We start from the raw sequence: 71,823 nt of genomic DNA, 5'->3' as shown, positions 1-71,823 counted from the left end.
GGCAGGGTGGGGGTTTGGCTTATTAATGTATACAAATACACCTCCCTAAAGGGAGGGTTCAAGAGGATGGGGCCAGACTCTTTTCAGTGGTCCCCAGCAACAGGACAAGAGGCAACGGGCACAACCTGAAACACAGAAAGTTCCATCTGAACATGAGAAAAAACTTCTTGACTGTGAGGGTGACAAAGCACTTCAACAGGTTTCCCAGAGAGGTTGTGGAGTCTCCTTCTCTGGAGATATTGAAAACCTACCTGGATGCGATCCTGTGCAACGTGCTCTAGGTGGCCCTGCTTGAGCAGGGAGGTTGGACATAGACGATCTGCAGAGGTCCCTTCCAACCTCAACCATTCTGCAATTCTGACCCAGAATCAGGTCATCTATGAATGATTTAGAAGCAGATTCTCCACTAACACGTGGATCTCAATGAGTGAAAGGTCATGCCACATCTGTCTGCACTCCAGTCCCAACAATGAGCAGCACATCACACTGAGAAGTGACTATCCTTCTCTGCTCAGCACTCACTAGACCACATTCAGATACTGCATCCAGTTTTGTGCCTTCAATGAAAGAAAGACATCAATAAACTGGAGTGAGTTCAGCAGAGGGCCATCAAGACAGTAAGGGGCTGGAGTACCTGCGCTCTGAGAAGAGGTTAGGGAGCTGGGCCTGGCTAGGCTCAGCTTGGAGAAGGGAAGGCTTCGGGGGCACGTCATAGCATTCCTCCATTGCAAGCTTACCATGAATAAAGAGCCAGGCTCCTCACAGTGATACATGGCAGAAGAATGAGAGAAAATGGATGTGAGCTCAACCAAAAGCAGTTCCAGCTATGCCTAAGGAGAAAGAAAAATCACTGAGGCACCTCCACTCTGTGGTAACAGTATGTATGGGGGGATTCTGATTTAGAGGTATTCAGTCATAATCCCACAGATGGTAGCTTCACTCCAGTGGCTACTCGGCCAAGCACATACAGCAAATGTCTGAAGGACTATGGGGACCCACATTCGTGGTCTGTATGCCTACTGAAAATCAAGATCAAGTGAGCTTTTGCCCTTCTGCTCCATGGGAGGTTTCTGTCCTCCCTGAGCTCACCTTAGGATACCTGCATTATGGTTTGACGCCCCAGTCAAACTTGCTGTCTGACACTGTCCCACAAGCACGTAACACTACTCGCAGGCATCAGCGGCAGGATTTGGGCACTATGTGCCCAAAGTGAGAGCACCCTGCCTCACTGGGTAAGCAAAAAAATGATACGAGTAGTGGTATTTCACTGACAGCCAGGGCGTGGTTCTCACAAGCAGAGCTCCCACTATTCTATGCCTCTCATGTCTCTTCACAGTGCCAGACTAGAGTCAAGCTTAATGGAGTCTTCTTTCCCCACTGCTTTCACCAAGCCAGTTCCCTTGGCTGTGGTGCCACCTGAGAGTGTCAAGGCCCCGAGTGCACTAATAGACCTTAGGTGCCCTGCGGCATCCACCAATTCCCCCTGACCAGGGTCTCAATTTAACTTCAGGCTGGGGTTTTATGATTGTGCCTGAGCTATGTATTAAGTATGTCTGCTCCTGTATGTGGTGCTACAGGACTTTGCAGTGTTGGTGAGGCCATTGCCTGGCCTGTGTTGTGGCCCTCCTTGACTCCTGGCTTGCCTTCCCTTAGGGTAAAGCCCCACTCTTGCTGCTCCCTGAGAGTTAGCTCAGGCCACCTCGGCCCTGAGCCGATCACCGTGATGCCTGGCCCTAGAGTTGCATTGGGACCTGTCCCCACAGTGGTCCTGCAGCCCCGCAGTGACTTCTGAGTCCTCCAGGAGGCTGTGGTCAGCATGCAGAGGCAGATAACAGCCCTGCAGGCTGCATTAGATTCCCCTGTGCCCAGAGCATCCCCTGCTCCTCAGCTCCCTGCTTCCTCTAATGATGCTTGAGCAAGGGAATGGGGGTTCACCAGTAAGGCATTGCTAATGCTCCCTGCTTCCCCAGAGCCCTTCCCAACACATATCAGCTGCTCGGCTGCCCTCATCTCCTGGCTCTTCAGGATGGCTCTAGACTGGGTTTCCCCCTGTATGGAGTGCAATAACCCTATAGTACCCTGAGAACCTGCTTGTGTCTCTGCGCTGGTCTTTGAAGACAGTAATTGTGCAGCTGTGGCTGAGCTTGCCTTGCTGGAGCTCTGGCAGGGGACTCACTCAGCTGCTGACTATCCACTACAAATGAGGAAGCTGTCTGTGGCAGCAGGGTGGGGAGAATGGCCAGGGTGGATCCTCCCCAGAGCCTGAGGCAGCTCTCAGACCTGTCTCTCTCTGTGGACAGGCACCTCATGGCATGCCTGAGAGTGCAGTGGGACCCTTGGGGGAGCCCAGCCATACTTTTCTTCACCTCCTCCCCCTCACCACTCCTTACTGCACTAGCAAATCTCCTGCTCTTACTGGTGCCAAGGGAGTGTGGTTGCAGGTGTACACCCTAGAGCTGCACCTCACCGTACCCCTTATCATTGCCCTCCCAAACGGGCATACAATCCATACCACTGCTCTGGTGGACTCGGGGGTTTCCCACACTCTTGTGGGCTCTGAGTTTGTCCAGAGTGCCCACATCCTTATCCAGCTCCTGCTGACCCCAACCACAGTCATTCGAGTAGATGGGAGGAGAACCCAAGAGGGCAGGGGGAAGTGTGGGAGGTGGGGCAGTTACCCATGATTCTCTTCCCCTGACCATAACTATGGCACCTGGACACTCTGAGACTGTTGTCCTTCCCCATCCTGCATACACCCATCTCTCCAGTCATCTTTGGGTTGCCTTAGTTACAGAAGCACAACACTGGAACTGACTGGAAATTGGCATCCTTGTACTTTCCTGCAGGAGGGCATTACTCAGAAGGTGAGGGCAAGAGCCAGCCTGGGGATCCTCATGGAACTGTTCCCCAGCTACTGCATCCCACAGGGGTGTCTCTAGAAAGTCTTGTGTTCCTGATGCCACACCACACCAACAGTTGTCTCGCTGCTTGGCTGCTGTGACTGTGTTTGAAGGGAGCTGCTTCTGGTGACCTCCTGTCATACAGGGACCAAGCAATGGAACTGCACAAGAATGGTACCAAGTACAGCAACCCTGCATCCTAGTGGTGCCCTCATCACAGCACAGCCTCAGCACCAAGGTGTCCACCTCGCTGCAGCTGCCACCAGTGTGACAGTCTGCAGCTCTGACTCCCCCAGCTCTCAAAACTATACCTCTGCTGGATCTCCCTGACAATGCTCCTAGGGGAGTGCAGCAACTGTGTGGATATCTTCAGAAAGAATGCTGCAGAAACTCTACCACCTCACTTCCTCTATGACTGTCCTATGGACCTCATGCCAGGAAAGGAAGTGCCCTTCGGATGCATCTATAACTCATCATGCCCTGAGTTAACAGCCCTTGAGGAGAACCATCTGATCTGCATGTTCCTCTGTCCTTCCCCCTGCCCTGTGGGGGCCTCTATTTTTTTTTGGGGGGGGAGGGGATTAAGGGAGAGGGAAAGGATGTCCCTGTGTAGATTACAGGGGGCTGAAGGACATGAGAGTACAGAACTGGCACCCCCAGTCTATCTTCACAGAGCTGTCTGAACGCCTACAGGGGACTCACTGGTTCATAAAGGTGGACCTGCAAGAGGCAGAAGACTTTGCTCCAAATCCAGAAGGAGGAGGAATGGAAAAGGACCTTCTGCACCATATAAGGCCACGGGGAGTATCTAGTGATGCCATTAGCCTCTGTAAAGTGCCATTCACTTTCCAATAGGTTGTTGGAAAAGGTTGCCCAGAGAGGTTGTGGAGTCTCCTTCTCTGGAGGTATTCAAAACTCACCTGGACGTGATCCTGAGCAGCATGCTCTAGGTGATCCTGCTTGAGCAGGGGGGTTGGACATAGACGATCTGCAGAGGTCCCTTCCAACCTCACCCATTCTGTGATTCTGTGAACAAGCCTGAATGGCCCTGAGCAGCCTCACCTGGGCCCTGGATGGCCAAGGCCCCTGCCATATGAGCTGACTTATGCCCCTGGGCTACTGGCTCCCCACCCCTCTGGCAGTGGCTGGCCTTTGCTGCTGCCTCACAGCTTGAGACTCAAGAGGGCAAGTGCCACGGGGTGTTTTATTAAACCTACTGAAGAGTCTTGTGTGACCAACGGTTGTAAGCCATGGGTGCTGTTTAGTACAGATGTGAATAAGCCTGAACCAGGCAACTCTGTGAAATATCTGGCTCTTTGTGTCAACCCCTCAACTGGATTGCCCTGACCAGAGCTGCAAGAGAAACCTGAGCCTCAGCTACTGAGTGTTGGAAGGGTGCTGCTAAGGACAATGAGGAAAGTTACTATCTTGAATGGCTATGCATTCCCAAGAAACATTTCTCTCTCCAACCACACCAATAAAAAATCACCTATAATTTTATCTCACTGACCATGCAGATATAAAATCCACATGTCTCCGTAACTTCAATCTTAGCATAACAGCAACAGTTAAAGACTGGCTACATCTGCCTCAATGTGCATGTGACTTTATATTTTATTCAAGGACTTCCCCACAACAGGAGACGGTGCTTGTTTACAAATCTGTGCTATTGCACTCACCATTCGGGCTTTTTTTTTTTAATATGTTCTCCACTCCCCCACCCCATGTGCCGCCCCACCACCCATTCACCATCACCTGCTTGCTTGCTTGTGTTCCCCTCTCTCCCTGGCCCTGGCTGTTCCTAAACTTTGTGGCCAGCATGTTGCTGCAGGCAGAGGAAGAATCCCTGACCACAGGCTGATCAGCACCCCCACTGCATCTCCCCCCAGCACTACACAGGCACACTGTGCCTGCAGCAGGGCTGTCCTGCCAGGATTTGCAAGCTTTTTCTGGGCACTCAGGGAAGCAGATTCTGCATGCATGTCACCTGTTTCAGCTGAACTCTGCGTCCCGCCAGCCCCAACACACATCCTGCTGCCACCCCAGATGCCCCGCAGACCAAGCTCACTGGGAGACCTGCTTATTGCCAAGGTCAGAGGCCGGGGGAGGTGGGTGATGTCGCTTAAGGGAAGGCAAAATAAAACCCAGCAACTGGGACCCCACGCCTTCCCTCGCCTCCTTGCCCTCCCATAAAGGGAAGGGCACACCAGCCCAGCAAATGAGAGCTCCAAGGTTGGGGGCCCCAGCACAGAGTGCAGCGCAGTGCAGTGTGGCACGGAGATGACATTGACCCTCCTCCCACCCGCCCACCAGGATGGGGGGAAAGAGCCACCTGGCTGCAGCTGGGGCTAGGGTTGGAGAACAGCACTATGTGGACCTTGGAGGGACACCAGATCTCCCCCTCTCAGAGTGACACCACATCTACCCCATGCCCAGACGAGTGCCCTCCCAAGGGCCAGCTGGCACCAGGAAAAACGGCTGCCAGGGAACCACTGGGACCATGGTGGGAGAGCAACAGCAGGTCTACCCCACGGTGGGGGAGAGGGAGCATCTCCCACATGAGCCTGAGCATCTCTCATGTGCGCCCATGCTGGGATGGGAGAGCAAAACCCCATCTACCTCACAGCCTGCCCCATGGGGAAAGACATGTCAGAACCAGATCCAGGGACCTGCTGCTGCCACCCTCTCCCAGGACAGGGGTGGGACAAGGAGGGTGCCCTTGCTAAGCAGACTTTGGCAGCCACTGCTGCCTTTTGGAGCCACCAGCTCAGCCTGCTCCCAAGCAGGGCAGAAAAAGAATGAAAGAAAAAGAAAAAGATGAAAAAAAAAAAAAGAAAAAGGAGCTGCACCACCCTTCATGTCAGGAGGACCCTCCTGCTCCCCCTGCCCTACTGCTGCCACTACCAAAAGTGATGGTCTTGGAGGCCTTGGAGGAATGCAGGGTCAGGCCACCCAACCTCCCAGCACACCTCCTGCCTAAAACTCCCAAAGTCACAAGGATCAGGAGACCTCACGTTTATGGTCCACAGTCGTACTGAAGAGCAAGAACAAGCAAGCTTCTGGCCTCCCTCAGCTTGCCTTAGGACATCCATGTTACTAGTTGACAGCTGTACCACCCCATTCAAACTGCCCACCTGGCACTGTCCTCAGAGCAGGTCATGCCCAACACACACTGGGACCTTGGCAGCAGAAGGGAGAACCCCCTGGGGCTTGTCCCCAACCTCACTGGGCCATTGGAAACAAAAGAAAAGAAAAGAAAAAAGAAAAATCAGAACAGTGGTATTTCACTGGTGCCTGGGCCACAGCATGGGCTGCATTTCCACAGGCCCTCCTGCTTCCTCTGCACCTCCTACATCTCTCTGCAGTGCCAAACTAGAGTCAAGCTCAACAGGCTCACTCTTCTTTCCTTGCTGATTCCACCAGGCCTTTTCCCCTAGCCAGGGATTAGCTGGAGACAGCCAAGGCCCTGAGTGCACTGAGAGGCCTTCATTGGAAGCCTTCATTCCTCTGACCAGCCTCACCTGCTCCCTCTGCCCAGGGGCTCTGTTAATACTCAGCTTGGGGCTTTCAGGCTATGCTTCAGCCCTGTCTTTAGGGTTGTGTGCTCCAGCTCTGTTGTTCAAGTGCTGCTTGGACTCCCTGAGGGACTGTGGATGAGCCCTGGACTCTCAAGAGGACCTCTTGGCACCACCCTGCTCTGCTCGCCTATGTGTGCTGCTGTGGGACTTTGCCCAGTTGGTAAGTTCACTGTGTGGCCTGGGTTGTGGTTGTTGTGTGTGCTCTTCCCCCTGCCCTGCCCTGCCCCTTGTTGGCTCCTGCCTTGCCTTGCCTTTGGGTAGAGCCATGCTTCTGCTGCTCCCTAATGGTTAGCTCAGGCAGCCTCAAGCCCTCAGCTGAGCACCAGCAGGCCTGGCCCTGCAGTTGCTTTGGGGCCTGTCCCCAGAGTGCTCCTGCAGAGTGCCTTCCCCAGGCACTCTGGAGGCCTCCAGGAGGCTGTGCTCAGCACGCACAGGCACATCACAGGCCTGCAGGCTTGTTGGCTTCCCCTGTGCCCAGAGCATCCCTTGCTCCCCAGCTCCCTGAATCCTTTCATGAGCGCTGAGCAAAGGGATGGGGGCTCACCAGTTAGGTGACCCTAATGCTCCCTGCTTCCTCAGAGCCCTTCCTAACACATATCAGCTGCTCAGCTGTCATCTCCTGGTTCTCCAGGATGGCCTGAGACTGGGTGTCCCCCTGTATGGAGGACAAGGACCTTATTCTCCAGGCCCTGAGGATCTCTTTGTGGCTCATCAGTGTGCAGCTGTGGCTGAGTTTGCCTTGCTGGAGCTCTGGCAGGGGACTCACTCAGCAGCTGACTATTTGCTTGAAATGAGGAAGCTGTCTGTGGCAGCTGGGTGGGGAGAATGGCCAGGGTGGATCCTCCCCAGAGCCTGAGGCAGCTCTCAGACCTGTCTCTCTCTGTGGACAGGCACCTCATGGTATGCCTGAGAGTGCAGTGGGACCCTTGGCTCCCCCAGCTGTCAAGACCATAGTTTTGCTGGGCCTCCCTGGCAATGCTCCTAGGTGAGTACAGTGACTGTGTGGACAGTTTCTGAAAGGTGGCTGCAGAAACCCTACCACCCCGTTGCCTCTATGACTGTCCTATGGACCTCATGCCAGGGAGGGAAGGGCCCTTTGGGTGCATCTATACCTCATCATGCCCAGAGGTAACAGTCCTTGAGGAGAACTATCTGGAGCATGGGTTCACCTGTCCTTCTAACCCTGCCCTCCCAGGGAGGGTTAGGAGGGAGGGCAGGGGCTATACTTTTTTTTCTGCTTCTCTCTTTCTTCTTCTAATATGTGGGGGGTAGTGGAGAAGGAAGGATGTCCCTGTGTACATTACAGGGGGCTGAAGGACGTGAGAGTAAAGAACTGGCACCCCCTGTCTCTCTTCAGAGCTCTCTGAATGCCTACAGGGGACTTGCTAATGCAGAAAGCTGGACCTGCAAGAAGGAAAAGACTGCTCCAAATGCAGAAGGAGGAGGAATGGAGAACGGCCTTCTGCACCACACAGGGCCACAAAGAGTGCCTGGGGATGCCTGTAGCCTCCGCAGTGTGCCAGCCACTTCTCAGCATGTTGTCAATGATGTGCTGAAGGAATTGCTTGATGATTGTGTTTTGGCATAACTGCCACGCGCCCTCCTGAGCTGGCAACTATTGTGCAAGGGAGGCAGCTGCTTTTTGCATTTGTTCCCTTCCAGGGGCAGTTCTGGATGCAGGATGTTCCTCCTGCAGCTCCCAGAACAGCTCTCCTCTGCCAGAGGACTTGTTTTTGGTGGACACCAGAAGGTGCACAAGCACCTTCTGCGCAAGTGAAATGGGCATTGACAGGAGCCCCACTCCTAGTCCACTGAGATCCCAACTGGCCTTTCACTGGAGAAGCAGCTACCTCAGTCTGAGCCAGCGATGCTGCCGCATCCCAGAGGGTTACCCTGAAACAGCAGCTTTACCCTTGGGCCTTCTTCTCTTGGCAGCTCCCTCCCGCTGAGGGCAAGGAGGATTCTGAGGACAAGGAGGTCCTGGCAATCAAAGTTGCCTTTGAGGAGTGGCAGCACCTTCTCAAGGGAGCACAAGAATGGGCAGTGGTGCTCACCAAGCCCTGCAACTTCCCCCGCTATTGAGGGATGAAGGGCCTCCCTCCCCAGGAGGGTAACCAAGATTTGGACACACACCTTACCTGTGAACCTCCTGAGCTTTTTCCCTGGAGACACTCCCTCACTGCCACAGCAGAGGAGCTTCTTGAAGAAGCAACATGTTTTCTGCCAAATTGGCAGGATTTGCTGTGCCACAGCAAATGACCTGCTCTTGGCACCCCATTGTGCTGGCACAGCATCATCCAGGCACAGCCTCCCCCAACCTGTGAGAAGAGTATGGCTGCCTGCCCTGGGGCAGGCAGATGTATACCCCCTAGGGACTACTGTTAGCACTGGTCTTCCGTGTGCCAAGCACTTGGCACCAGAAGCGAGAGTCTCTTAGTGCTCCCCCGCCTCAGGGTAAATGAAAAATCAATCAGAGTAGTGGTATTTCCCTGGCATCCAGGCCATGGCACCTCTCATGTCTCTTCACAGCGCCAGACTAGAGTCAAGCTCAACAGGGTCTTCTTTCCCCGCTGATTCTGCCAAGCCCATTCCCTTGGCTGTGGTTTTGCTGGATAGTAGGTAGGGACAGTGGGAATCTCGTTCATCCATTCATGAGTGTCACTAATTAGATAACAAGGCATTTGGCTATTATTGAACCATGGAACATTCCATGGCACTTTTTCCAAGTTGGGCTTGGTAGGCGGCCCGTCCGCCCAAGTCAAATTTGGTGCATGTCATCTGGGGGCCAGATCCCACGTCCCAACTATCCAGGCTCAACCACAAGGGAGCTGGGCAAGAGCAAAATTCAACAGTACAAAAGACAGAGCAAGCCCCATGTCGTCTGTGTGAAGAATTTTACTGTTGCCTTCCAAAGAAGGACTTTGCATATACAAAGTCACAGTATCTAAGCCAGTTAAAACAATTTAAACATCCTCACCTTTACTTGTAAAGATGTGGAGTATGTCGACAGAGGACAGGAGGGCCCTCCATGAGAAGAGTCTCGCTGTCCTCTTTAAGTGGCTACTAGAGAGTCCAAGGTCGGCAAGGAAGCTCTCGTTGCCTTTATACCACTTCCCTCGGGTGCCAATCGGGAATCCCAAGAGCTCCACTTCTCCAGCATTAGTCATTTCCTTGACTTGTTCCTCCAGGTGTTGGTACTTCCAGACTTTCTCCGCTGCAGCATCACCTAAGGATGACAACCCACTCTCATAGTGAACAGTTACATCCACTACTTTTGCTCAGAGCCCTTTTACCACAACCAAATCTGGCTTGAAGAGTTCATTACTGTTACACCTATGGTTCGGTTCGATACATATACCAACCACCCCATGTCTTGGCCTCTTCAGCTAGCATCCTACACAAGACGTTATGCCTGCGAATCAGGGCCTCCTGGACTGCCGGGCAGTATCTGATAATATAGGAACAAGTTTCCCACTCTGCAGGACAATGCCTGCACCCCTTTGGAACCCCTTCTCCCAGCCCCCACGCCAAATACTCCCTGGTGGGATAGACATTGGCGTGCAGCTCTATCGATGTTAACAGCTTCCTGTGGGGAATTCCCTGGTAATGTACGAGCCAATCATTATTGATATTATCATTCTCAAAGTTCTTAATACTGCGGCCTTGTGATCTTAGATTGGCCCAGTTCTCTAACTCTTTTTCTCCACTTGCTAGGAACCAGATAGACGACTCTGGGCGATGACACCTCCCACTTGGATGCAGCCTCACTGCCTTCCAGTACGACTGGAATTGTCCCGGGGAGTTCATCCCCAATTGACGGAATTTTGTCAGCCCTTCCTCCAGCGGCAATCCATACTCTCTCATACTCCCTCTGGATCCCTTCTTCGAGAACTATAGTTCTCGTGATGTTATCAAAGGAATGGGCAATCTGATGCAACTGGCAAACCTGAATATTTGGAACTTGGCTCACCAGCTGCACAACTCCTAACCTGCCATTATTTGTGCTGGCATACAAGATGGTGTCACACATACTGGGAGGTAAGTGAAGCCAGTTCTTCACCACTGATCTAATGGAGAGGTCCAGAGTCTGGAGGTATGAGGCGTCCACTCCTGCATGATCTGTCGCGTACAGCAGTCGCGGGACTGCATACCTTTTCAAGATTTCTGCCTTTTGAAGTGGTTTCAATGGGGCCGCCCCGATGTTCTTCACCCAGGTGTCAAGCTTCTCCTGCAGCTCCGGTTTCGAGAGTCCCACCCATGGGACTACTCCCAGGCCCAAATATTTCTTGGAGCTGCCGGGCTCAATCAGATGGAGCAGAGCCCCTTCAATTTCCCAGAGTCACAGTTGTTAACAGTATAAGAGTCTTTAGTGGGCCTTATCAAAAACCTGTGGCATTTTCCTGCCTGTACCTTCAGCCCTGTATGATGGCAAAAATCCTCTACCACTGGAATGCTCTTTTGCATGCCATCCCACAAGTTGCTCAACAGGACCAGATCATCTGCGAATGCCAATGATGATACCGAGCTGCTGCCATATTTAAACCCTTCCTTGATCTCTTCCAATTTACATAACAATGGATCTACTGCTAGGTTGAATAGTAATGGGGACATTGGGTCTCCTTGTTTCACCCCGGTTAGGATCTTAACCTTCTCTGAGCGAGTCTCCCCTACCTCAAGCCTTGTTGCACAGTAGTTGTACGTGTCGGTGATGATGTCAATTATATGACAATCCATGGCCTTCTGTTCAAGGACCTGCAGGATGTGGTTGTGGTTGACCGAGTCGAAGGCTTTCGCCAGGTCCATGAAAATGACTGCCAGCGTCTTATGATCTTTCTTTGCGTGCTGAATAAGCACCTGCAGGAGCTTAAGATTTTCTGCACAGCCTGGGGCTGCAATAAACCCTCTTTGGTGGCTGTTAATTGGGCAAGCTCGTCACAACTGTGCTGTTAGGATCCAGGAGAACAATCTTAAAATTACAGACCCGATGGTAATGGGTCGCCAGTTGTTAATGTCCTCTATTTTACACGGATTCGCGGATTTTGGTATCAGAATTGTTCTGCATTCTTTGATCCCATCTGAGATCTTCCCAGCCAGCAGCCATAGGTTGAACAATTCAGCCAATTGGCTCCCCTGAGGGTCCTTTTTAATAATATCCCTCAGGGAAAGGTTGTCTGGTCTGGGGGCCGAGTTCTTATTCATTTCTGCTATGTTCTTCAAAACCTCCTCGGGGAAGATACATTTTCTTGAATGCAGAATTCTCCGCAACACCAGCACCCTGGAAAGCACCTAAGCCAGTATAGGGGGAACCCTCCTCCCACTTCCTCTGAAATGAGCCATACAGCTCACTCATCGGAAGTGGGCATTTCAGTGCCTCGATGTTATCCAAAATGATACCAGCAAGCTTCTTGCGATCTACTTCAAAGAGCTGCTGGTATCGGAGGTATAACCCCTGTTTCACCGCCCTGTTCTTCATCCACCTCCTCTCCTCTCTCACAGGTGTGGGTCCCACTCAGTGCTTCTTAAGTTGTTTCAATTTGGCTGCAGTGATGGGCCCCACCAGCTATGATAACCACTCAACTGCGGACGCATTGATTACATTCCAGGCATCTTCACCATCCTCTAGGGTCCTCCTAAACGTGATCTTCTGGCTCGCAGATAGGGAACCTGTTCGTATCTTTTCTGCAACAATCTTCCTATATTTCACCTTTATGATCTCAGTCTTCTCCCTCTAAACTGGGGGCTCCCCTTCACATGTTGCCACAGCTCTCCTTGGTGGTGCCGATGTCTTCGCACCAGCCACAAGCTGCCATCTCTTGTCACTGATCTGCTTTGCCGTTTTCGTGGGCAAACACTCTGTGATCAGTTTATTATTAAAGTGCTCATTCTTATATTTCTCTTCCAACCCAGCAGCAGAACCGTCTCTTCTTCTGTCCAACAGCTCTTGTGCATACCTTGCTGACTCTTTTCCTTTGGGTGAGATGTTTCAATCCTTTCAAGGTTCCTAACTGGTGTACCTACAAATCTCTTGTGCTGAGAGAGACCGCTCTTGGTCTTGAACTGGCGGTTGTATTCCCCACACCGCCATATATTGGGGTGCTCTGGGGCATCCTCTTCTCTTCGGAGTTCTAGGACTCCCTGGCACTTTGGGAAGTAGCAGGCAATACTGTGGTGTTTAACATTCGTCTTCCCGCATCGGGAGCACTGAAAGAGGATTCTTTGCTGTCCGTGGGCCCTCTTTAGATGGTCAATTAAAGCCGTGATCTTCCCCATCTTGATGCCGCAGCACGGACATGCTGGATGTTGATCTGGGATCTTCACGACTGGCATTCCCATGTCAGGCATTCCCCCCACAGCACCAAGTATGGGACTTACTATGTAAGGTTGGAACAATTGCAGGGCCAGAGGGAGATCTCAGCTCCACGTCTACCACATCCTCCTCTGGTGCTTCTTCAGTTCTGTTCATCAGAGGTGATCTAACGGACTCCAGGACCTCATAAACCTCTGGCAGATCTTATAAAAAGTCATATTTTTTGGGATAGGTGGACCACCTCCTCAGATGTTAACCTCGCAGGGTGTCCCCTTGCAATTTCAGGGAGAAATTCTCCTGTCTGGGTGACCACCAAGACAAAATTCACAACCCAAGATCTTAATAGGTTGTTCAACATGACTATAGGGGTTCAGGGTATAACCAGAAGAACCAGCTCCCAAGTTGAACTGCTATGCCTTTAGTCAACCCTCAGGCAAAGGGCTTTGGACACACAAATACTGTACTAGTTCACAGTCGAATAAGTTTGGATTCACCTGAATTACTATCGAGTGGTCGGTGAGGCCAGTCGATAGGGAGGAAGTAATTATAACACCAAAAAACACACTGGGGCAGAGGCTAGCTTGGTTACCCACAAATGGGCATCCAGCGGGACCACATGGAGGTGTGACCTCTGCAGCTAAGCCCAGTTAGTAACTGTGGCCCTGTCTTAAGAGAGTCATAGTTACTCTCACCATTTACCTGTGCTTCATTGAATTTCTTCACTTTGACATTCAGAGCACTGGGCAGAAATCACATCACGTCAACACCCGCCGCGGGCCTTTGTGATGCCTTGTTTTAATTAAACAGTTGGATTCCCCTGGTCCGCACCAGTTCTAAGTTGGCGGCTAGGTGCCGGCTGAGGCGGGATGCCGGCCTGGGGACCCCAGCTTCCCCCCCCATTGCCGGTGGCCGCGTGCGCACCGGGGCACCCCCAGCCCCCGCGGAAGGCTGGGGGGGTGGCGGCGGTGGCTGCTGGGGCTCGGGGAGGAGGGAGGGAGCGGGCAGGCGGCGCAAGCCACAGCGGGGGCGATCGACGGGAAGGGCCTGGCGCGTGTCCAAAGTCACCGCCGCCACCCCGCACCCACCCCCGCCCGCCTGGGGGATGGGTGGGGCGCACGGCACCTCATCCAGCCACGGCGCGCGCCCAGACCCGCTTCACGCCCCAGCCCGACCAACCCAGCCCTTAGAGCCAATCCTTATCCCAAAGTTACGGATCCGGCTTGCCGACTTCCCTTACCTACATTGTTCCAACATGCCAGAGGCTGTTCACCTTGGAGACCTGCTGCGGATATGGGTACGGCCCGGCGCGAGATTTACACCTTCTCCCCCGGATTTTCACGGGCCAGCGAGAGCTCACCGGACGCCACCAGAACCGCGACGCTTTCCAAGGCGCGGGCCCCTCTCTCGGGGCGAACCCATTCCAGGGCGCCCGGCCCTTCACAAAGAAAAGAGAACTCTCCCCGGGGCTCCCGCCGGCTTCTCCAGGATTGGTTGCGTTACCGCACTGGATGCCTTGCGGCGCCCATCTCCGCCACTCTGGATTCGGGGATCTGAACCTGACTCCCTTTCGATCGGCTGAGGGCAACGGAGGCCATCGCCCGTCCCTTCGGAATGGCACTTGCCTATCGCTTAGGACTGACTGACCCATGTTCAACTGCTGTTCACATGGAACCCTGCTCCACTTCGGCCTTCAAAGCTCTCGTTTGAATATTTGCTACTACCACCAAGATCTGTACTTCTACCAGGTCTGCTGGGCCTGTGCCTCTGCCCCAGGCTTCAAGGCGCACCACAGCAGCCCTCCTACTCGTTGCAGAGTAGCCCGTGTGGCTTCGCATTGCCGGCAACGGCCGGGTATGGGCCCAACGCTCCAGCACCATCCATTTTCAGGGCTAGTTGATTCGGCATAATTGCTTCGGCATTCACCCAAGAATGCGTAAAAGATCTCCCTGCATTTTATGAGGTGCTGATTTCTGTCAGACCACCTCCAATGAACAGAGCTGAAGAAGCACTGGAGAAGGATGTAGTAGACAGTGGGTTGGCATCTACTTCAGGGCCTGCAGCAACCTCATCTCTTGTAGCTAGTCCGATTCTTGACACTGTGGGGAGAATGTCCAACATACAGCGGTCATGAAGGTCCCTGATAACCATCCAGCATGCCCATGATGTGTTGTCAAGATGGCAAGATTGTGGCTTTAACTGAACCTCTGAGAAGGGCCCATGGTTGGCAAAGACTCCTCTATCAGTGCTCCCGGTGTGGGAGGACCATTAAAAAAATATCATGGTATTGCCTGCCACTTCCCTAAGTGCCAGGGAGCTCCAGGGATACTCAGCAAGGATGAAGCTTCGGAAGGCCCCAGTACATCACAGTGTGGGGAATGTGACCATGAGTTTACATCAAAAAGCAGCCTCTCACAGCACAAAAGGCTCATGCACCCACAAGTTAGGAATAGAGAACAGATTGAGTTATCCCATCCTAAGGAAAAGGGGCTGAGAGGTATGCATAAGAGCTGCTGGATGGAAGAGGAGATGGTTTTATTGATGGAGTTTGAAGAGAAGTTTAAGAATGCGCATTGTAGAAACAAACCCATTGTGGAAGACTTGCCTACAAAAGCGGCAGAACAGTCAGTGACAAAAGATGGCAGCTTGTGGCAGGCACAAGGGGATCGGCACTGCTGAAGGGAGCAGAGCATCTGCGTGAAGGGAGCTGGCTGAGAGGGAAAGAGTGGAGGAAGGGAGGATAGAATATAGAAGGAGAGTGGCTGATTGGATTAGAGCCAGAACCCTTTCACCCAGCCAGAGTATTGCATTTGAGAGAGCATTGGAGGATGGCCAAGACATCCAGAACACCATCAGTGTGTCACTGGAGGAGTGGTTGTCACAGCTGGCAGGGCAGGCCACCGCAGCCAAATTTAAACAGCTATGAAAATACCAAGCTGGACACCGTACCTGTGAAAGTGGAGAGAGAGGTACAGCCTGTACCTGAGATACCAGTGGTTCTTTGAGATAGATGGCAGGAAGCTTGCTGGTATTGTTTTGGATAACATGGAAGCACTGAAATGCCCCCTTCCAATGAATGAGCTGTATTGTTTGTTCAGAAAGAAGCTGGCAAAGGGGCCTCCCTCTTCCCACTTAAGTGCTTTCTGTGGTTGCTGGAGTCATGGACAATTCTGCATTCAAGATGGTCACCCCAGGAGAGGTGATGAAAAACATCACGGAAATCAATAAGAACTCCACCCCTGGACCAGATGGCCTGTGCCTGAGGGATGTTATGAGGAAAGACCCTCAGGGTAGCCAGTTCACTGAACTGTTCAATCTGTGGCTTCTGGCTGGGAAGATCCCAGATGGGATCAAAGAATGCAGGACCATTTTAATACTGAAATCTGCAGATCCGCAGAAACAGGAGGACATGAACAATTGGCAGCCCGTTACCATCAGGTCGATAATCCTAAAATTGTTCTCTCAGATCCCGACAGCATGGTTGAACAGGCATGCCCAATTAACAGCTGTCAAAGAGGGTTTATTTAAGTCCCCGGCTGTACAGAAAATCTAAAGCTCTTCCAGGTTTTAATCAAGCATGCAAAAAGAGACCATAAATCTCTGGGGGCTGTCTCTGTGGACTTGGTGAAAGCCTTTGACTCAGTCTGTCACCATCACATCGTCCAGGTCCTCAAACAGAGAGGTGTTGATTGTCATATAATCGAGATCATCACCAACACGTGCAACAACTGCACAACATGGCTGGAAGTTGCGGGGGGGGGGCGGGCTCTGCGAAGGTTAAGATCCTCCCTGGGGTAAAACAAGGAGATCCAATGTTCCTGCTTCTGTTCAATATCTCAATAGACTTGTTAATATGCAAGTTGGAAGAGGCTAAAGGTGTATTCAAGTACGGGAGCTCAGTGTCATCACTGGTCTTTGCAGATGGTCTGGTCCTGCTAATGACTTGTAGGACAGTATGCACAGGAATATCCAAGTGGTGGAAGAGTTCTGCCATCTTACCGGGCTGAAAGTGCAGGCTGGTAAATGCCACGGGTTCTTTATAAGGCCCACAAAAGACTCTCATACAATTAAGAACTGTGACCTGTGGAAAACTGAAGATGCTCGACTAGATGGCTCGACTAGATGTGATCAAGCCCGGTAGCTCTGAGAACTGTGTGGGCCTGAGAGTAGACCCATGGATAGGTCTCTCCAGACTGGAGCTACAGGAAAAGCTATGCACATGGGTGAGAAACATCGGGGAAGCCCTGCTAAAGCCACTTCAGAAGGCAGAAATCTTGAAAATGTATGCAGTCCCGCAACTGCTGTGTGCAGCAGATCATGCTGGAGTTAATGCCTCATACCTCCATTCCCTGGACCTCGCCATAAGAGCAGTGGTGAAGAGCTGGCTTCACTGACCTTCCATTATCTGTGATGCCATCCTATATGCCAGTGGTAATGATGGTGGCCTCGGAATTGCGTGGCTGGCAAGCTAAATTCCAAACATTCAGGCTCGTCAGCCACATTGAATAGCTCACTCCAGTGATAACATCACACAGACTACTGTCCTTGAGGAGGGGATCCAGACAGAGTATGAGAGGGCATGGATCTCCACTGGAGGGAGAGCAGACAAAACTCCATCAACTGGGGAGCAAATCCCTGCAAGCATTCCAGGCACTCTGGAAGGTGTGGAGTTAGCATCTGAGTGGGAAATTCCATCTCCCAGAGTCATCTATCCTATTCCTAGCAAGTGGAGAAGGAGAATTTGAAAATTGGTCCAATCTGAGATCTCAAGGCTGCATAATTAAGAACTTTGAAAATGAACAGGGGCTGGGGGAAGGGGCACCAAAGGCATGCAGACACTGTCCTGCAGAGTGGGAAACCTGTTCCTATATCACTGGATACTGCCCTGCAGTCCAGGACACTCAGATCCAAAGGCATACCATCTTGTGCAATATGCTGGCTGAAGAAGGGAAAAGACTGGGGTGGGAGGTGTTTCTAGAGCCCAACTTCAGGGACAATACCAACAAGCTCTTCAAGCCCAATTGGTTTGCGGTTAAAGGTGTCTTGGGTGAAAGCAGTGGACATCACTGTTCACTATCAGAGTGTGTTGTCATCTTCAGGTGACAGAGCAGCAGAAAAAGTATGAAAATATCAAAATCTGGGGGAACAGTCCTGGTGGGCAGGCGGAAGTGGGGCTGACACCCTCTCCATGCTATTCTGTGCTCTGCCCTGGGGCCTCTGACCTTGGAGCTCCCATTTGATGGGCTGGTGTGCACTTCCCCATATGGCAGGGCAAGGAGGTGGGGGAAGGTGTGGAGTCCCAGTTGCTGGGTTTTATTTTGCCTTTCATTAAGTGGCACCACCTTCTTCCCCCCACCCCTGACCTTGGCAATAAGCAGGCCTCCCAGCGAGCTTGGTCTGTGGGGTATCCGGGGTGGTGGGCAGATGTCAGTAGAAGCAGGCAATGTGCGCAGAATCTGCTTCCCTGAGTGCCCGGAAAAAGCTGGTGAGTACTGGTAGGACAGGCTCACTGTGGGCACTGTGCACCTGTGCAGTGTTCGGGGGAGATGCAGTGGGGGTGCCAGTCAGCCTGTGGTCAGGGATTCTTCCTCTGCCCGCAGCAACATGTTGGCCACAAAGTTTAGGAATGACCAGGACTGGGACCAAGGAGAGAAGGGAACATGAGCAAGCAAGCAGGTGACAATGAATGGGTGGTGGGGAGGCACATGGGGTGGAAGGATGGACAACATATTTAAAAAAAAAAAAAGTGCAGTGGCACAGATTGGTAAATGAGGGCCTTCTCCTGTCATTCTGGAGACGTGCATTTTATATCCACATAGACAGTGAGATAAAATTATAGGTGATTTTTTATCAGCATGGTTGGAGAGAGATATTTGTCTTGGGAATGCATAACCATTCAAGATAGTAACTTCTTGCATTGGTCTTAGCAGCACCCTTCCGACACTCAGTAGCTGAGGCTCAGGTTTCTCTTGCAGCTCTGGTCAGGGCAATCCAGTTGAGGGGTTGACACAAAGAGCCAGATATTTCACAGAGTTGCCTGGTTCAGGCTTATTCACATCTGTACTAAACAGCACCCATGGCTTACAACCGTTGGTCACACAAGACTCTTCAGTAGGTTTAATAAAACACCCTGTGGCACTTGCCCTCTTGAGTCTCAAGCTGTGAGGCAGCAGCAAAGGCCAGCCACTGCCAGAGGGGTGGGGAGCCAGTAGCCCAGGGGCATAACTCAGCTCACATGGCAGGGCCCATCCAGGGCCCAGGTGAGGCTGCTCAGGGCCATTTGGGCTTATTAGTGCACTCAGGGCAAAAATCCCATGAACTCACAGAGGATTTCTCCTAATGCAATGCTTTTCTACATACCTTTCCAAGAATCACTCAGCAGAATCAAAGCATCAGCAAAGTCAAATTTGGATTTTGTTACAGTGCCAGAACTGATGCCTTCTTCCTCAAACTTAGGCTCTAGCTTGTCTGCATAGTAGGTAGGGACAGTGGGAATCTTGTTCATTCCTTCATATGTGCCACTAATTAGATGACCAGGCAGGAAGCTATTTCTTGAAGCAAGTTTGTGCCTATGTGCCCAGGAGCTCCACTGAAGGCTCAGGCCTGGATCTTCAGGCCCCGTCTGAATGCTGTTGTAGGAGTATGTGTGTGCAGCTTCATCACAGCCATTCCTATGCCTGGCCGTGGACTTTGCTGATCTGGCCCCTGGCCTGTGGCCTGTCTTTCCAGCTTGACTTCAGACCTACCTTGTCATTATGGACTTGTCTGGCAATCACTGGACTGGGTCTGACCCTGTTTACCGTCACTGGGCCTGATCCTTCCTTGACTTGCTGGCTAGGCCTCAGCTCTGCCTCATCACCATGGGCTTGCCTGATGACTTGGACTCTTGGTTGAACCTGGCTACCACCCCTGGGCCTGCCCGGCAAAACTTTCTTGGGTACTGGTGGACTGGGCCCTGGCTGGAGAGGTCCCTGCGCTGCCAGTCATGTTACGAACCATGGTTTCCAGCTCCCAATTCCTTAGGGAGTAACTGGCCCTCGCTGCTCCCTGACAGTTCCCTTGGGCCATCTCAGGCCCTGGGCAGAGCACCATGGGGCCTGGCCTGCATCTGTGCAGGGCCTTGCCCCTGAGATTCCTCCTGTGTGGCCAACCTTGCCAATGGCTCTGATGTCCCCACTGTGATGACACCCTGCTCAGCCTGAAGCACCTGAGCGACCCCTGCCCACCCACAACCAGTGCTGCCCATCCATTTGGGGCTCCCTAGAGCCAGTTTGGAGCCTTCCTCACTGAGCCTGCTAGGCCCTGTGGGGCTCTCTGGGGCTGGCTCAGACCCTTCCCCCAAAGCCTGCCCAGCCCTGTGGGACTCCCTGGAGCCAGTTTGGACCCTTTCCCCAGAGCCCATGTGGCCCTTGTGGGGTTCCCCAGGAATGCCTCAGACCTTTCCTCCCCAAGGCTGCCCGGCCTCTGGGGCACCTTGTAGGCAGCTGGAACCTGCCCACACTGCCACAAGTCTCTGATGCTATGTGCCTTTCCCACTTCCCTATCCCTGTTTGAAATCTGTGTGCCATGAAATAGCCCTATAACTACCCACAGCAATTCAATCCCTCTACAGCAAGCACCTGAATCCAGATTTATGTAAGGTTGACAGCACACCTTGCTGGGAGGGGAGGCTTCTGTTAGGGCCCTGAGTGCACTAATTAGCCTTAATGACACCGCTATTCAGAGGGAACTTGACAGGTTGCAGAAATGGGCTGGTGGACACCTCATTTATTTCAACCAAGGCACCTGCAAATTCCTGCCTCAGGAATTTGGAATCATCCCCTGATGCAGGACTGGCTAGGGCCAAATTTCTAGAATGCAGTTTTGCTGAGAAGGAGGTGGGGTTCCAAGTGGATAACCAGTGGAAGAAGTGTCAAGTCCAGAATCCCATCAGGGAATGGTAGGATTTTCTGCCCCACCAGTCAGGAGCTATAAAAGATTGTGTAGAGACAGGGTTGGAGACAAGACAATGATGTATGTCCAAGGTCCATCCAGGCTGGAGATACATGGGTGCAATGGAGGTGCCACTCCGGGAGCCTGAGATCTGGCAGAGATGGCTCAGCCCTGGAGGTCCCTCTGTGGAGCCTATTCCCAAGGGAGAAATGGCCTCAATTGTCCCTGGGGTGGGGGTGAGTCATGGGAGAGACACCCCAGGAGGAGGGAAGCAGGGCTGGGCAATGGCTCTGGGAGAAGCTTCCTGCAGAGGGTATGAGTTGGGCCCACAGTGTTGGGTGGTGTGGGGCAGCCCTGGGACAAAATTGCCAGCTGCCATAGAAAGGCTGGCAGTGAGACCAGCACCAGAACCAAACTCCCTTGCCAGGGTTTGCAGGCCTTGCTGTGAGACTTGACTAAAGTGTTTTGGTTTAACTTCTCGTGCTGTAAATTCAGCATCGTGCAGAGGCAAGAGCAACTGCAGCTCTCAACCCTCCCAGGGGCTCCTGTGCCCTGACAGAAGAGAAACAAACAGCTCCTGGAGGAACAATGGGTGACTCAGGCTGAGAACTGGTGCAGAAGACTATTGTCCTGCTGTAGGCCCACTGGCTGGTCTTCTCAGGTGGCATACTTATGCACGGCTTTTGCTGCAATAGGGAAGAGGCCATTCAAAGGTGCTTTTGGCTGACAAAGAAACAGATCCTGGGCGAAAGTCATTGATCTTCTATTAGTCCACCTATAGATAGCAGAACAGTAAAACTTCTAGGGTTTAATATCCAGGATGTGTGACAACTACACTGATTTCACAAAGAGACCATGATAATGATGATGATATACCAAAAGAAAAAAAAATACACAAAAAGATCTCAGGAAAGTGGTGTGGCAGCTCTTGTCTCCCCATTTTATCTTGTAAGTGCATGGGAACGCAGAGCGCAGCTAACAGAGGCAGCGAACAGACGCAGCAGTTTGTGCAGCAGTGTTTGGGCTCTGACTAGAACTTGAGGACCCTGTTGGAAGTTGTGGGCTTTCTGAGGACCCCCGAGGAACTAGAAGGTGATTGCTGCGAGCAGGAAAGGGGAAGCTAGGCAAGGACAACTGCAGGAGGCCTTAACTTCTCCTGGGAAAAGCTCTAGCTAGGAGTGGCTGCTGCTAAGGAGCTCTCTTGGTTGCCCCTGACCAGAGGGAGTTAGGGCCTTTGATCCAGGTGGCCCTTGATTAGGGCAGGTCAAGCACCCTGTGAGTCAGTGCTAGGGAAAAGCCTGTATAAAAGCCGGGCCCAGAGTGCAGCTAACAGATGCAGCAGTTTGCGCAGCAGTTTGTGCAGAAGGGTGCAAGAAGGTACCTTTGTTTCTAATCCCTGTGGTGTATGCTTCCTCAAGTATGGTCATGACACGCCGCAGAGCACATTCCCCCGTAGCTGTTGGAGTCACTGCATCGGCTGTGTCAGAGGCTGGGACCCAGACAGACCCTCTGACAGCAGATGCAGCTCTACAGGTCTCAGGCTGCAGAGAGTGCTTGGGGCCTCTCCAGGAGGCCTGGGTGGCAGCCAGCTCTCCTGCAGGAGGTGTGCTGCTGTTGACGAGTTGCATCATCAGGTAAGGGAGTTACGGGAGGAAGTCAGTAGGCTGCATATCATCCGAGAGGATAAGCAAGAGATAGACAGGGTATTCTCAGAGACTGTGCAGCTCCAGAGTCTCAAGCCCCCACAGCAGTGGAGCTGCTGGAGGGCTCTGTGCCATGTGAAATGGTACATCATAACATTGTAGAAGAAGGCAGGAAGCTGGTCACTGCTCGTAGGAGGAGAAAGGCTCCAATTCCTCCTGAGGACTTGCAATTGATGAAAAAGTTTAGTGCCCTCCAGGATGAGGAGGAGATGGACATTGCTGCAAGGGAAGTAACTGGGACAACAGACCCTGTGCCTTGTGGGAAAACCCGGAAGAAGGAGAGGGCGATTGTTGTTGGGGACTCCCTGCTGCAGGGGACAGAGGCACCTATCTGCCGACCTGACCTCTTGTCTAGAGAGGTTTGCTGCCTGCCAGGGGCTCACATATGAGATGTCATACAAAGACTGCCAAGGCTTGTCCACTCCTCAGACTATTACCCACTGCTGCTTTTCCATCTGGGCACTAATGACACCAAGGGCAAACTGGAGACCATCAAACAGGATTTCAGAGCTCTGGGGATGGTGGTCAAGGGTCTGGGAGCACACGTCATTTTCTCCTCAATCCTGCCAGTGAGGGGGATGGATGAGAGGAGGAGGAGACGGACTTTCCAAGTTAACAGCTGGCTGCACCACTGGTGTTGGCAACAGGGTTTTGGTTTCTACAACCATGGGACCCTGTTTGAAGATCGACAACTGATGGTGAGAGATGGGATCCGCCTCACTAAGCGGGGCACATGTGTCTTTGCCAACAGGCTGGCCAGCCTGGTAAGGAGGGCTTTAAACTAGGAAAGACGGGGGAAAGGGAGAGTTATAGTGCCAGGGTAGTTGGCAAAAGACAGCTCAAGTCAGGACGCCTCCAGCAGGTGAATGCAGCCAGGGAAGTGCACATGGGATGTGGCTATGGAGGATCCTCTTGTATCCCTCCTGGGAAACCTGCATGCTCGATCAGCTCTCTGAAATGCCTGTACAACAATGCACGCAGCATGGGGAATAAACAGGAAGAACTAGAGATGTGTGTGCGGTCGCAGGGCCATGATCTCATTGCAATTACAGAGACATGGTGGGATAGCTCACATGACTGGAATGCTGTCATGGATGGCTATGTGCTTTTTAGGAAAGACAGGCCAGGAAGGTGAGGTGCTGGAGTGGCTCTTTATGTGAGAGAGCAACTGCAGTGTATCGAGCTCTGCCTAGAGGCGGATGAAGAGCGAGTTGAGAGCTTATGGGTAAGGATTAAAGGGCAGGCTAGCATGGGTGACCCTGTTGTGGGTGTTTGTTACAGGCCACCTGATCAGGAAGAAGAAGTTGATGAGGCCTTCTACAGACAACTGGAAGTAGCCTCACGATCCCAGGCCCTGGTTCTCATGGGGGACTTCAACCACCCTGATATCTGCTGGAAAGACAACACAGCTAGGCACAAACAGTCCCGGAGGTTCCTGCAGAGCATTGATGACAACTTCTTGACACAAGTGGTGGAGGAGCCAACAAGGAGAGGTGTGTTGCTGTACCTTGTACTAACAAACAAGGAAGGGCTGTTTGGAGATGTAAAGGTTGTGGGCAGCCTTTACTGTTAAGGCCAGCCCTCAGGAATCCCAGACCCTGGAGGCAAGAAAAAAAGTCTGGAGAAAGGAACACTTTCCCTTGATCGAGGAGAATCAGGTTAGAGACCATTTAAGCAAACTTGACACCCACAAATCCATGGGCCCTGATGCGATGCACCCATGTGTGCTGACAGAGCTGGCAGATGTCACTACTAGGCCACTGTCCACCATCTTTGAAAGGCCATGGAGAACAGGAGAGGTGCCTGAGCACTGGAAGAAAGCCAATGTCACTGCAGTCTTCAAAAAGGGCAAGAAGGAGGACCCGGGAAACCACAGGCCAGTCAGCCTCACCTCCATCCCTGGAAAGGTGATGGAGCAGCTCCTGCTGGAGGCCATCTCCAAGCATGTGGAGGACAAGAAGGTGTTCAGGAGTAGTCAGCATGGCCTCACTAAAAGGGGAAATCGTGCTTAACCAGTCTGATAGCCTTCTCTGACGGAATGACTGGCTGGGTAGATGAGGGGAGAGCAGTGGATGTTGTCTCCCTTGACTTCAGCAAGGCTTTTGACACTGTCCCCATAACATCCTCACAGGGAAGCTCAGGAAGTGTGGGCTGGATGAGTGGACAGTGAGGTGGATTGAGAACTGGCTGAATGGCAGAGCTCAGAGGGTTGTGATCAGCAGTGCAGAGTCTAGTTGGAGGCCTGTAGCTAGCAGTGTCCCCCAGCGGTCACGACTGGGTCCAGTCTTGTTCAACTTCTTCATCAATGACCTGGATGAAGGCACAGAGTGCACCCTCAGCAAGTTTGCTGATGATCCAAAACTGGGAGGAGTGGCGGATACCCCAGAAGGCTGTGCTGCCATTCAGAGAGATGAGGACAGGCTGGAAAGATGGGCAGAGAGGAACCTCATGAAGTTCAACAAAGGCAAGTGCAGGGTCCTGCACCTGGGGAGGAATAACCCCATGCACCAGTACAGGGTTACTGGGGTTGGGGGGTTGACCTGCTGGAAAGCAGCTCTGCAGAGAAGGACCTGGGAGTGCTGGTGGACACCAAGTTGACCATGAGCCAGTAATGTGCCCTTGTGGCCAAGAAGGCCAATGGTATGCTGGGGTGCATGAGGAAGAGTGTTGCCAGCAGGTCGAAGGAGGTGATCCTCCCCTTCTACTCAGCCCTGGTGAGGCCACACCTGGAGTACTGTGTCCAGTTCTGGGCTCCCCAGTACAAGAGGGATGTGGCACTACTGGAGCAAGTGCAGCGAAGGGCTACAAAGATGATGAGGGGACTGGAGCATCTCTCTTATGAGGAAAGGCTGAGAGAGCTGGGCCTGTTTAGCCTAGAGAAGAGAAGGCTGAGAGGAGATCTTATTAATGTATACAAATATCTTAGGGGAGGGTGTCAAGAAGATGGAGCCAGACTCTTTTTCAGTGATGCCCAGAGACAGGACGCGAGACAATGGGCACAAACTGAAACAAAGACAGTTCCATCTGAACATGAGAAAAAACTTCTTCACTGTGAGGGTGACAAAGCACCGGAACACGTTGCCCAGAGAGGTTGTGGAGTCTCCTTCTCTGGAGATTTTCACAACCTGCCTGGACATGATCCTGTGCAATGTGCTCTAGGTGACCCTGCTTGAGCAGGGAGGTTGGACATGGACAATCTCCAGAGGTCCCTTCCAACCTCAACCATTCTGTGATTCTGTAATGTCCTGGCTCTGGGGGCAGCTCCACCCCACTGCTCTCACCCAGCCCAGGCTGGCAGGATGGAGGTTTCAGGGGGAAAGTGTTGCCTCTCTGGTCCCCTTTAAGCTTTCTTCAGGAAAAAGGTCAGTTTTTCTCATCTCCCACTCCTTTTTTCTCCAACTTGCTTTTCTTTCTTGTCTTATATCTCCTTCTCTCGTCCCTTCCACTGCATCCTTCTCTCATGCAGTCTCTCCTCCCTTTCCTTCCTTATTCTCCTTATACCCCCTCCCTCCTTTCTCATCTCTCTCTAGGATCTCCTCCACTTTCGCCTTCCAGCATCCCAGCCATGTGCCTACTGCTCACCTGTTAACTGCTGGGGCAGAAGTGATCTCAAAACCATCTCCTCAGCCATTTGCTTCCTGCTACCCTGTCAATTGCTGAGACGAAGGTGACCTTCCAGCTGCTCAGCCAGAAGTCACCTCACGATCCACTTCCAAACCACACACCTGCTGCCAGCCCATCAGCTGCTGAGACAGGAGTGACCTCAAAATAAATCCCCTCCTCATCTGACTTCTGCCACCTATCACTTGATGAGACGGAAGTGACGTCACAATAAGCTCCCCAGCCATGTGCCTGCTGACTGGCCCACCAGCTGCTCAGAGAGAAGTGACCTCACAATCACCTCCTCAGCCATGTTCCTGCTGCTGCCCTACCAGCTGTTGATAAAGAAGTGACATCACAGTCTCCTTCTCAACCATGTGCCTGCAGCTTGCCCATCAGCTGCTGAGGCAGAACCTGAACATATTTTCCCAAGCCACCTTGTATCCACTGGCCTAATATACTATGTTAACATAGTGACCTTACCTTCAGGTTTCCAACCACATAGGCATGCCTCTGGCCTATCAGCTGCTGAGAAATGAATGATGTCACACTCACTTTCCAAGCCATGTGCCTGCTGCTGGCCTATCAGCTGTTCAGATACAAGTACCTTCACAGCCACCTTCCCAGCTGTCTGTCTGCTTCTGGCTTCCAGCTGCAGAGACAGAACTGACCTCAGAATGAGCGCCCCAGCCATGTGCCTGCTGCTGGCCTAGCACCTGCTTAGAAAGAGGTGACCTCATAATAAATGCCACAGCCATTTGCCCACTGCTGGCCTATCAGATGATGAGACAGAAGTGAGCTCAAAGAAAACTTCCCAGGCACGGTCACCTTCTGGCCTACAAGCTGCTGAAAGAGAAGTGACCTCACAATAAGCTCTCAAGCCATGGGCCTTCTGCTAGCTATCAGCAGGAAAGACCTCACAATCAGTTACCCATCTGTGCACCTGCTGCTGGCATATCAGCTCTGAGGCAGAAGTGACCTCACCAGAAGTTTCCTAACCATATGCTTTGTGCCGGCCCATCTGCTGCTCAGGCACAAGTGACCTCACAGGGACCTTCACAGCAATATGCCTGATGAGGGCTAGTCAGCTGCTGACAAAGAATTGATGTGATAATGTTGATTTTCTGGTATAGCTTTCATCAAGAGTGGTGATCTCATAACGCCTCAGTCTGCAGACTCAGGATCTGCTCATCTGCCATAGGGCGACCTGTATCGTCCTCTTGCCTAAGGCAAAGTTGTTTCTCTACTGGGTGGCACCTCTGACTAAGCCCACGAAACCTGCACACCTGCCTGCAGACTGTTGGCACAGCAGCCCCGAGACAAAAGTGAGCTCCCAGTCAGCGCCCCATGTGTCACCTGAAGATTGCTCTTGGCACAACAGTTGCTGAGACAGCAGAGGCCTCATTATGAACAGCCCAGCCAGATGGCTGTTACCACTTGCATCTCCCTCTACCCCAAAGCTGGTCTAGCTGCTGAACAGTTTTGCTGACTAACCTTGTGACCTCACAATGGTCATAGTGCAGCAAAACATCCATTAGGTACAATTTAGTATCCCAAAAGAGGATTGTCTTTTGTCTATGTATTACCTAGACCAACCCTATGAAACTTAGGAATTGGAGAAGAGCCTGGAAATAATTCCTGGTAATGCTTTCTAAGAGGGTGATTTCATGGGAGGAACGATTATGAAACTGAAGACTACAAAGCAAGACCTTCAGGTCTGAGTTGGAGTGGAAATCCTTCCAACACGCATATGTTTAATCCCTTCCCAAACATGTCATGAGTTTAACTAATCCTCTGTGCATGAGGGTGAGCAAGTGTTATGCTATTTTATGCACTGACAGTTTGAGAGAGGTGGAAAGACTCAGGCAAGGGCATCTAAAGTGGTGGCACCAACAGAGCCGGTATTTAGGAACTGCTCATCCGGGGCTATGAGAAGTCTTATAGCAAAGACAAGTGGTAGGACTGGTCTTTCACCATCCTTCAAGGCACTGAAAAGCAAACCAGCTAAAACTTAGGGAGCTGTTTTGGAAACACCCTTCATGCTGGTTAAAGGGTCATAGGCCTCAGGTGATGCAAGAGGCACTGAGCAAAGACAACAGCCAGGATGCAGAGAGACATCTGGTGACATCCTCTCTCCAAGCTGCTTTGAAATGCAATTTTCAAAGCAAAAGAGAACATTTTGAAAGGCACCTGGTGAGAATACAAGCGACCTGATCAAACTCTGCTCAAGAGCAGGCCCTTGGGGGGCTGTGGTGTGTACAGAAGTTCAGGAAGTGCTCTGAAATGGATTTCAAAGCCACTAAATGGGCAAAATTTCCTACAGGTAAACAAATAAATAAGTAATGAAGCCACCCAGACTGAGAAAGTCTGGTGGAGTCTGGCAGTCTGGCTTGCAACCCCTCTTTTCCTAATCACTCTATCCTATGATCCTCCTGGCCAAGGGGCTTCAGGGCATGGACAGACCCCGGTCACCTGAAAGTGGTCCTGGGGGAAGTCAGGGAGTGACGTCAGTGTCCTCCTCACAGGACTGTGGCCCTCTTTGGAAGGTGTTTCCAGAGACTTTCACCCACCCTTGGCTGGGAAGAGGCCCTGCTATGACCACCCATCCTGTCACCTCCCAGCCCCTCTCTGCATGCTCAGAGGCCAGGCCCGGATGGGAAAAGGGCTCTGACTTCTCCCTCTGGCAATATGTGGCACAAGGTGAGTGGCAAAGAGAGCTTGGAGGGACCAGAACTGTGACATAGGATGAGCAATAGGGAGCAGCTTGGGGGAACTGACCCCAAGACACGGGGTGAGGAACAGGGAGCAGCTCAGGGGGACTGACCCCAAGACACGGGGTGAGGAACAGGGAACAGCTCAGGGGGACTGACCCCAAGACACAGGGTGAAGAATAGGGAGCAGTTCTGGGGGGGGACCAAAACTGTGGCATGGGTTGAGTAATAGGGAGCAACTTGGAGCAGCCCCACCCCACACCAGAGCCCCTGGAGCCACCTCCGTGCTGTCAGCAGTGTGTCCAACTGCAGCACCGTGCTGAGGTTGTGTCTCCATGGAAAAGCCAGTGGGCTGCTAACCTTGGTGCACTGCATGTGTGGGTTCAACTCGTACCCTGAGCACCCTGCCAAAGGGCTGATGTGTGTCCTCAGCTTAGGCACAGTCAAAGCCCCCTCCAGAACCTCCACCTCAGCAGTAGAGCAGTCAGGATTTGGCCCTCCCAATTCCCTGGTTGGGCTCAATTCCCAGTAGGAGATAGCACCTGCCTTTTAACCATCTGTGTGTTTTCTTTCCAGGGAATTCAAAACCTGGAATGATCCAACATCCCACCCGATCAGAAATGCTGGCAATAAGCCTGCCAGGTGGAAGCCTGTCTGCAGCTGAGTTTACTTCAGACACCAAAAATCCAAATTACCTGCTTAGTCTGCTACAGCCTCCCTTCTGTAAGTCCCACCCCAAAGCCCTGGGTTGAGCTCATCAGGGCTGCAGCCTGTGCTGCCATCTCCTGCATGAGGCCAAGCACCTCCAAAGGGCCTGGATGCTCACCTGGGAGAGCAACAGACTCTGAACCTGAGGGGGCCAGGGTTGAAGGCCCTCTTCAGGCTCTGGTGTTCCTCTTCCTTCTTCATCCATGCTTTGCAGAAAGCAAAAACACAGAAAAGTAGTAAATGAAGGTAAAATAGCTTGAAAAAGTGGGCATCAAAATGTAGGAAGGAGTAGGAAAGGACCTGAATTTGCTCAACTGAGTAAACTGGGAATTATCTGGAAGAGGGAACTGGAAGAGGCAGCCCTGGAGACAGGAAACTTGTTGGCTTCACATCTCCTACAGAAAGAGCTCTTGCAGCTTGTCTGTTCCTGCTCTGGAAACCAAAATGTAAACTGCAGCACCGTGCTGAGGTTGTGTCTCCATGGAAAAGCCAGTGGGCTGCTAACCTTGGTGCACTGCATGTGTGGGTTCAAATCCCGCCTGTGACGGGTTACCGAATCCAGCTGGCTCCAGGTCCCAGGCGCCAACTCCTTCTGCATCACTAGGGCTTTCTGCAGCTGTCTCTAGGAGCTGGGGTCCCCCAGCCCAGCTGACAGCAGTGACTGTAGCAGTGGCTCCCCAGTCTCTGCAGCAGTGAGACTGAGCATGCGTTTCCCGCAGGCAGCTCACCCTATACATCGTATATACTTGGCTGGCCACCCAGGTCAACCCAGGCAGATATACTCAGCACTCAAACAGCACCAGCCACTTCATCCTGTTCCCCTCTCTGGCTGATCAGGATGAAGGTCTATTTGTAGGGGGAAATAAATAAATAAATAAATAAATATGTAAAATGTATGTATATGTATGTATATTCATGCAAAGGTACAAGGTGGATCCCTCCAGTAGCTGAGCTTTGACATTCAGTCTACCCATAGTTGGCCCTAGATGATGTGCAAGCAGGTCTCCCACTCTGCAGGACAACGCCTTCAACCTCTCTTGTGGGTTTCCCCTTTTCCCCAGACCAGGAATTCCCTAGTTGTGTAAGCATTAGCCTTCAGTTGCAAAGCCATTAGAGTTTTCCTGTGGGGGAATAGTCCTATCATGTTTTAACCAATCTTTGCTGATGCTATCATTTTCAGAGTTCCTAACACCACAGCCTTGGCTGTGTAGCATAGTCCACTTCACAAACTCCTCCTTCCTGCAGTCATTAGGGCTTGGAAAGATGACCCTTGGAGCAGGTATCTCCCATTCTGAGATTATCTCACTTTCTTTACACAACCCGAGTAGCTGTTTCATCTGTAATTGATGGTGTCTTCTCTTCCCTACCCCCAGCAGCAATTCAGAGATGCTCAAGGTCTTTTGGGATGCCCTTTTTCAGTACTATAGATCAAATAGTACTTCCTTAGGAGTGGGTGATTCTATGCAATTCTGCAAGCCTGCACCTTAGGAATCAGGCTCACCAACTGAGGGATCCCCAAGCCACTATCCTTGGTGTTGGCAGAAAAGATGGAATCACATGTACAACTGGTAAATGAAGCCAGTCCTTTAACTGCTTAACCCATTAACACTGGGACTCTGATTGCATCACCCTGAGCTGCTGGAGAACCCAAGAAAGCCACAAGCCCTTTTGGGATACCGTTCCTTGGCCACATTCATGACCGGCTTTGAAAGAAGAGCCCAGTGTTCAGGTCCCACACTGAGGAGATGGTGTTTTACACTCTTTCTCCCCCGGACACTTCTCCTTGTCCTCTGCACACGGGCACTGCTCAGTGAACTTACCAGAGAAGTTATCAGAGAAAGGATCTGAGACAAACTGAGCTGCTGCAGGTTCTTTTCTTTTGTTTAATTACACTAGGAGCCTAGTTCCTCAATTTACACAAAGTTTCTGGGACAAACAAACATGAAGATGCTTAAGTAGAAGTCAGATGAATAACAACATTTCTTTCTGGACATTACTTCAGGCAAAAAAGAAAAAGGAGAAGAGAAGAGAAGAGAAGAGAAGAGAAGAGAAGAGAAGAGAAGAGAAGAGAAGAGAAGAGAGGAGAAAAAGAACCACGATCAACAGGACAGACCTGGTCTCTCATGAGATGCTGGAAGTCATTTGCAGAAAAAGACAGGAAGTTTCTTGCTGCTGAAAAACGTCCAGGCAATCAGTTTCCACACTGCATTTTTGAGCTCCTTGTTCCTCATGCTGTAGATGAGAGGGTTCACTGTTGGAGGCACCACCGAGTACAGAACGGCCACCACCAGATCCAGAGCTGGGGAGCAGGTAGAGGGGGGCTTCAGGTAGGCAAACAGGCCAGTACTGACAAACAGGGAGACCATAACCAGATGTGGGAGGCACATGGAAAAGGCTTTGTTCCGGCCCTGCTCAGAGGGAATCCTCAGCACAGCCATGAAGATCTGCACATAGGAAAGAATGATCAAAAACAAGCAACCCAAAAATAAGAAAGCACTAAATGTGAGAAGTCCGATTTCCCTGAGATAGGAGTTGGAGCAGGAGAGCCTGAGGAGCTGGGGAACTTCACAGAAGAACTGGTCCACAATATTACCCTCACAGAGTGGTATTGAAAATGTATTTCCAGTGTGTAGCCCAGCATAGAGAAACCCACTGCCCCAGGCAACTCCTGCCATTTTGACACAAGCTCTGCTGCCCATGAGGGTCTCACAGTGCAGGGGTTTGCAGATGGCAACAAAGCGGTCATAGGCCATGACAGTGAGAAGAAAATATTCTGCTCCAATGAAGAAGAAGAGAAAAAAGACCTGGGCAGCACATCCTGAGTAGGAAATGGCCCTTGTGTTCCACAGGGAATTGGCCATGGATTTGGGGACAGTGGTGGAGATGGAGCAAAAGTCCAGGATGGAGAGATTGAGAAGGAAGAAGTACATGGGGGTGTGGAGGTGGTGGTCACAGGCTATGGTGGAGATGATGAGGATGGTGCCCAGGAGGGCAGCCAGGTAGATGCCCAGGAAGAGCGAGAAGTGCAAGAGCTGCAGCTCCCATTTGTCTGCAAATGCCAGGAGGAGGAACTCGTTGAGGAAGCTGCTGTTGGACATTTCCTCCCTCTGAGCACTGGGGACTGTCCAAGGAGCAGAAGACAATGAAGAGTTAGGAAAGACTTCTCTGAGCCAAACCCATGCCATTTCTCATAGGCTCCCCACTTTGCACCCCCTCACTCCCCAATAAACATGCACATTTCCTTTCCCATTTTTGGGAGGACCTTCTGTCAGTCCCCTTGCTTTAGCTCCATTTTGTGCTGGTGGAGTTTGCTGTGAGGAGCAGGGACTTCTGCCCGTGAGCTCCACAGGAGTCAGTCCTGCTCTACAGCCTGGGGTACATGGCAATAGAGGTGTTTCAGCTCCGATGTTCATTTTATGTCAGATGAAGTTCACCTTTAAAGGGGAAGAGCTTTTTAATATCTTCACACAGAGTTCCTGAGACTGTGGGCTGCAGCAGAAATGCTTGATTGATTTTATAATCATTTTGGTAGGGCTTTCTTCGATGCCTCCATCACACCTGGGGAGCTTTCTCTGAAGCTGTAGAAATCCTCATTTGTATTGTTGGAAAGATGAACACTACCGAGACCAGAGAGGAAAAAGCACTCCCTGTGGTTTAGCACAGAGTCAGGACAGCTGGTCTGATTTGTTCCCAGCTGCCCGCTGCTTGCACTTCTCTCAGCTGGAGGACAATTGCACTCAGAGGTTACTCTGAAAAAGAAACTGGACTATGAGGAAAGCACAAGAGTCCAGGTTCAAAGTACAACTCTCCAAACTTCTCTCTTTCTCAGCCTAGACATGGAGGACTGAGGAAGAAGGCATGACATGGCTCCTGACACAGATGATCATACTGAGGGCTCTGTGATGTGGGTGTTGACACGCATGGAAAATGTCAGCACTTGCATTCTAGCTGAGGACATGTAGCGTTCATTTCAGCTGCACACACATGCAGCTGCACACCCCCCAGAGATGGTCAAGTATCTTAAAGATGGGGTCTCCTAAAGGGAGAATCAGCGCATTCCCCAGTGCCACACAGCACATTGCCTAGAGCCCCACAGCTTAGAAGGGGGCTTAGGCACCTCGCTCCCATGCAGACTCCTCCATGGCAGCACCCTCAGGGTCCGAGTCTGAACCTCAGCTGAATCCCACCCCTCCCAATACCCAGAAAGCCCAAGAGCCAGAATAAGAGCAAAGCAGACAGGTGGAGAAACAAGGGCTAATACCATGACACTCCTGGCAAAAGAGGAAAGGAGAGAGGGACAGACGGGTACTCAGGAAAGCCTTCTCCTTACCCAGCTGTGCATGCCACCTCACAGACGGTGACACTGCAAGGCAGTCACTCTCAGCTCCCTTGCTGGACAGTGGAAAATGAGCCCATCCCCAGAGAGAAGCACCTCTCCTCTTCTAGAGGTCTGGCAGCAGAGGAGGCCAGAGACCACATGCCTTCAGGGCAGAGGGCTCTGTTGGATGGGAGAGGACATCTGGGGGATTGCTCAGAGGAAGGTGCCTACACCGAAGGGGCCAAAGGGGAGTTGCTCCACATCCCCCTTGCACTGTCAGCACTCTCCTCTGACTCTCTGGCCATGATTCCGCTGCCTGGAGCTGTTCCTGTGTCTTGTCCCATCCAGGGCTCACAGACTCTATGCCACCCTCTGTGTGCTTAGTTCTGCAGAACTCTGTCCCACTCTGCCAATGCTGGAGCTTTGAGGTAGCTCCTGCTTTGGCCCTCTTCTTGGAAGATCCCCTCAGGAGATGTCCGGGTGGTAAGATCAAGCTGTGAACAGCCCAGATTCGCATGGAACCCTCTCGATGGGAGAATGAACTTGCCCTGCTGGGTGTTGCTCCTTCCACCCGGAGCTTCTCCCCACAGTGTCACGGGGAGTTCCCTGGGCAGGCTGAGTGCTGACCCTCGCAGGCAGCAGCATTACTGCTCCAGGCACACAGCATCCCTGGAGTGCAGGGACACTGCTCTGAATTGCAGCCCTGTGGAGACATGTGCACACTCTGGCTTCACATCCCTGAAGCTGTCCCCAGGAGAAGGAAGCGGTGATGCCTTGTCCCTCTGATGGTGGGGCAAATAATCCCTGCTCTGGAGCACCTCCTTCTCCTGCACCTCTGAGAAGCTGTGAGAGCCATCCTGACAGTTCAGATCAGCCACAAGATGTGCCAGCTTAGAAGACCCCTCTAGGAACCACAGCTGCATGGCCATGCAGCCAGAGACTTACTGTGTTAAGGGCAGTGAAGATTTCCCCTCCAACGAGCTCTCAGTTGTCCTCCCACTCCAGACTGCCATGAACTTCTCTCTGAGTTGCTCACCTCATCTGGGCACCTGCAGGCAGTGCCCTGAGCCCTGCTGCTCTTTGCAGAGAAGCTGCTCCTGGACTGAGCAGCTCTCTGCAGAGCCTGCCATGTTGCCATGAGCTCTCTCAGTCCCAGGAGCCTGGCCCAGCTCAGGAGCAGAGGCACAACCAAAGGAGTGACTTTCTTTGCCCCACGGGCTTTCTTGAGGTGTCCCTGGGAGCTCCAGGGCTGACAGCTCCTGAGAGGCAGCAAGGTCCCTCCCAGGGAATGTACTTTGAAGTAGGCTAACGTAATCACCTACATTCTCTCTCTCAACTGTGGAGAGAGACTAAATTCAGCAGTGCAATTTTTCCTGTCAGAAGAGAGAGATGTCTAAGAGAAGTAGAGCTATCCCCCCCTGGAATTCTCTATTCCTGTCACACAACTAGACATGATGCCTTGACAGTGATGAGAAGGGAGTTCATTTACCCATCCTTTGATTACTGATTCAGCTGAGTCAACCTAAGCTCATAATCTCAGGTTAGAAGCCCAAAGGCTGAATGGGGATTCTGTTTCATCCCATACACACCATGAGCACAGAGCAGGTGGGATTCCTCTTGCCTTTGGTTCTCCTGAGAACTTGTCTGCACACAAGCCCCTTGTCCAAGCTCCCAGTATAATCGATGGTGATGGAAGGCAGGAGTGCCAGCAGAAACGCCTGGTGGCACTTGAGGGGTGGTCCAAGATACAAGCAAGTGTTTTCAAGTTCTGATGAAGCAGTTATGAGAGACTTGCATCATTCTGCAGCATCAGCTGGAGGCCAGGAGGGGAATATCCTTGACTGCCTGATATGACAGTAGATGCCCACATTTAGGACAACTACACCTGTCACTACTCTTGAAGTCCAGTGCCGGCCTACGCAGCTGACCAAAATAAGAGCTATCTCTCTCTCTAGGCTCCCTCAACTTTAATTGCTAGATCTCCTTTTGACACATACATCTCCCTATTTTTCAGACACCTCATTTAATTCAAATGCAGCAGCTCAATGTTATATGGCCTAAAAATATTCCTCCAGCACCTTGTCACATGCTGGGGATGTCTAGCACAACCGCATTTGACTGGCAAGGAGAAAACAGGATGTCCAGGAAAGCCATGTCCTTTTTGATGGGTGCTGGAGAGGCACCCCAAGGCATCTCAGGTGGGTTAGTGCCTCTGTACCAGCGACTACATCCCACAGCTGCAGGGAGGCAAGGTGCATCCTGCCTACATCCAGGGTGCTGCAGGAATGAGAGGCATGTCACATCACGGTCTCCACTCACATGCCTACACTCTTGAACCCTGACGGTTCTCCTTTCTCCAATCTTTTACTCCCCTGCCTGACAAGATGAAGAGGGAATCAGCTAACAGTGTTCACAGTGCAGCTGTGGTGGTGAAGAGTCTGTGGGTGTTGTTGTGCTTTGGCTGAGATGTGTATTTGTGCATGCCTGCAGGTACATGTGTGTGTATGTTTGTCTTCATGTGAGATCACATCTGGCTGCATGTGCGTATTGGTGCCCACAAATGAGTTGGGGAGTTTGTGCATATGCTGAGTGCAGGCATGTGTATCTGGCTGGTAGGTGTATCTGAGTGTGTGCACACCAGTACACTTTTGCACTCATAGACACAGTTCTGCACATGCATGGGGGAAAGGGGAGGATGTGCATGCCTGTACACACAATGTGGAGGGCTTGCATGTGTTTGAGCAAATGCATGCACCTCCATGTGCATGAGTCTGCGCACGTTTGTGCGCTCAAGCTGGCATACATGTGTGCATGTGTGTACCTATTTCTTGTGGGGGCACCAGTGTTTGTGCATGTGTGTGCATGTGTATGAGATAGCATGTCTTCACATGAGTGTCTCTGTGCAGTTGTGAGCACACTCACATGTGTTTCCTCATCTGTGTTTGTATGTGTGTGGGTGTGTACATTTTTGTGCTCTAGTCTGTGTGAATGCAGAAGGGTGTGTTAACAGCAGTGACAAATCTCTCGCACTCTATGTCTTTGACCCCATAGCCTTGCCCCTCTCCAGCCCCTGTACACCCAGGCTCCCATTTGGATCCACAACCATCAGCTCAGGACAAGTTTCCTCTTACCTGTGCACTCACTCTTCAGATGGCAACTCCAGCCTCTTTGTTTTCTGTACATTGCTGCTGTGGACACTGACCACAGTCCTTTCTCCTGATGTCATCTGAAGAAATGGGAGTCCCATGCATCAGAGGGTTGGCTTTCAGCAAAGGAAGAGAGACCCTCATACAGCAATACAGCAGAGATGTGAGGCTGTTCCCCAAAACACAGCCTGCAGAGCTGACTCCTGGCAGGAACATTGCAGTCACAGTGGGAGAACCAGGAGAGTCACCTCATCTGGCTGCTGGGGAATGTCAGAACCTGGCCAGGGGTTCACTGCTCTTCCCAATCAGCCTTTCTATTGCCTTCTGATAACACTCATGGCATCAATGAGAGGAGGGGAGTGCCATTTTTCAGAGCAGGAGCAATCCTCTTGGGGGGTTTGGTAAGTTAGAACAGACGATCCCAATGACCCCTTCTTAGCGCAGGCTGCAACCCCAGCACCAGTGCTCAGCTCTGCCCTGCCCCTTGTCTGGAGCCTTTCTGCCAACGGAGTTCACTCCTGAGTCAGGAGACGCACAACTGCAGTGCCCTGCTGCAATGGCCAAGGAGCTCAGTGACCAGAAGCTCAGAAGGAATAATTTCCTCTCCCAGCAGAGCCTAGCAGTTGCATTTCTGTGATGAACAAGGCCAAGGAAGGACTTTGGATGTGTTTCATGAGACAGCAGAAGTGAAGACTACATTGAAACACAGCATAACTTCATCTTTTGAAGGAAGCTCCAGAAGCAGTAAGGGAGTGCTCAGATGATTACACCCAAGAAGAACTCAGAAACCTACGCTCCCTTGGAGGTCAAGTCTGTGCAGATGAGGGGAGAGGCTAACCTGGGCGCTAATCACAAAGCAGAAAACCTCACCTGATACCTGAAGCCTAAGCTGTTAAAGGAATCCCTGCAGCCCTAACACCCACCTGCCTCCCTCAAACCCCAGAGCCTTCAAGCTGTCTTCCAAGCCTAGCTTGAAGCTGGTTGACCAGTTGTTCCTTCACTTCAGGATCTGTGTGTTGCCGGGGGCTGAGGAAGAAACCCTGACCCCAGGTTGACTGGTGGCCCAAAGCACCCACATGGGGTTGATTGGCCCACCCAGACCCACGAGCTTTTTTCCAGTCTCCAGAGTGGGTCATGCCTGGCACACACTGGGTACTTGGTGTCAGAAGTGAGAGCCCATTGGGGCTCACCCCCCCCACCCCCCAACTCACTAGGGAAGTGAAAAAAATGATCAGAGTAGAGGTATTTCACCAGCAGCTGGGTCATGGCATGGGTCATGCACATGTGGGGCCTTCCACTTATTGTGTACCTCTCATGTTTCTTCACAGCACCAGGCTAGAGTCAAGCTCAACAGGGACTTCTTTCCCTGCTGATTCCATCAAGCTCGTTCCCTTGGCTGTGGTTTCACTGGAGAGTAGGTAGGAACAGTGGGAATCTCATTCATGCATGTCACTAAGTAGATGACAAGGCATTTGGCTATTTACTGAACAGCAAACAATGTGGTACCTTTTTCAAGTTGGACTTAAAGGCAAAGACAACTCTGGTGAACACATCATCTGGAACAAGATTTTATGCCCCACTACCTCCTTGATCCACCACCAGAGTCAAGGCAAAACAGAATCTGGGATTCCAGAAGGCTGAGCAGACACGTCATCTGTGTGAAGCATTTTACTGTTGCCTTCGGAGAGAAGGACTTCTAAAGAACATCACTTTTATATTTGCCCAATTCTGTGTTGTCAGCCTTACCTAGGCTGGCAAAACTGTGGATAATATCTACTGAGGAAAGGAAAGCCCTTCTACTGAAGAGCCTTGCAACCCTCTTTTGTTGGCCATCGGAGAACCCAAACTACATTTATACCACTTTCCTCGAGCACTAACCGGGAATCCCAGGAATTCAACATCAACGGCATTGGTGAGTTCCATCACCTGCTCCTTCAAGTGCTGATATTTCCACACTTTTTTCCATCGCTGCATCCCCTAAAGATGACAAAATACTTTCAGAATGGACTGATACATCCACTGCCCATGTCCGAGACCCTTTTACCATTTCCAAACTTGCCTTAAAGAGCTCATCATTTTTATCCCTCACGTTAGGTTCCAGAAACACCACCCAACCTGTCCTCTTAGCCTCATTAGACATCATCCTGTACAGGATGTTCTGCCTCTTGATCTGGGCATCTTGAACTGCAGGACAGTAACCAATAATATGGGAGCAAGTTTCCCATTCAACGGGACAATACCTGTAACTTCTCCAGGACCCTTCCCCTAAACCTCCAGCCAAGCACTCCCTAGCTGGGTAGACATCAGCCTGGACTAGTAATGCCATTAAATGTTCCTATGGGGAATGCACCTATAATGCACCAACCAATCATTACTGATGTTGTTGTTCACAGAATTCTTGACACCATTGCCTTGACTGTGCAGATTTATCCAATTCTCAAATTCGTGTTTTCTCCACCTATTCAGGTTAGGGAAGATGACCTTTGGAACAGATGTCTCCCTTTTGGATGCTACCTCTTCCTCTTCCAATGTGGCCAGGATTACTGTAACAGCTAATCTATCTGTTATTGATCGTATTTTATCTACTCGACCTCCCGCAGCAATCTACAGACACAAAATTCTCTCTGGATACCTTCTGGAACAGTTATTCTGATAGTGTCATCTTGGGAGTGGGTGAAACAATGCAACCAATGAGCCTATATATTCAGAATCTCACTCGCCAGGGTGCGATCCCCAAGCCACTATCTTTCATGCTGGATTAAAGAATAGACTCACACATGCTGGAAGGTAGATGAAGCCAGCTCTTCACCACCATTCTTATGTCCCAGTCAAAGGATTGGAGGTATGAGGTATTTGCACCAGGATGATCTGCTGCATATAACAGGCTCAGAATGGCATACCTCTTCAAGATTTCAACAATATGCAGTGGTTTCAAAGCTTATCAAGCTTCTCTTGCAGCTCTGGCTTGGAAGGACCAATCCATGGGTCCACCTCTCAGAGCTGCCTGGCTCCATCATATTTAGATTAGAGCCATTCACCTTCCATGGGTCACAGCCATTGATGGTAATAGAATCTTCTGTGGGCCTTATAAAGAACCCATGGCATTTCTCAGCCTTCAAGCTCAGCCCCATCAGTTGGCAGAATCCCTCAACCACTGCAATATTTTCCTGCATTCCATCCCAAGAGTCACTTAATAGGACCAGATCATCTGCAAACACCAATGATGTAAACCTGTTGCTGCCATGCTTAAACTCATTTCCAATCTTCTCCAACCTACATAACAGCAGAACTATTGATAAATTGAATAGCATCAAGGACATGGGATCTCCTTGCTTCACTCCAGTGAGTATCTCTGTCACCTCTGACTGCTTTCCCCTCTCCTCCATCCGAGCTGTGTTATCAGACATATCAGCGATGATGCCTGTTACATGACCATCAACACCTCTTTGTTTCAGGGCATGAAAAATATGTTGATGGCTAACTGAATCAAAGGCCTTTGCCAGAACCACAAAGAGCACCCCCAGAACTTTATATTCTCTTTTTGCATACTTTATCAGTATCTGGAGCACCTTCCGATTTTCCAGTATAAAGCCTCTCTGGCAGCTGTTATTCGGACATGCTCTTGTCAGTCGGTCTGTTAGGATTCTTGAAAACAGCCTCAAGATAATCAACCTGATGGCAATGGGTCACCAATTATTAACATCCAGATGTTTCACCGGATCCATGGACTTTGGAATCAATATTGTTCTTCATTCTTTGATCCCCACCTGGATCTTCCCAGGCAGCAGACAAAGGCTGAACATTTGAGCAAGCTGATTGTCGTGAGGGTCCTCCTCAAGGAAGTCCCTCAAGCTTAGGCAATCTGGACCAAGCAGTTTTTATTAATTTCTAAGATGTTCCTGAGAACCTCTTTAAGTGAAATCATCCTCTTGAATGCAGAATTGTCCACCTTGGAAAGGTCCCAAGCTGATAAAGAGGCATCACTAATTACATGATGAGGCATTTGGCTATTTATCAAATCTCAAACTTAATAGAGGCACTTCTTCTGGGTTGGGTTGTGTAGGCAGCTTGTCTGTCCTTGTCAAGCTAGTAAGTGTCATTGGAGAACGGATGTGACATCTGCTTTCTGGTGTTAGTTCTGGATTAGGAGCTTGGTATAATCAATCTTTAGCCCCAGCAGATGCAGCAACCCACCACCTATAGTCCCTCCAGCCCCACAGCCAGATAATAAGGGACAGACAGAGATGCAGCAGTTTCAGAAGACTGAGAAAACTCGAGCATCTGTGTGAAAAATTTCACTTTGCTTCAGGGGGAAGCTAAAGAGTCTTCATGGCATGCCTGAAACTACCAATTAACAGTCAAGCACAAGGAAGTACCCATGGCCTGGCCACATCACATGAGGCCAGAAGACCTCATGGCACGGGCACCCTGAAACAGCAACTGTATGAGGCACAGAAACAGGTTTGGGGGAGCGCTGAATAGCTCTCCCTGAGTCATCACATGATAACAGCCAACGTCATTCTCAGCATCTCACACAGCCCAGCACACTCTTGCAGTGTACATGCCAATAGTCAGAACCAGTGAGGGCTGGGAGACCTGTTCCCTGGGCAGACCTCAACCATGACAGTGATGGTCAAACTCGTCCAGCCACGGCATGTGCCCAGCCCCACTTCACACCCCAGCCTGACCGACCCAGCCCTTAGAGCCAAGTCTTATCCCGAAGTTACCTATCCTACCTGCCAACTATCCCTTACCTACATTGTTCCAACATGCCAGAGGCTGTTCACCTTGGGGACCTGCTGTGGATATGGGTATGGCCCGGCATGAGATTTACACGGGCCAGTGAGAGCTCACCGGACGCCACCGGAACCACGACGCTTTCCAAGGTGTGGGCCCCTCTCTTGGGGCAAACCCATTCCAGGGCGCCCGGCCCTTCACAAAGAAAAGAGAACTCTCCCCGGGGCTCCTGCCGGCTTCTCCGGGATAGGTTGCGTTACCGCACTGGACTCCTCGGCTCTGCCTCTGCCTCGGGATCCCACCTCAGCCAGCGCGCGCCGGCCCTCACCTTCATTGTGCCATGGGCTTTTGAGCAAGCCACTGACTCACACACGTGCTAGACTCCTTGGTCTGTATTTCAGTTTGTGCCCATTGCCTCTCATCATGTCACTGGGCACCACTGACAAGAGTCTGGCCCCATCATCTTGATAAATGCCCATCAGATATTGATAACATTTACAAGATCCCCCTTTAGCTTTCTCTTCTCCAGGCTAAAGAGTTCCAGGTCCCTCAGCCTCTCCTTACACGAGATGTCCTCCTGTCCCTTACTTATCTTTGTGGCCCTTCACTGGACTCAACCCAGTAAGTCCATCTCTTCCATTGTGCTGGGGAGTCCAGATTTGGATCCAGCAATCTGGTACGGTCTAACCAGTGGTGAGTTAATAGCCCTAGGCTGAGTTAACCCCTATATACAGTGCAATGTCCCTATACTCCAGAATCCCACAGACTTCTTTGCGTCTCTGGAGTGGTTCTTCGGAGACAGTAATTGTGCAGCTGTGGCTGAGCTTGCCTTGCTGGAGCTCTGGCAGGGGACTCACTCAGCTGCTGACTATTTGCTTGAAATGAGGAAGCTGTCTGTGGCAGCAAGGTGGGAAGAATGGCCAGGGTGGATCCTCCCCAGAGCCTGAGGCAGCTCTCAGACCTGCCTCACCCTGTGGAAAGGCACCTCATGGTACGCCTGAGAGTGCAGTGGGTCCCTTGGGGGAGCCCAGCCATGCTTTTCTTCATCCCCTTCCCCTTAGCTCTCCTTACTGCACCAGCAAATCTCCTGCTCCTACTGGTGCCAAGGGAGCATGGTTGCAGGTGTATGCCCTAGAGTCTCACCTCAGCATACCCCTTATCTTTGCCTTCCCTCATGGGTACACAATCCAAACCATTGCCCTGGTGGACTCAGGGGTTTCCCACACTCCTGTGGCCTCTGAGTTTGTCCAGAGTGCCCACATCTTCACCCAGCCATAGCTGATCCCAAATATGGTCAGTGCAGTAGATGGAATGAGTCCCTGGGGGGGGGGTGAGGGTGGGGGGGACCATTACCCATGAATCCGTTCTTCTGACCATAACTATGACACCTGGACATTCTGAGATGGTAGTCCTTCCCCATCTGGCATACAGCCTTCTCTCCAGTCATCTTCAGCTTGCCCTGGTTACAGAAGCACAACCCTAGACTTTACAGGAAATGGGAATCCTTTCACTTCCCTGCAGGCAGGCATTACTCAAAGGGTGAGGGTAAGAGACAGCCCTGGGATCGTCATGGAACTGTTCCCCAGCTACAGCACCCCACAGGGGTGGCTCTAGAAAGGCCCGTGTTCCTGGTGCCACACAACACCAACAGCTGTCTGACTGCATGGCTGCTGTGCCTGTGTTTGAAATGAGCCCTGCAGTGACCTTCTGTAGGGCAGTGACCAAGCAATGCACCTCCACGAGAGTGGTACCAAATACAGCAACTCTGCATCCTAGCAGTGCCCTCATCACAGCACAGTCTCAGCCCCAAGTTCCTGCGTCGCTGCAGCTTCCACTGGTGCCACAGACTGCACGAGGAATTAAAATAGGCATTCACCAGAGCCCTGCTCCTAGTCCACCCAGACCCCAGCTGGCCTTTCATTGTACAACCTGCTGCTTCAGGCCGAGCCATAGGGGCCATCATCTTCCAGAGGTCCCATAGAGACTACTGTGAGCTCAGGTCCTCCAATGATGCCATGATGCACCTGCAGCTGGACATGGAGGGGGGCATCCTGGAACACAAAGCATCTGATTATCCAGGTCTACTGGTGACCCATGACACAAGCAGTTGTGACTGAGTGGATCAGATCCTGAAGCAATACAGTCTTTTTCTCCAAGATGACTGTGTCACCCTCTTCCCATTTTCAGAGTAAGCTTATAACAATAAGCAGACCCCATTTGTTGCTCAGTTTGGGTTCCACCCTGAAAGTCATCCACACCAGCAGCTTCCCATCTACCTGCAGCTGGTGACCTGCTTGCACAAGTCCCAACATGCCCTCCTCATAACCCAGCTGGACAAAGTCAAAACTGCCTACAACAGACAAGCAGGGAGATAGTGTCACCCAGCCACAGCCTTTCCCACTGGTGATCAAGTGTGGCTTTCCAGTGAGCACATCCAGCCTACCTGACCACCTGGCAAGCTGGACCGTCACTATCTGGGGCCTTTCACCATTGGTGACCAAATCAATCCAGTTACCTCCCACATGGCACTCCCAAAGTCCCTGAAGATTCACCTTGTTTTTCTGTCTCCCTCGTGAAGCCTGATCATCCAGACCCCTTCCACTGCCAGCTACTCCCCCACCTCTGGTCATGACACAAGGGCAACCACAACAGCAAGTGAGGTGAAGCTTAGACTCTGAACTCCTCTGTGGGAAACTTCCTATCTCCTTGACTGGCAGGGCAATGGACCTGAGGAGCACCCTTGGGAACCAGTGGACAAAGTGTATGCTCCAGCCAAGATAAGGGCTTTCCAGAGCAAGTTCCCCCCTCAAAACACAGGCCCCTGTAAGGGCTGAGGACACACATTGCTGCAAGGGGAGGCTGCTGTTAGGGCCCTGAGTGTAGTAGGAGGCCTTAATTGCCCTGACCAGCCTCACCTGGGGCCTCCACCCACTCCCTCTGACCAGGACCTCCATTTCAATTCAGGCTGGGGACTTCAGGCCTTCCAGAATTTTGTCTTAGGGGGTTCTGCTTTAGCCCTCTTCCCGAAGTGCTGCTTGGAATCCCTGTGTGGACCTTGAATTGGGCCTGTTAATCCCACCTTTCCTGACTATCACTGGACTGTCAATAGGACCTGCTGCTGTCACTACCCTGCTCTGTTCACCTGCCTCTGGTGCTGTGGGACTGCACCCTAATGGTGAGGTCTTTGCTTGGCTTGCACTGTGGCTGCCCTCAGATCCTGGCTCACCTTCTCACTACTTAGATGACAAGGCATTTGACTGTTTACTCAACCAGGAATTAAACCATGGTGTCTTTTCCAGGTTGGATTTGCTAGTTTTTCTCTCTACCCTCACAAACTTGTGATGATGTCATAAGAACAGTACCACAATCTGCATTACCCTGTTACAGTCCCAGATGAGTGAAGCTTGGTGCAATCAAAGCTATCTAGGAAAACCTGGTCTTTAACTCCTTCAGGTGTGTAATCTGTCCCTACAAATCTCTCCAGCCCAGTAACCAGCTATTAAGGCAGAAAGAGAGATGCAGCAGATGCAGAACACTAAGCAAACTTAAGCATCTGTGTGAAGACTTTTGCTCTGCTTTAGTAGAAGGCATCCTCAGCCCTGTTAGTTTACAAAATTCCTCTACCACTGTGATGTTTCCTTGCATCCCATCCCAGGAGTCACTTAATAAAGCTAGATCATCTGTGAAGGCCAAAGTTGGAACCTTGTTGCTGTTGTGCCAAAACCCTCTTCCCAGCTCTTCTAATCAGCATGACAATGGGTCTATTAATAGTTTGAACAGCACTGAGGAAATGGCATCTCTGTTTTACTCTGGTGAGGATCTTAATACCATCTGACTGACTTTCCTTCACCTCCAGCTGAGTTGTGGTGTTACTGTACATATTGGTGATGATGCCTATTCCATGTTCATCAACATCTTTCTGTTTCAGGGTTTGAAGACTATGCTGATGACTCACCAAGACAAAAACTTTCACTAGATCCATGAAGACAACTCTCAGAGGCCTGTGGTCCCTTTTGGCATTTTTAATCAGTATCTGAAGCACCTTGAAATGTTCAAACACCTGGGGGCTGATATAAATCCCCTTTGACAGCTGTTAATCAGAGATGCCTTTGTCAGCCTTGCTGTTAAGATTCTTAAAAGTAGCCTCACATTAATCAACCTGATGGTAATGGGTCACCAGTTCTTAATATCTAGTTGTTTTACTGGGTCAGCAGATTTTGGTATTAATATAGTTCTGCATTCCTTGACCCCCTATGGGATCTTGCTGGACACCAGCCAAAGATTACAGTTTTCTGCCAGCCTGATGCCTTGTGAGTCTTCTCTGATGAGATCCCTCATGTTGGAGGACGCCGGAGTGGGAGGCGGGCCCGGAGTAACGATGGAGTCTCAATATGAGTATGATCGTTCTCCCCCCTTTATTAGAGTTTACACCAAGTATATATATGGATAAGCAATACGCATGCGCTAGCAATAGTTACATGATTGGCTACAGTTTCTGTCCATGCGCATAAAGCGGATACATGATTGGTGCAAGGTTGCTGTCCACGCTCCGTCGACATTTACGGAACCTAGTTCCGTCCAGACTTGTTTACCAGTTTTGTGAATACCTTCTTTTGTAGTGCTCAAGGCTGCTATACGGCCACTTTCAGCAGGCTTCAGCAGGCTCGCTTGCCTTGGCCTAGATTCCTTCCTCTACCCCGAAGACAGGATTGCTCATCCCAATCAGAGCATGCCCTCTCTCACTTAACCATTCCCATAACCATTCCTCCATCACCCTCAGACTTAGGCAGTCCAATACAGGTGCAGAGCTCTTATTCTTTTATATATCCATTACCTTTTTGTGAATTTCCTTAGCTGTAATCATCTATTTCTGAAAACAGAACTGTCTGCCTTTCTGGTGCCCAAAGCATCCCCAAGTTGACAAAGGGACTTGCTACCTTCCACTTCTTCTTAGAGGTGACATACAGTTCTTCCAAGGGGAGCTTGCATTTCATGAACTTGATCTTATCTAAGATGATACCAGCCAGTTTGCAGTGATCTAACTCAAACAAGCACTGGTATCTCCAAAAGAGCACCCATCTCACTCCCCTTTCTTTCCTCCATGTCTATACTGACTGACCTTCCTCTTAACCATGTCTCCCACCAGATATGATAGCCAAGCTTCAGGTGCCTCATTGAAGGCACCTGGGGCATTTCCTGGCCTTCTACTACCTTCTCAAAAGCCACTCTAAACTCAGAGGTAAGCCTACCTGCATGTATCCATTCTCCAACATTACTGCTCTACCAGATCTTAATCCCTTGCATTCTCCAATCCCCACTGGTTACCTCTGTGCACTCTGGCAATCATGCTGCTTTTGCAGTGTAGAATCTTTAACACCTGACTTAAACACAGCAAAACAGGGTTCAGGTGGGGATATCTCAAGCATTTGCATGCAGGCAGAATTAGAGACCTGTGTGCAGTTACAGGGCTATGATCTCATTGTGATTCTGGACACATGATGGGATAGCTCACATGACTGGAATGCTACAGGATCTTTATGAAGGACAGGCTAGGAGGGCGAGGTGGAGGGGTCACCCTTTATGTGAGAGAGCAGCTGGAATGTATGAAGTTCTGCCTAGGGGTGGACAATGGGCTGGCTGAGACGTTGTGGGTAAGGATTAAGGGGCAGACTAACATGGCTGGCATGATTATGGGCAATTGCTACAGGCCACCTGATCAGGAAGAAGTAGATGAGGCCTTCAACAAAAAGCTGGAAGTAGCCTTGCAGTCACAGGCCCTGGTTCTCGTGGGGGACTTTAACCACCCTGATACCTCCTGAAGGGAAAACACAGCAAGGCACAAGTAATCCAGAAGTCCATGGGCCCTGATGTGATGCACCCACGTGTGCTGACAGAGCTGGCAGATGTCACTACTAGGCCACTGTCCACCATCTTTGAAAGGCCATGGAGAACAGGAGAGGTGCCTGAGCACTGGAAGAAAGCCAATGTCACTGCAGTCTTCAAAAAGGGCAAGAAGGAGGACCCGGGAAACCACAGGCCAGTCAGCCTCACCTCCATCCCTGGAAAGGTGATGGAGCAGCTCCTGCTGGAGGCCATCTCCAAGCATGTGGAGGACAAGAAGGTGTTCAGGAGTAGTCAGCATGGCCTCACTAAAAGGGGAAATTGTGCTTAACCAGTCTGATAGCCTTCTCTGACGGAATGACTGGCTGGGTAGATGAGGGGAGAGCAGTGGATGTTGTCTCCCTTGACTTCAGCAAGGCTTTTGACACTGTCCCCATAACATCCTCACAGGGAAGCTCAGGAAGTGTGGGCTGGATGAGTGGACAGTGAGGTGGATTGAGAACTGGCTGAATGGCAGAGCTCAGAGGGTTGTGATCAGCAGTGCAGAGTCTAGTTGGAGGCCTGTAGCTAGCAGTGTCCCCCAGCGGTCACGACTGGGTCCAGTCTTGTTCAACTTCTTCATCAATGACCTGGATGAAGGCACAGAGTGCACCCTCAGCAAGTTTGCTGATGATCCAAAACTGGGAGGAGTGGCTGATACCCCAGAAGGCTGTGCTGCCATTCAGAGAGATGAGGACAGGCTGGAAAGATGGGCAGAGAGGAACCTCATGAAGTTCAACAAAGGCAAGTGCAGGGTCCTGCACCTGGGGAGGAATAACCCCATGCACCAGTACAGGGTTACTGGGGTTGGGGGGTTGACCTGCTGGAAAGCAGCTCTGCAGAGAAGGACCTGGGAGTGCTGGTGGACACCAAGTTGACCATGAGCCAGTAATGTGCCCTTGTGGCCAAGAAGGCCAATGGTATGCTGGGGTGCATGAGGAAGAGTGTTGCCAGCAGGTCGAGGGAGGTGATCCTCCCCTTCTACTCAGCCCTGGTGAGGCCACATCTGGAGTACTGTGTCCAGTTCTGGGCTCCCCAGTACAAGAGAGACATGGAGCAGGTGGAGGGCTGTGAAGATGCTTAGGGGACTGGAGCATCTCTCATATGAGGAAAGGCTGAGAGAGTTGGGTCTGTTCAGCCTGGAGAAGAGGAGACTGAGGGGGGAATCTTATCAGTATGTATAAGTATCTGAAGGGAGGGTGTTGAGAGGATGCGGACAGACTCTTTTCAGTGGTGCCCAGCGATAGGACAAGAAGCAATAGGTACAAGCTGAAACACAGGAAATTCTGTCTGAATATGAGGAAAAAACTGTACTGTGAGGGTGACAGAACACCGGAACAGGTTGCCCAATCCTGTGCAATGTGCTCTATGTGACCCTGCTTGAGCAGGGGGGTTGGACTAGATGATTTCCAGAGGTCCCTTCCAACCTCAGCCATTCTGTGATTCTGTGATTCTGCAGCTGTTACCTTTTATCACTGATTTGTTTCACTGATTTCAGGGGCAAACTTTTTTCCAATTGATATTCCAAGCATCTGTGTATTTCTGCCCCACATCTATCACTAGTCCCTTGAGTCTTAAGCTGTCAGGGAGCAGAAAGGGCCAGCTACTCCCTAGAGGATAGGGAGCAGAATGCCAAAGTGATAACACAGCCATCAGGACAGAGGCCTCACCAGTCAGGGCTGAATCCCACAGCACCAGAGCCAGGCAAACAGGGCAGACACGGAGATCACATCCAGGTTCAACCAAGAGTCTAGACCATCAGGCAAGTTTGTGATGATGAGCCAGGTCCAAGGCCAAGCCAGGAAGTCAACCCACTGGTGAGGATCAGGTCCAGCGATCACCAGGCAGGTCTGTGGATCAACAGGGTCTAGTGTCTAGAATCTATGCCCAGGCCCAGCTCTGGCTGAGCTGGAAAACAGCACCTTTGCAATATAACTCAGGTGGAGACTGAAGGCCCAGGGCAGAGATTAAATGGGGCTCCTGGGGTCACAGGCAGAGGCCCCAGGTGTGCCTGCTCAGGGCCATTAAGTCCTATTAGCGCTCACTGTACCTTGACACCATCCTCATTTATTTTGGGAGGGCCAGAGCAGGAGTTTTCTGATGCCTGGGAAAAGGTGGATGTTGCACCCGTCTGCAAGAAAAGCATGAAGAAGGATCTGGGGAGTTACAGGCTTGCCACCCTTACCTCAGTCCCTGGGAAGGTATGGGAACAAATCCTCCTGGCAGCCATCCCTAAACACAGGGAGGACAAGAAGGAGATTGGTGAACCAGTATGGACTGACCAAGGGAACTGGTCAAGAGCATTGGACCGTGAATGGCTTAATTAATTCATTCCCTGGGTAATGGGATAGCGTGCACTTTTAGCACATTTGTAGATGATACTTATTTGTGGGGAGTGGGGGAATCCTTGAGCAATCTTACCTATTTCATCATGCCTGGAGTGGGGTGGTTGGACTTGGTGATGTCCAGAGGTCTCTTCCAAGCTAAGTTTCTGTGGTTCAGTGAATCTTTCCTTTGTGAGCTGCATAAAGACAGAATAGGTAGAGGAAACATAAAAGAAAGGCAGAGGTACACACATATGTCAATACAAACATAGCCGTTCCTCTGAACAATGTTTCTCAATTCAACAGTTCTCCATTCGAAATAGGATATTCATTTTGGTAAATGGCTATATATATATGTGTGTGTGTATATATAGATCTATGTATATATCATCATACATGGAGGATAATCAGCTTGCTAGTGCATACTAATGGTCTTGTCAGTAAAAACCTATGAAAATTTATGAGAATTTACTTTAAAAACTCCCTTGAAATTCTGAAAATGAAGACTTTCAGTTATTAGATAAAGTTCCTTACTGAATAGATTTCAACTTTCTACTAAAATCTACATTCTGTTATGCACGCAGAGGTGGCTATTGGTGTCTGAGATACCTTGGGGAAGCTGAAGCACCCACTTGGGACTGGGAGATGTAACCCAGGACATGCAGCAGACCTTTGTGACGCACTAGTTGGTCACTAGGAACGGTACTACAAGACATCTCGGTTGAGGCAAACTACTTCTCTTTGTTGACTAGAAAGGGAAGTCTAGTCAACTTGATTTGACGCAGACATCTGCACTGAAGATCTCTAACGTTGAACGAGATCAGTCTCATCCTCCCTGCCTTCATCTAAAATGGAGTTGCATTTTATTTACCCTGCAGGGAAGGAGCAGGAGTGGGGCTTGATATTCTAGAGACCACTTCAAGAAGTCACTGTAGCACAGATATGTTGAGATGACTGCAAATTTGGCTATTCAAAATAGAATTTTTTTTTTCCGAGCTAGTTACCCTGCTTCTATCAGTTGAGCGAGCTCATCCTCTCAGAGTGTGACCCTCTCTGTACCAAAAGTGATGATTGGCATGCACAGTCCTGGGCAGGAAGTGTTTATGGGGACAGTGGGTTCTGTGTATGATGCAAACACAGGTTTTTAATGGTGTAGGCCAGATTTATGCAAAATGTCAACAAAAAATGAAACAACAAAGGAATTAAAAATATAGGAAGCAAAGGAGATGTTTTATTACATTTTTCATTTTTTAAATTTTGTTTGTGTTCTTCTCCTCCTCCTTTTATTTTAATCCTGTTTTAATACATTGGACTTGGGGGGGTGATGTTTTTCTTTGAAAAGGAAGACAATTTTCAAAATTAGGGTGGGGTTCAGTTACAGAAACACAGGCGTCTTGGTGCCACTATAGACACCCTGGTACCCTCTGCTAGTCTCCAGCTTCAGCTCCAGAGGGGCTCTGGTCTCTCCTAGGTCATGTATGATAGCTGTCAGTCCCAGGGAAACACCTCAGAAACACTGGGGCCTCTAAAATTGGCACTAGATGCTTAATGTTTACGAAACTGAGCTCTGCCTGGAAAGTTGGAGAATATTCTTCAACATTTAAAAAAAAAAAAAAAAAAGTACATTTTACCGGCTAAAATCATTGAATCATTTTAATAAAATGTTAATGTTTTCCTATAGTGCCAAACTGGAAATTTCCAGGAAGCGTATTAACGTCAGGAGAAGAAATATCGATCTTCCCCAGTACTTCCATTACTACTGCTCTGTCTATTATACAGTGTTTTTATTCTAACTGATCTTTCATGTATTTCTGCATGTCCTTATTAAGTTGGCCATTTCTAAAGTCATCTGTTCAGAAGACTACCTGCACATACCCGTTATGCATTGTCCATTCAGTTTTCCTCCTCCCATTATTCTTTGTTCATTCAGATATCTATCAGCTACCCAGCTGCTGCTCTGAAGTACAGGGATTTTAAAGCTTGCCTCCTCTTTCAGTAGTTTGTTTAATTGTCTCATTAGCCAACTCCTTAACTGTGTTTCTACCTATCATTTCCTATCTCTTTATCTGAAATACTTCCAGTAAGGTTATTCCCTGTGGAAAGTGGCCTTCAGCGGAGACAATTTGCTCTTAATGTGCAGCTGAGGGATGTATTTTTGTATTATTATTACTATTTTTATTTTTCACAGCCAAGAAAAATCTTTCTGAATCTGTTTGCAGGTAGACATTGATTCATATGAGCTGTCCAGTCTTGTCTGTTCCAGTCTTGTTCAACTTCTTCATCAATGACCTGGATGAAGGCACAGAGTGCACCCTCAGCAAGTTTGCCGATGATCCAAAACTGGGAGGAGTGGCGGATACCCCAGAAGGCTGTGCTGCCATTCAGAGAGATGAGGACAGGCTGGAAAGATGGGCAGAGAGGAACCTCATGAAGTTCAACAAAGGCAAGTGCAGGGTCCTGCACCTGGGGAGGAATAACCCCATGCACCAGTACAGGGTTACTGGGGTTGGGGGGTTGACCTGCTGGAAAGCAGCTCTGCAGAGAAGGACCTGGGAGTGCTGGTGGACACCAAGTTGACCATGAGCCAGTAATGTGCCCTTGTGGCCAAGAAGGCCAATGGTATGCTGGGGTGCATGAGGAAGAGTGTTGCCAGCAGGTCGAGGGAGGTGATCCTCCCCTTCTACTCAGCCCTGGTGAGGCCACATCTGGAGTACTGCGTCCAGTTCTGGGCTCCCCAGTAGAAGAGGGATGTGGCACTACTGGAGCAAGTCCAGCAAAGGGCCACAAAGATGATGAGGGGACTGGAGCATCTCTCTTATGAGGAAAGGCTGAGAGAGCTTGGCCTGTTTAGCTTGGAGAAGAGAAGGCTGAGAGGCGATCTTATCAACGTGTACAAGTATCTGAAGGGAGGGTGTCGAGAGGATGGGACCAGACTCTTTTCAGTGGTGCCGAGCGACAGGACAAGAGGCAATGGGCACAAACTGAAACACAGATGCTTCCATCTGAACATGAGGAAAAACTTTTTCACTGTGAGGGTGACAGAGCACTGGAACAGGTTGCCCGGAGAGGTGGTGGAGTCTCCTTCTCTGGAGATATTCAAAACGCGCCTGGATGCAATCCTGTGCAATGTGCTCTAGGTGACCCTGCTTGAGCAGGGGGGGGTTGGACTAGATGATCTCCAGAGGTCCCTTCCAACCTCAGCGATTCTGTGATTCTGTGATTCTGTGTAACATTCAGCTACAGACTTCAGTGGAGAAAGGCTAGAAATGAAAAAGGAGTTAGCTGAGTCCCAGGTGGCTGATAAGAGAAATGGAGGACCTGGGAGCGAAGACTGTCCATGCAGTGTCTGACCCCAAGTATCCTCCTTTTCCTACATGTCTGAACTTCATTAGGAGACACTCTGGATCAATGCTGATTGTAGAATGTTGATAACGCTTATTCTTTAAGCTGAAAAATAAAGAAAACAACAAAAGAAAAAAAGAAAAAAAAGAAAGAAACAGGGATTCTGTTTATTAAGTGCTCATTGAAACCTTCCTTTTCCAGCCACGTTCCTGAAAGCTCTCCAATTAGCCACATGACACCTGAAGACCTGAAAACAATTATGGGAAGAGACATGGCTCCTTAGTGTATGGTGTGTGTCTGTGTGTGTTTAATGAGCCCTCTGGTGCATTTGTGCAGACACTGAAAGGAGATTGAACAAACCTCTCAAGAATTTAAAGTCAGAAGCAAACTCAAAGGTTTCTTAGCGTGTTAATGGGTCCCACCAAGGGCCATTACCAATCTAGTTGTTAATGGGAACTACAGATTGAAGTGCCCTTCCCTGGAGGCTGGCTAGAGTAGAAAATTAGAGGCACCACTTACAGTTAGTGAAAGAAACTGTACAGGAGGCTTCAATGCCAGGTAAGCCCTTGATATGTTTTGTCAAGCACAAATGTCCATCACGTCAGAAGGGTGATCTTTCCCCTCACATGTTGCTCAGGGCTCTTCCTCATTTGGGGAGTGGGGGGGTGGGAGGGGCAATGCCAAGTGCAGGAAAATGGTACAACACCTCCTGGGCTCCCTGGCAGATGAGAAGGCAACAAGGCTCTGGAGCCTTAGGGAAATGGTGTCTTCTCGTAGGCCATGTTGGCAGAGACAGCAGCCATAGCCAAGGCGACAAAGACCTCAGTCCTGTCAGGGGCTTTCAGCCGTGCCACCAACCTTGGCCGTCCCCATCACAGACATCCTCCACTGCCCCATGCCTGCTCCTGTTCCCCTGCAGACCTTAGCCACCTTCTTCGCACGCACGCACACACACACATGCACTTCCCTTCTTTGTAGGGGGTTACCATAACTATACCCAACTTAAAAATAAAGGGTGGACAGTGTGATAAAGTCATGGGAAAATGTCCTGGGGATAAAGAGCTGGGAGGAGAGGAGGCTGTAGAGGTTTGAGGTAGTCCTTTCAGGATCTAAGCAGGATGAACTTTGGAACTGAGGAAAAATGCAGAAGCTCTCAAAGAGATTTTGGAATTAGTGCTACTACCACTAATCACATTAACAGTACAATGTTCAGGTAGAATCTCTTCTTCTTCTTGATGATGATGTTGATAAACTGAAGTTCTTTAATTTTATTTCTGCCAGTCTCTTACTTCACAACTTTGCTGTAACTTCGTAATAGTAACCTCTTGCATTGCATTTTCAGAACAACACTCCCCCCGCTTTGTTCACTCTTTGCTATCATTTAATGGTTATATCTCTTAAACGGGATTACCCGAGGCTGCCACTGAGTATCACATCTCCAACCTGTTCTTCTGCATTTGCAAGTGCAAATCCATGTGACTTGTAATGGCAGCTGAGCTGAGAAATTGTCCTGCCACCCTCCAGGGACCTCCTGGACTGTTTGCGCCCTGCTGTGTTGCCCTTCCAGTGAATGCCAGGGAGATTAAAGTTCCCCATTAGAACCAGGGTCACTGCTCCGGAGACTTGCTCGGGTGGCTTAAAGAACACTTTGTCCACTTCTTCACCCTGTTGGAGTGGTTTGTAACTGCTACCACAATGTCACCCTTACTGGCCCCTCTTCTGATCCTCATCCGTCAGCATTCACCCAGCCTGTCATCCCTCCCATAGAGGGAGCTCCACACATCTGAGCTGCTCCTTCACGCAGAGGGCAATTCCCCTCCTCCTCTTTCCTGTCTGTCTTTCCTGAAGAGCTTCTATACATCCATTGAAGCACCCCAAGCTGTGTGAGTGGTCTTATCACAAATCGGTCATTCCCACAATGCTGGCACTTCTGTGACCACATGCAGAGTTGCAGCTCCTCTTGCCTGTGCCCCAGGCTGAGTGCAGTTGGGTACATTTGGGCTGCAGAACCTCAGTTGTGGCACCAGGGCCGAGCACAGAATTGCCACGGTGAAATCCGTTGCCAACGGCCAAGGGCCCCATGTATGCTAAGGCCCCATTTCAGAGCAGAGACATGCTGGACTTAATGGCAGATCACCATGCCATGATGAAATGAGGTTCCCACTAAGAGAGCAAACCCTGCAGTCCCCAAAGCTGGGCAGAAGTGGGGTTTGGCTGTGCAACCACGGCAGGAGAGGAGTTTTCTGCCTGAGCTGTCTCAGCGGCACTGTGAGGCCTGTGATGGAAGTGAAGCCAATCTCCAGGAAGGAGTAGGTCCTGCTGAGAACATCCCTGGGAGTGGACAGCCTGCGATCCAACTACACTGTGATCATTGTTAGCATGTTCCCTGTTTCCGTCATCAGGTGGGTGAGTGAGGTTCAGGGAGAGGAGAAGCATCAAAGTTTGAGAACACAGACACACGAGTGGAGACCCTGCTGTGAAGCGTCTCCCATTCCTGCAGCACCCTTGGATGTAGGTGGGATGGGTCTTGCCTCAGTACCGTGGTGTTGGCATTCAGTTGTTGGCATACAGGCATCGAACCACTCTGAGATGTCCTGGGGTGTTTGTCCAACACCCATCCAAAAGGGCGTGGCTATCCTGTAGGTCCTGTGCTGTATTTTCCAGTGGTTGTGCTGGGCACCCCAGCCCCCTGACACAGCACTAGAGGCCTTTTTTATTCATTCAGATGAGAGCCCTGAGTTCACTTAGGAGTCTTCAATGCAGCAATGAGCACTTAGCTTTGTACTAACTTGAGCTTTAATAAATATTGTTGATATTAATAAATATTGTTGATGGAGCCTAGAGAGAGACCTCACTCTCCTTATGCTGAGCTCCTCCATTTGGTCAGCTGAGTAGGTCTGGAGACTGCCAGGGACTGGTTGATTAAGGCTGAGAGGAGATCTTATCAATGTGTACAAGTATCTGAAGGGAGGGTGTTGAGAGGATGGGGCCAGACTCTTTTCAGTGGTGCCCAGCAACAGGACAAGAGGCAACGGGCACAAACTGAAACACAGACAATTCCATCTGAACATGAGGAAATACTTTTTCACTGTGAGGGTGACCGAGCACTGGACCAGGTTGCCCAGAGAGGTTATGGAGTCTCCTTCTCTGGAGATATTCAAAACACGCCTGGACGCAATCCTATGCAACGTGCTCTAGGTGACCCTGCTTGAGCAGGGGGGGATTTGGACTAGATGATCTCCAGAGGTCCCTTCCAACCTCAGCGATTCTGTGTGATTCTGTGAGCTCCCACACAGACACAAATTTTGTGCACACCTGAATTGAGGGAAGAGGAATCCCGCCTCCTCTGGGTCTGTGGCATGCAGAGGAGGGAGATGAATTGCCCCAAAGCCTCCAACCAAAAAAAGAGACACCTGCATTGACTCATCTGAATCACTGCCCTACATGGGAAAACAAACCCCTCCCTATCACTTTCCGCATGTCCTGCCTAATAACTGGGGAGGAATAGGGATTTCCAGAGGAGGACAGTTTCATCTCTCTTAGACAATGACACCCTGATAGGAGAAATCACACTGCTGGACTCCACTACTCTCTCCACAGTTTGGAGAGAGAAGATAGGTGATTACTTTAATTTACTTCAAAGTACATTCTCCAGGAGGGACCCTGCTGCCTTTCAGGAACTGTCAGCCCTGGAGCCTCAGAGACATCTTGAGAAAGCCCATGGGGCAGAGAAAGTCATGTTTTTGGCTGTGCCTCTGCTCCTGAGGTGGGCCAGGCTCCTGGGACTGAAGGAGCTCATGGCAACCTGGCAGGCTGCATAGTGAGAAAGGTCAGTCCAGAAGCAGCTCCTCTGCAAAGAGCAACAGGTCTCAGGGCCAAGATGAGACGAGACACAGCAGAGAGAAGTTAAAAGCAGTCTGCAGTGGGAAGAGGGCTCACTGGAGAACAAAACCTTCATAGTCCTTAACACAGTAAGTCTCTGGCCACAGGGCAATGCAACTCTGGTTGCTAGAGGGTTTTTCTAAACCTGGCACATCCCACAGCTTATGGGATCTGTCAGGATGGCTCTCCCAGTTTCTCTGATGTGGAGGAGGAGGACATGTTCCAGAGCAGGGATTCCCTGCCATACTGTCAGAGGGACAAGGGCTCACCACTGCCTCTCCCAGGGGTGGCTGCAGGGGCATGAAGCCAGGATGTGCACACATATCTGCATGGGGCTGCCATTCAGAGCAGTGTCCCTGTGCCCTGGGGTATGTGTGCCTGGAGCAGTGACAGCTGCATGCAAGGGTCAGCACTCAGCCTGCCTGGGGAACTCCCCACGGCGCAGCAGGGAGAGGTCTGGGTGGAAGGAGCGACCCCTGGCAGGGCAGGTTCATTCTGCTGTAGAGAGGATACTGCATAGGTCAGGGCTGCTCACAGCTCACATGGAAATGAGACTCCTAAAATGTTACTCTGAAAGATCAAGAGGTCTGTGAGGAACCTCAGAAAGCCCATTCATTTCCTCCCTTCCCTCTCCATCCAGGCAGCACCAACATCACCTTTGCACTTATCATCATTCTCATCAGAGCTTTTCTGAACTGCCTCTTAGCAACTGCAAACACAGAGATGCTCCTGGAAACTGTCCTGCCTGGGAGGTTTCTATAGGGCAGAATGGCATGCACAGAGGGTGGGATGAGGCCCATGAGCACTGACAGGGAGAAGACACAGGGACAGAGCAACAGCTCCAAGCAGGAACAAGTCAAGGCAGTGGAGATGGAGTCAGGGAGTGAGGGGCAATGACTAACAGAAATGTTGTAGGAGAGGAGATTCAGGCAACGCCTTTTGGCCTCTCCAATGCAGACACCTTCCTCTGAACAAGCACCCTTGTCTTCCCTCCCACCCAACAGAGCCCTCTGCCCTCAAGGCATACTGGACTCCTCTGTTCTCTGCACAGTCCAGATTCTTTTTCAGAGTAACATCTGAGTGTAATCATGCTATAATGAGAGAGTTGGCAAGCAGAGGGCAGCTGGGAACAAGACTAATGGACAGACCAGTTCTCCTGAGTCTGCACTAGATTTCAGTCAGCCTTTTTGCCTCTAATGACTCCCTAGTGTTCACATGGAGAACAATGGAAAAGCCAAAGATTTCTACAACTGAAAACATCATGTGATGTAGGCATCTGAAATCTGAGTGCACAGCTAGGCTCATCTGCTCCCCCTCATTTCCTGGAGAACAGAGTGTGAAATTGTTGAACCTTCACCTGTGGAAGAATGTGTACATCAGAGCTTGTCACCCTCTGTTAATCAAATAGAGCCTGGAAAAATAGCACACATGGTAAATTGGTGTGAGGTCAGGGACAAAGCCCTCTGCAGTGGGTCGGGTCACTCCCACCTTCCCTTGCCTTGAGAGAGGGCTGATGGTGTCTTGGATATAGTAGCATTTGCTTAGCACTAGTAGCTAAATTTACTGAAGCCTAAGGCTGCACATGGCTGAACTTTTCCCAAAATCGTTTGAGCCAGTTCAAACAAGGAGGGAGCAAGGAGATAAGAAAGTAACAAAACAGCTTCAGCAATGACCACTGAGTACCATAGCTCTACCTGGACACAACGGGGAAACCAACCAAGAGTGAAGAAGCTACTACTTGTCGAGCGATCATTGGTGCAACAAATGGGAGAATGCACAAAGAACTTAACCCATAGGGGTATAAATACCCAGCGAATTTTCCGTTGGGGGTCCCTCGGAGGAGGCACCCAGCTCGAGCTGTAATACTGATCACATCATCTTATCACAAATTATTTTGTATCTTTTGGATAAAGCGGAAACCTAGAGTCGAACCCTGTTAAGGACACTGGATGGAACAGTTTCCCTAGCAGTTTGGCACCCCAGATGGGACTCTAGGCAACCACCATCAGATCCTCTTCTCTCCAAACTTCCAACAGCCGGCATTGGGTGAGTTCACCTAGGAGCTTTGGTGATGGGAGGTACCAACCGGTGTGTGTTAAAATTCAGCATCTAAATTTTGGGGAGAGTGAGTTTGAGGCCCACCTCCGGGATTTGAGATGGTTTGAGTCCCATCTCAGTCTGGCTGGAAGGGGGAGTGTGTAGCCTGATCAGCGTAAGGCACACCGCAAGAGTCCGATACACGTGGGAAACATACCTGGCGTAGAGAAGGGGACACCCTTAGCTGAGGTTCTAGAAAACTGGAGAAAGATTGATGGTACCATAGGGTTAGGAAAAAAGAAACTAGTGACCTTGTGCCAGGAAGACTGGCCCCTCCTTACCCAGGAAGGCAGCCCAGCTGAACGGTGGCCATCTCAAGGGACTTTTGACCAACAAGAAGTGACCTTTTTATGACATCATCTAGAAGACAGATTCCCGGGACAAATGGATTATTGGTATGCATGGGATAATTGGGCATTCGATAGAAAAACGGAGACATCTAAAAACAAGAGGAATGTTTCTTCTCAGAATACTGCAAGTAGTGCAGCTGCTAAAATACTTGTGGAAACCACTCCACCCTATGCGCTACCCTCTGCTTCAGCTTCTCTATACCCCCCCTTGCCTTCCACCTCCGCCTTTCAAGCCCCTTTGCAAGTTGACCCTGTGCCAGGAGTGGCCCCGACAGGTCTAGACGGGGCACCTCGGATAGCTACTGTGTGAGTTTACTGACCCTGGGGGCCCCAAGATTTGACTGCATGGAGTCAACAAACTCCCAGGCTTAGGGAGGACCCAGAAAAAGTTGCAAGTAGTAAGGGGAATATTTCGCACATATGACCACACCTGAGGGGGATGCGCAGATGCTTCTTGAAGCCCTACTCACTCCTGACGAGGAACATGTCATTCTAGATGCAAATTGTCGTTGGTCTGAACAGGGAGGAGTGGCAGCCACCTGAATGGCGTGACCAGCTGCGGATCCCGGATGAGATTATAACATAGAAGCAGATTATTGGCAGTTACAATTAGCTAAATAGGGTATAGAGGAAGCCATACATTTGGCCGGACAGAGAACTGCAAATTGGTCTAAGATCCGTGAGTGTCAACAACAAATTGACGAACACCCCTCGGCATTTCTGTGCAGAATGTTTAAGCAAATTAGAATGTTTGGGGGAGGGATCGAGCCAGAGGCGGAGGCTAACAGACCCCCAGTAGTTTCTACTTACGTAGACCTAACATCTCCAGATATAAAAGAAATATTTCTCCAAGCATGTTCCCAATTGGCCAGGAAAATCCACGGACGAAATAGTGCGCTTGGCTACCTTTGTATATAATGGAATGGAGGAGAAAAAAACTAAGGAGAAACAGCAACAGAGAAAAGAGGGAGTCAGTATGCTAGCGGCAGTACTGAGAGAGGGAATTCCAGGGAACAGGGGTAGAGGCCGAGGAAGCCCTGGGGGAGAAAGGTGGAGTCAGAATGTATGAGACAGGCAGCCAGGACAGAGAGGACACTGCCATTATTGTGGGGAGCAAGGGCACTGGAAATGAGAATGTCCCGTAAGACCCTGCGGGAGGGGCGGATTACAAGGAGGGACTGGGAGTGGAAACGGGCCACGACTTTCAGAAGCATGACAAGAGGTGGGGGACCTGGGGAGTCCTGTGGAAATGGGAATGAATGCATGGAATATACCATTGGATTTTAAAGGTCGAGTGATGGGAAAAGTTGGAGGGCGTGAAGTACCATTCTTAGTAGATACAGGGGCTACTTTTTCCCTTTGAATTTTGAGCCCAAGGGATACAAATCATCAGACAGAATTATAATATACGGGGTAACTGGGAAAGGGGAACGACTATTGACCAAGCCTATGCTATTCACGAGTGGAGAGACGGGAGTATGGGGTCATCTTGTAATTTCTACAGATTCGCCTTCTCGTCTCTTGGGAAGAGACTTACTACAAACTATGGATGCTCAAATCTCTCTCCAACAGGAAGGGGTAAAGTTATTCTTTATGGGATCATGTATTTTGGCTGAAATGGGGGACAAAAGGATAACAGAATTACCAATTCCATCCAAATTAAAATTAGTCCCACCCAAATTGTGGAGCCGCTCGGGGACGGACATAGACCTGTTAAAGTCAGACAGTCCAGTTTCAATTAGAACAAAGGAAGGACCTCTCCCTGTGGTTAAACAATACCCTATTCCACAGGAGGCGGAAAGGAGTATCCAAAACCAGATAGACTATTATCTAAAATCAGGTATTCTACAAACCTGTGAATCTCCATATAATACCCCAATTTTACCAGTTAGAAACAATAGGTTAGATTCTGATGGTGACCCGGAGTATCGGTTTATACAAGACTTAAGAGCTATTAATCAATATGTAATTGCTCCTCACCCAGTGGTTCCTGACCCTTCGACTATATTGTTACAAACACCCCATTGGGCAGCGTGTTTCACTGTAATTGACCTAACAGCAGCCTTTTTTCAGTATACCGATAGCTGAAGATAGTCAAGGACTCTTTGACTTTATCTGGAAAGGACAGCAGTTAACTTGGACACGATTGTCAGAGGGATTTACCGGGTCTCCAACTATTTTTTCGCGAATACTCAGAAACGACTTGGAAGACACTGGGCTTCCAAAAGAATCAGTGCTAATACAATATGTAGATGATATATTGTTAGCCAGTAGGAATTAGGAAACGTGCTTGAGGGACACTGTTTTCTTATGTACTGCCTAAGCAGAAAAAGGGCACCATGCATCCCTATCCGAGCTTCAGCTGTGTCAACAGGAAGTAAACTATTTAGGTTTTATTTTGAAACAAGGACATAGACTAATTGATCCAGATTGAGTAAAAGCAATTCTTGAGTTACCACACGCAGTAACAAAGAGACAGTTAAGGGGATTTTTAGGGGCTGTAGGATTCTGCAGAGCATGGATTCCCGGACTAGGAGAAATTATTAAACCCCTAGTCCAGGCAAGAAAGAAAGAAGAGGCAGAGCCACTGGCCTGGGATTCAGAACGAGAAAAAGCTTTTTTATCTGTGAAAAAGACCTTGACTTCGGCTCCAGCATTAGGGTTACCAGATTACAGTAAAGACTTTGAACTGTTTGCCCATGAAAGACAAGGAGTAGCAAGCAGAGTGCTCACTCAAAGGTTAGGCCCTCATCACAGACCGGTAGCCCATTACTCAACCCAGTTTGATCTGGGAGCTAAAGGTACTCCGGGGTGTATTAGAGCGATAGCTGCAACTGCAGCCATTATCGAAAAGGCATGGCCCGTAGTTGTGGGCCATCTGATGACTGCGTATACATACCTGATGAAGTAGAGTTATTGCTAAAGCAATATGCTACCCAGGCACTGTCACCACAGAGAGCCCACTGATATGAACTTATGATTCTGCATGCAGATAATGTAACCCTAAAAAGGTGCAATGTTTTAAATCCAGCTACGCTATTGCCTCTACCCGAAGACGAGGCACGACACCACTCCTGTGAACAGGTGATTATCAGCTCCAGTAAACCCCGAGAAGACCTTAAAGAGGTACCCCTCGAAAATACGGATCTAACCCTCTTCACTGATGGTTCATCTTACTACCTGAATGGAAAACGACGTTCAGGGTACACTGTTACCAGCCTCTTCAAAGTACTCGAAGCTGGTCCTTTGCCCCCATCCATTAGTGCTCAAGGGGCAGAACGAAGAGCTCTTACACAAGCCATGAAACTGGGAGAAAACTTGTGGATCAACGTGTACACTGACTCTAAATGTGCTTTTGGGGTATGTCATGCTACAGGAATGCTGTGGAAGGAGAGAGGATTCTTTACATCGTCTGGGAAGATGATTGCTAATGGACAAGAAGTGCGAGGGTTGTTAAAGGCAATTGAACTCCCTAAAGAAACTGACGTTATATATTGCCCAGCCCATACGAGAGAAGTATCTGATGTAGCACAAGGGAATAATATAACAGACAGAGCAGCTAAAGCAGCCACCCGACAACCCTTTTCTATAATTAACATAGACTCACACAAGAATGGCCAAACATATTAAGCTCAGCAAAAATCTACGAAGATACACCAAAGAAGGGAAAAGAAAATTGGAGAAAACGGGAACCAATTCAAATGAGGAAGGAATTTGGACCATAGGTAATAAACCCATCCTTCCAGTGAGGTATGTACTCCCCATAGCTAGGTGGTACCATGAATGTGGACATGGAGGACCATCAGCTATCACCTCACAAATCTTACAAAACTGGGCGGCTCCAGGAGTTTATGCTGTTTCAAAATGCATAACCATCACCTGCTTGATGCACCAGAGGTTTAATGATACTGGACCAAAGCCTGAGCAAGGAAGTCGCCTGTGGGCATATTTCCCTTTCCAATGCCTACAAATCGCTCATGCTGATCTCCCACCTGCTGAAGGCTACAAACACCTTCTCGTAATTGTCGACCAGCTAAGTGGTTGGGTGGAAGCCTTTCCTACTCACAAGGCAGATACAGCTGAAGTAAATAAGGCTCTATTAAGGGAAACTGTTTCTCGATATGGAGTACCGGGAACTATAAATTTGGACAGGGGTTCTCATTTTTCAGCTGGAATCTTAGGAAAACTACATCAAATGATAGGAATCCATAGAGAATTACATACACTCTACCACCCTCAGTCCTCGGGGCAGGTAGAAAGGATGAATAGAACCATTAAAGCTAAATTAGCACGAGTATGTACACAAACCAATCTTAAATGGCCAATAGCTCTAAATTTAGTTTTGTGGGAAATTAGAACTACCTGAAGACAGCCCGTAGGGTTGTCCCCAGCGGAAGTTTTGTTTAGACGACGGTTAGTTGTACCTGGGACTTACATCCCAGCAAAGACCAGCCTCTTGGACGGGGATGAGCGGTTAACCAAATATGTATTAACTTTACAAGCTTCCTTCCAAAATGCATGGAACCAAGCCCAATGGGCGCAGGCCATACCTACGGAAATCAAGGTACCTAATACTCAACCTGGTGATGAGGTTATGATTAAGGTACACAGCAGAAAAAATAAACTTGAACCAAAACGGGAGGGCCTCTATACAGTATTATTAACCGTTATTTTGCTGTAAAAGTCGTGGGGAAGGATCATTGGATCCATCATTCCCATGTCAAGAAATCACCACCTTCCCAGGAGAGCGGGACCTCTACCCTGGAAGATAAAGCCATTCCAGCTCCCCAAAACTGAAGGAATTCCCAGTACGTGCCGCTCTTGTTTCCTTTCCAGGGCCACGTGGACACACGCGTCGTCGGTTGCTTGGCCGAGCCAACTGTCTCAGAGCGTAAACAAAGAACATTGCCCTCACCGGTGTCTTCATCACCCTTACAGGAGTGTCCTCCTCCTGAAGGCTGCTCCAAGGGGGGAAGAACTGAGATTTTACCAACACTGGTGCCTCTGGGCAACATGTAACAATTGTGGTCCTTGTGACCCTTGTTGGTGTGACCAGTGTTACCGAGGCCAGTGGATAAATAACTCTCAAGGTTGGAGTTGGAGAAGTGTAACGAGGCCGGGGCAGCGGGACATATTAACTGGTGTTGTTCCTGCCCGTTACATCAACCACGGGCTATAGAGGCTAGAATACGTGCATTAACATTATCAGCTAACTAACGACGCTATTCAAATTATCAAAATGATTAGGCTGCTAATGAGCTTACTTACTATTCGGATGTCCCACTCCAAATTATCCGTAACGGAGCCTGAGATTATGCTAAAATTAGAACTAAAATCCACCCAAACCCCAGAACATGGTCGCACCAAAAGAGGCAGCTCAAACCCTAATCTACCAAGGAACACAAGATCATACCCTAGAGGGTGAGTGGATAACTAATGCGTTCACCAGTCAGGGACCCTCCTCATGGCCGAGCAGCCTATAAGGTTCCCTAATTAAGATATTACTACCAGTAATAATCATACTGTTATTGGCATGTTGTGTTATTACCTGTGTACGTGATTGCTTACAAAATAGGTTACTGCATTCTATGCAAGGATAACAGAGAATGCTCAAACAGGAACAGTTCTAAGAGGGCAGGGATGCCCACAGAAAACAAAAGGAGGGACTGTTGGATATAATAGCATTTGCTTAGCACTAGTAGCTAAATTTACTGAAGCCTAAGGCTGCACGTGACTGAACTTTTCCCAAAATCGTTTGAGCCAGTTCAAACAAGGAGGGAGCAAGGAGATAAGAAAGTAACAAAACAGCTTCAGCAATGACCACTGAGTACCATAGCTCCACCTGGACACAACGGGGAAACCAACCAAGAGTGAAGAAGCTACTACTTGTCGAGCGATCATTGGTGCAACAAATGGGAGAATGCACAAAGAACTTAACCCATAGGGGTATAAATACCCAGCGAATTTTCCGTTGGGGGTCCCTCGGAGGAGGCACCCAGCTCGAGCTGTAATACTGATCACATCATCTTATCACAAATTATTTTGTATCTTTTGGATAAAGCGGAAACCTAGAGTCGAACCCTGTTAAGGACACTGGATGGAACAGTTTCCCTACCATGGTGATTGATTTAAACACAGATAAATCCTCCAAAGAGGGGAAAGTAGGAGATGAATCCCTCCCTTTTTCCTCTAAGAAGCAGCTGGATATTGGTGTTTATTTCATCTTTCAGAATGGTAAATGAGATTATACCCACTGGGTCACTGGACTAACTTCCCTTCACTCAACTCAGGGCATCCATCCACAGGAACTGTCACCTCCATGTTCCCACTGGTGTGGAGCAGGACTAACTCCTCTGTTGCCCGCGGGCAGAGGTCACTGATCCTCATGGTTCACTCAGCCAATACAAACTGGAGTTCAAAGTAGGGAACTGACACAAAGTCCTCCAGAGACATAGAAAGTGAATGTGGAGGGTTTCTGTACGGAATTTGTTTTGCTCAAATCCTTTCCTCCTTGGACAGTCCCCAGTGCCCAGAGAGAGGGAATGTCCAACAGCAGCTTCCTCACCAAGTTCCTCCTCCTGGCATTTGTGGACAAGCGGGAGCTGCAGCTCTTGCACTTCTCACTGTTCCTGGGCACCCACCTGGCTGCTCTCCTGGGCAAAGGCCTCATCATCACAGCTGTAGCCTGTGACCACTGCTCCCACACCCTCATGTACTTCTTCCTTCTCAATCTCTCCCTCCTGGACCTTGGCTCCATCTCTACCCCTGTCCCCAAATCCACGATCAATTCCCTGTGGAACACGAGGACTAATTTCCTTTTTTTTTTCCTTTTTCTTCTTCATTTCATCAGAATATTATCTTCTCACTGTCGTGGTCTATGGCCATTTTATGGCCATCTGCAAACCCCTGCACTATGGGACACTCACAGGGAACAGAGCTTGTGCTGAAATGGCAGCAGCTGCCTGGGCCAGTGGTTTTCTCAATGCTGTGCTGCACACTGGAAACACATTTTCAATTCCACTCTACCAAGGCAATGCTGTGGACCAGTTCTTCTGTGAAATTCCCCAGCTCCTCAAACTCTCCTGCTCTGACTCCTACTTCAGGGAAGCTGGGGTTACTGTGGTTAGTTTTTGTGTAGCTTGTGGGTGTTTTGTGCTCATTGTGCTGTCCCAAGTGCTAAGTGCCCACATCCCTGCAGCACCCTGTGGTGGGCATTGCTGTGGGTAATTCCCAGACTGTCCTACTCTGCTGGAATGGGCTGGGGAGAGGCGAGGAGAGGTGAGGAGAGCTGGAGAGGGGGTTGAAGTGGGCTGGAAAGTGCCTGGGTGAGGGAAATACCAGTCTTCAGGTGACTTATATGAACAGGCATTGTGGGGGAACACACCAGTGCACTTGTGATGCAGAACCAGACTTCACAGCAAAGGAACTGAGACATAAAGAGTGCAGAAGAGTGTGGTCTGTGCCCTCTGTCTGCTTCTTCTGCAGACCTGTGGGGCACAACCAGAAGAGACTTTCAGATGTGGCTGAAGAATGGCTAGTGTTCCCCCCTCCGACTCCAGTCTCCCACTGACATCTTTTCTCCTGAAGGCTGGCTTCCATAGGGCGTCTCAGTCCCTATGTCAGAGCTCAGTATGAAGAAAAAGTGTCTTAGGAGCCGTGTCACACCTTGATGCTTCCTGGAGACACCCGGTGCAATGCACGATTGCCTTCTTCCATCCTCCATGCAGATGCATGCCGCACCAGGGCATCATTTCCTTGGCGCACAAGAAGTCTAGGTTGGTCTCTGTGACTCTGTACTTGCTGTCTGGAGAAAACAATTCAGAAAAGAGCCATGGGTGGCATGGCTTGGCCACCCCCTGGTGGGGGCTGTGTTTTTTGCTGGAGTGGCTGGCAGTGCCCAAGGGCACAGGAGGAATCTGCTGGAAGTAGTTCGGGAAGTTAGTGTCCTGGTCACCCAACAAAGCCCAGTTTGTCCAGATGCACACATTGCTGCAAGGAGTGCAGTGAAGGGAAGGCCTTTATGGTGGTGGAAGGGCAGAGCTGGAGGTTTCAAAGTGCTGCTGTGTGCTTTAGTTGATGACAAAAGAGACCTTGTAATGAGCAAAACAGGGCAGAAGGGGGCCCACCCCAGGTGTGTGCACACAAATCAGGAATGGTCAGAGGGCAGAACTGTGGACCAGGCAGAAATATAGAGATGCTGTCCAAGTATTCAGGAATGCCAGGGGTTAAGAAGTCAAAACCTCCCTGGAGTTGAATCTGCTGGCAGATGTGAAAGGCAACAAGAAGGGCTTCTGCAGGTATATCAGCAGCAAAGAGAAGACTAGGCAATATGCGAGCCTAGTGCTGAATGGGGCAGGGGACATGGTAACAAAGGACGCGGAAAAGGCAAAGGTTTACAGTGCCTTCTTTGCCTCAGTCTTTCCTGATAAGACATGCCTTCAGGAATCTCAAGCCCCTGAGACCTGTGCTAACATGGTGGAAGAAGATCGGGTTAGGGAACATTTAAACAAACTGGACATACACAAGTCCAAGGGACCTGATGGGATGTATCCATGAGACCTGAGGGAGCTGGCCAATGTCATTGTGAGGTTACTCTCAATTATCTTTTAAGGTCATGGCAGTCAGGGCATGTTCATGGAAAAAGCATATGCCACTCCGACCTTCAAGAAGGGCAAGAAGGAGGATCCGGGGAATTACAGGTCAGTCAGCCTCACCTCAATCCCTGGCAAGGTGATGAAACAAATCCTCTTGGAAACAATTTCCAAACATATGAAGGGCAAGAAGATGACTGGGAGTAACTGGCATGGATTTATAAAGGAGAAATCATTCTTGACCAAGCTGTTAGCCTTCAACAGGGAGAAGACTGGCTGGGTGGACAAGGGGAGAGCAGTGGATGTTGTTTATCTTCACTCTAGCAAGGCTTTCAAAACTGTCTTCCATAACAGCCTCATAGACAAACTAATGAACTGCAAACTAGATGAAGGGACAGTGAGGTGGACTGAAAACTCTCTGAACTGCTGGGCACAGGCGGTTGTGATCAGCAGCATAAAGCTCAGCTGGAGACCAGTCAGCAGCGGTTTACCTCAGGGTCAATACTGGGTCCAATACTGTTTAACCTCATCTTTAATGACCTGGATGATGGGACAGAGTTCACCCTTCAGCAAGTTTGACGACAATGCAAAACTGGGAGGAGTGGCAGATACACCGGATGGTGGTGGTGCCATTCAGAGGGAACTCGACAGGCTGAAGAAATGGGCAAGCAGGAATGTCATGTAGCTCAGCAAAGGGCATTGAAGAGTCCTGCACCTGGGGAGAAATAACCGCATGCACCAGGACAAGCTGGGGACTGACTGTCTGGAAAACAGCTTTGCAGAGAAGGACCTGGGGGTCTTGGTGGACAACATATCCAACCGGCTCACATCCAACATGACCAGCTGGACATGAGCCAGCAATGCACCCTTGTGGCAAAGAAGGCCAACAGCATCCTGGGTTGCACTAGGAAGAGTGTCGCCAGAGGGTCAAGTGAAGTGATGCTTCTCCTCTACTCAGCACTGGCGGGACCACCTCTGCAATGCTGTCCTCAGCTCACCAGTACAAGAAAATCAAAAGGCCCATCAGGCTAATGGCTGCTCAGTAATCAAAGAACCAGGATGAGAGGGAGAGTGCCTGGGAAGAAAAGATGTCCCACCAACCAGCATGGGCCCAGCCACAGACTGGCTCCAGTAGCCTGCAGACAACCAGGATACCACATAGAATGAGGGCTCTGACAGTCAAAGGCAGAGGTGAAGGATGCCAAGAGGAACTCCATCAGCCAGAAGACTTTACCCAGTTAGCGCTACACTAGTCTCCTTCCCCACAGCCTCTGTCTCTTCCTGGCACACCAGTGCAGGCAATGAGAACACCTTGAGTCCTGCCACATGGCTGGGCCCTTGAGAGCTTCCACAAAGTGCTCTGTAGCCACAAAAGGAAGTTTCTGCTTCTCCCCCACCTTCTCCACATCACCCCACCCTTCAGTGTCCAGTAGCACCAGAGTGTGTCCAGGCCGGCAGGGATGAGGCACACACCACATCCAGATACTTTGGTGTGAGACTGCATGGTGAAGCCCAGGGAGAAACCTGTGGAGAGGATGCAAGGGGCTCAACAGTGTTAGACAGAGAGCAAGAAAACCCAGGCACCCTGGCTATCCAGAGCTGGGACCTGTGCGGTTTGCCACCTCTCTCACCCATCCTCTCACGAGCCAGCCTGTTCATGAGGTGGGACTTTCCAGTGCGGTACAGCCCTGTGATGGCCACTACCACCACAGGCTGCATGAATTCTGACAGCACTTGCAGGGTCTTCTGCTGCAGCACCAGTCCCTGCCTCTGTGTGGTCTCAATCAGGCAAATGGGCACTGCCATGCAGATTCCAGATGCCTTTGCTCATGACAAACACAGTCGGCAGAGGGGACAGTGAGACAGGCTGGTTAACAGGGTGGGTATACCCCACAGTCCAAACAGGAACACTCATTTTCATCCTACCTCATTTTTCCAAGCAAAACATTCTTTGCACCGGCTTCCTTCTGACCTACCTCCTCCTCTTGCACCCTCTTGCAAATGCTGCCATGGAGGCAATGCTGACACTGAGCAGAGGTGCAGAGCTCCTTCCCATTTGTCTCATGACAGAAATGCTCAGCTCAGCTTCTAAAAGCCCAGGGCTTAAAGGCCCATTTCTGTTACATTCATTTAGGTGATGGTGACAGCACTCTGCACTATGCCACAAACAGAGATTTGAACTTTGCTAGTTTGCTGAGTGGCTAAACAAGGGTGCCAACAAGGGTGTGGAACAGAGCAATGGCTGCAGGCAGGGACCTAGGACAAGAGGAATGATGGGAGAGAGGCTCCCAGCACAGACACACCAGCAGGGAGCAAAGGATAGGTTAGGACACATGGTTGAAGCTTAGGGGAACTTATCTAGTTGAGAGCTGAGCTGGAAATCCACAAACAAATGGCTTACGGGGTAAGGGTGTCCAAACTCAGGGGCTGAGCACTTAGGATAAGGGGTTTGAATGCAAAAGACTAGGGGTGTTGAGCACAGGGTCCCAGCCATCTCTTCCCCTTGCTCCATCTCAGGGCAAACCCAGAGCAGCAACTTTGGACTTGTTTCTATCCCCACCTGCAGCTTGCTGGGATGAAAAAAAGTCATTCCCCAGCTTGAGTGCCCCTAACTGCTTGCATAGGGGGATGGAGGGGAGGAACTGGGGAAAGGGACTCACCTTCGCCTTCTCTGGGCTGCAGCAGCTTTGCTCTGCCCTGGGTCCTGTCCCGCCTTCTATCCTGTTGTGTCCTTGGCCAGCCTCTCTCCTCCTACTCTGGGAGACAAGGCTCAGATAGAAAATGAAAGTGAAAGTCAGGCACCGGGAGGGTGGAGGGAAACCCAATCCAGGGGCAAGATGTGCTGTGGTCCACCCCTTCCCTGCTGTATCCATCAAGACACATCCCTCTCCCTGAGGCCCCCACATCCCTGTTGCACACAACTCTCTTCTCTGCTTCAACCCCACCACATCCATGCAGTGAGAAGACACATGCACACACATGAATACACCCTCTTTCCTCTGTGACAATCCAGACCTATTCCACGCAGGGAATGAGTGGAGTATTGCAGGGGGTTATCCGGGGACCTGTCCTCCTTTACATCTTTATCAGTGATCTGGAGGAGGTCATGGAATGCACTCTTCTCAAGGGCAGCCAGTCAATACGCTTAAGGGCAGAGCTGCCATTTTGAAGGACCAAGAGAGGCTAGAGGAATGGGCCAACAGGAACCTTATGAAATGCAACAAAGACAAACACAAAGTCCTGTGCCTGGAAAGGCAGCACCCCTTGCAATGGCACAGGCTGGGGACTTACTGACTGGGCAGCAGCTCTTTGAGGAAGGACCTGGAGATCCTAGTGGACAGCAAGCTTAACGAGAGCCAGCAGTGTGCCAGGAAGTGAAGAAGGCCAACAGCATGCTGGGCTGTATGAAGAGGGGCATAGCCAGCAGATTAAGGAAAGTGATTATTTCCCTTTATTCAGCACTTGTTAGACCACATGAAGGATGCTGTGCCCGGTTTTGACCCCCTGATACAAGAAAGGCATTGATCAGCTGGAGCAAATTCAGCAGAGGGGCACTAAGATGGCCAGGGAGCTGCAATACTTGTCCCATGGGCAGAGGCTGAGGCAACTAGGCTTGTTCATCCTGGAGAATGGGCAGCTTGAGTGTGTGTGGGGGGAACTAATAACGGTCATCCATTGCTTTCAGGAATGTCATGAGAAGAACAGAGCCAGGCTTTCCAC

General features: G+C 50.2%; 1 protein-coding gene across 1 annotated transcript; it reads right to left on the bottom strand.

Moving 5' to 3' along the window:
* Positions 1-31,574: 31,574 nt before the first annotated feature.
* LOC136996415 (olfactory receptor 14I1-like) lies at positions 31,575-32,534 on the bottom strand. Its single transcript, XM_067317337.1, has one exon. It carries the CDS (start codon positions 32,532-32,534, stop codon positions 31,575-31,577), a length of 960 nt encoding a protein of 319 aa, XP_067173438.1.
* Positions 32,535-71,823: the final 39,289 nt, after the last annotated feature.

Source organism: Apteryx mantelli, unplaced genomic scaffold (genome assembly GCF_036417845.1).
Source record: "Apteryx mantelli isolate bAptMan1 unplaced genomic scaffold, bAptMan1.hap1 HAP1_SCAFFOLD_39, whole genome shotgun sequence".
Classification (NCBI taxonomy): Eukaryota; Metazoa; Chordata; class Aves; order Apterygiformes; family Apterygidae; genus Apteryx; species Apteryx mantelli.
The sequence above is the reverse complement of the archived record's forward strand: the minus strand, read 5'-3'. Positions and strand labels throughout refer to the sequence as shown.

Excerpts from the sequence above, each read along its gene's own strand:
- LOC136996415 (XM_067317337.1), bottom strand. The coding sequence starts at position 32,534 with ATGTCCAACAGCAGCTTCCTCAACGAGTTCCTCCTCCTGGCATTTGCA.